The sequence below is a fragment of the Maylandia zebra genome, linkage group LG3 (genome assembly GCF_041146795.1).
Source record: "Maylandia zebra isolate NMK-2024a linkage group LG3, Mzebra_GT3a, whole genome shotgun sequence".
Lineage (NCBI taxonomy): Eukaryota > Metazoa > Chordata > Actinopteri > Cichliformes > Cichlidae > Maylandia > Maylandia zebra.
Genome location: NC_135169.1, coordinates 49,517,790 through 49,589,878, shown reverse-complemented (window position 1 = coordinate 49,589,878; position 72,089 = coordinate 49,517,790).

The window sequence follows — 72,089 nt, the reverse complement described above, 5'->3', positions numbered from 1 at the left end:
ACACAGGTTTTGCAGCTGTTTGAGCTAAGATTTCCAAGTTATTCACATAATGAAAACCTATACTTTGTTTCGGTCGAGTTCCCCATTCAAATGCATGTAACAGTGAGAAACGCACTGTCTTGGCGAAAGAAAGCGTTTTTGTACAACTTCATATAAATCAATGTAACTTTTGATAGGAGACTCGGATACACATGTTTATGGCTTTATCTTATAGAACTCAAGGTCCCCGTGCTGGGAACACAGGTTTTGCAGCTGTTTGAGCTAAGATTTCCAAGTTATTCACATAATGAAAACCTATACTTTGTTTCGGTCGAGTTCCCCATTCAAATGCATGTAACAGTGAGAAACGCACTGTCTTGGCGAAAGAAAGCGTTTTTGTACAACTTCATATAAATCAATGTAACTTTTGATAGGAGACTCGGATACACATGTTTATGGCTTTATCTTATAGAACTCAAGGTCCCCGTGCTGGGAACACAGGTTTTGCAGCTGTTTGAGCTAAGATTTCCAAGTTATTCACATAATGAAAACCTATACTTTGTTTCGGTCGAGTTCCCCATTCAAATGCATGTAACAGTGAGAAACGCACTGTCTTGGCGAAAGAAAGCGTTTTTGTACAACTTCATATAAATCAATGTAACTTTTGATAGAAGACTCGGATACACATGTTTATGGCTTTATCTTATAGAACTCAAGGTCCCCGTGCTGGGAACACAGGTTTTGCAGCTGTTTGAGCTAAGATTTCCAAGTTATTCACATAATGAAAACCTATACTTTGTTTCGGTCGAGTTCCCCATTCAAATGCATGTAACAGTGAGAAACGCACTGTCTTGGCGAAAGAAAGCGTTTTTGTACAACTTCATATAAATCAATGTAACTTTTGATAGGAGACTCGGATACACATGTTTATGGCTTTATCTTATAGAACTCAAGGTCCCCGTGCTGGGAACACAGGTTTTGCAGCTGTTTGAGCTAAGATTTCCAAGTTATTCACATAATGAAAACCTATACTTTGTTTCGGTCGAGTTCCCCATTCAAATGCATGTAACAGTGAGAAACGCACTGTCTTGGCGAAAGAAAGCGTTTTTGTACAACTTCATATAAATCAATGTAACTTTTGATAGGAGACTCGGATACACATGTTTATGGCTTTATCTTATAGAACTCAAGGTCCCCGTGCTGGGAACACAGGTTTTGCAGCTGTTTGAGCTAAGATTTCCAAGTTATTCACATAATGAAAACCTATACTTTGTTTCGGTCGAGTTCCCCATTCAAATGCATGTAACAGTGAGAAACGCACTGTCTTGGCGAAAGAAAGCGTTTTTGTACAACTTCATATAAATCAATGTAACTTTTGATAGGAGACTCGGATACACATGTTTATGGCTTTATCTTATAGAACTCAAGGTCCCCGTGCTGGGAACACAGGTTTTGCAGCTGTTTGAGCTAAGATTTCCAAGTTATTCACATAATGAAAACCTATACTTTGTTTCGGTCGAGTTCCCCATTCAAATGCATGTAACAGTGAGAAACGCACTGTCTTGGCGAAAGAAAGCGTTTTTGTACAACTTCATATGAATAGCTGTAACTTTTGATAGAAGACTCAGACAAACATGTTTATGGCTTTAACTTATAGAACTCAAGGTCCCCGTGTTGGGAAAACAGGTTTTGCAACTGTTTGAGCTAAGATTTCCAAGTTATTCACATAATGAAAACCTATACTTTGTTTCGGTCGAGTTCCCCATTCAAATGCATGTAACAGTGAGAAACGCACTGTCTTGGCGAAAGAAAGCGTTTTTGTACAACTTCATATAAATCAATGTAACTTTTGATAGGAGACTCGGATACACATGTTTATGGCTTTATCTTATAGAACTCAAGGTCCCCGTGCTGGGAACACAGGTTTTGCAGCTGTTTGAGCTAAGATTTCCAAGTTATTCACATAATGAAAACCTATACTTTGTTTCGGTCGAGTTCCCCATTCAAATGCATGTAACAGTGAGAAACGCACTGTCTTGGCGAAAGAAAGCGTTTTTGTACAACTTCATATAAATCAATGTAACTTTTGATAGGAGACTCGGATACACATGTTTATGGCTTTATCTTATAGAACTCAAGGTCCCCGTGCTGGGAACACAGGTTTTGCAGCTGTTTGAGCTAAGATTTCCAAGTTATTCACATAATGAAAACCTATACTTTGTTTCGGTCGAGTTCCCCATTCAAATGCATGTAACAGTGAGAAACGCACTGTCTTGGCGAAAGAAAGCGTTTTTGTACAACTTCATATAAATCAATGTAACTTTTGATAGGAGACTCGGATACACATGTTTATGGCTTTATCTTATAGAACTCAAGGTCCCCGTGCTGGGAACACAGGTTTTGCAGCTGTTTGAGCTAAGATTTCCAAGTTATTCACATAATGAAAACCTATACTTTGTTTCGGTCGAGTTCCCCATTCAAATGCATGTAACAGTGAGAAACGCACTGTCTTGGCGAAAGAAAGCGTTTTTGTACAACTTCATATAAATCAATGTAACTTTTGATAGGAGACTCGGATACACATGTTTATGGCTTTATCTTATAGAACTCAAGGTCCCCGTGCTGGGAACACAGGTTTTGCAGCTGTTTGAGCTAAGATTTCCAAGTTATTCACATAATGAAAACCTATACTTTGTTTCGGTCGAGTTCCCCATTCAAATGCATGTAACAGTGAGAAACGCACTGTCTTGGCGAAAGAAAGCGTTTTTGTACAACTTCATATAAATCAATGTAACTTTTGATAGGAGACTCGGATACACATGTTTATGGCTTTATCTTATAGAACTCAAGGTCCCCGTGCTGGGAACACAGGTTTTGCAGCTGTTTGAGCTAAGATTTCCAAGTTATTCACATAATGAAAACCTATACTTTGTTTCGGTCGAGTTCCCCATTCAAATGCATGTAACAGTGAGAAACGCACTGTCTTGGCGAAAGAAAGCGTTTTTGTACAACTTCATATAAATCAATGTAACTTTTGATAGGAGACTCGGATACACATGTTTATGGCTTTATCTTATAGAACTCAAGGTCCCCGTGCTGGGAACACAGGTTTTGCAGCTGTTTGAGCTAAGATTTCCAAGTTATTCACATAATGAAAACCTATACTTTGTTTCGGTCGAGTTCCCCATTCAAATGCATGTAACAGTGAGAAACGCACTGTCTTGGCGAAAGAAAGCGTTTTTGTACAACTTCATATAAATCAATGTAACTTTTGATAGGAGACTCGGATACACATGTTTATGGCTTTATCTTATAGAACTCAAGGTCCCCGTGCTGGGAACACAGGTTTTGCAGCTGTTTGAGCTAAGATTTCCAAGTTATTCACATAATGAAAACCTATACTTTGTTTCGGTCGAGTTCCCCATTCAAATGCATGTAACAGTGAGAAACGCACTGTCTTGGCGAAAGAAAGCGTTTTTGTACAACTTCATATAAATCAATGTAACTTTTGATAGGAGACTCGGATACACATGTTTATGGCTTTATCTTATAGAACTCAAGGTCCCCGTGCTGGGAACACAGGTTTTGCAGCTGTTTGAGCTAAGATTTCCAAGTTATTCACATAATGAAAACCTATACTTTGTTTCGGTCGAGTTCCCCATTCAAATGCATGTAACAGTGAGAAACGCACTGTCTTGGCGAAAGAAAGCGTTTTTGTACAACTTCATATAAATCAATGTAACTTTTGATAGAAGACTCGGATACACATGTTTATGGCTTTATCTTATAGAACTCAAGGTCCCCGTGCTGGGAACACAGGTTTTGCAGCTGTTTGAGCTAAGATTTCCAAGTTATTCACATAATGAAAACCTATACTTTGTTTCGGTCGAGTTCCCCATTCAAATGCATGTAACAGTGAGAAACGCACTGTCTTGGCGAAAGAAAGCGTTTTTGTACAACTTCATATAAATCAATGTAACTTTTGATAGGAGACTCGGATACACATGTTTATGGCTTTATCTTATAGAACTCAAGGTCCCCGTGCTGGGAACACAGGTTTTGCAGCTGTTTGAGCTAAGATTTCCAAGTTATTCACATAATGAAAACCTATACTTTGTTTCGGTCGAGTTCCCCATTCAAATGCATGTAACAGTGAGAAACGCACTGTCTTGGCGAAAGAAAGCGTTTTTGTACAACTTCATATAAATCAATGTAACTTTTGATAGGAGACTCGGATACACATGTTTATGGCTTTATCTTATAGAACTCAAGGTCCCCGTGCTGGGAACACAGGTTTTGCAACTGTTTGAGCTAAGATTTCCAAGTTATTCACATAATGAAAACCTATACTTTGTTTCGGTCGAGTTCCCCATTCAAATGCATGTAACAGTGAGAAACGCACTGTCTTGGCGAAAGAAAGCGTTTTTGTACAACTTCATATAAATCAATGTAACTTTTGATAGGAGACTCGGATACACATGTTTATGGCTTTATCTTATAGAACTCAAGGTCCCCGTGCTGGGAACACAGGTTTTGCAGCTGTTTGAGCTAAGATTTCCAAGTTATTCACATAATGAAAACCTATACTTTGTTTCGGTCGAGTTCCCCATTCAAATGCATGTAACAGTGAGAAACGCACTGTCTTGGCGAAAGAAAGCGTTTTTGTACAACTTCATATGAATAGCTGTAACTTTTGATAGAAGACTCAGACAAACATGTTTATGGCTTTAACTTATAGAACTCAAGGTCCCCGTGTTGGGAAAACAGGTTTTGCAACTGTTTGAGCTAAGATTTCCAAGTTATTCACATAATGAAAACCTATACTTTGTTTCGGTCGAGTTCCCCATTCAAATGCATGTAACAGTGAGAAACGCACTGTCTTGGCGAAAGAAAGCGTTTTTGTACAACTTCATATAAATCAATGTAACTTTTGATAGGAGACTCGGATACACATGTTTATGGCTTTATCTTATAGAACTCAAGGTCCCCGTGCTGGGAACACAGGTTTTGCAGCTGTTTGAGCTAAGATTTCCAAGTTATTCACATAATGAAAACCTATACTTTGTTTCGGTCGAGTTTCCCATTCAAATGCATGTAACAGTGAGAAACGCACTGTCTTGGCGAAAGAAAGCGTTTTTGTACAACTTCATATAAATCAATGTAACTTTTGATAGGAGACTCGGATACACATGTTTATGGCTTTATCTTATAGAACTCAAGGTCCCCGTGCTGGGAACACAGGTTTTGCAGCTGTTTGAGCTAAGATTTCCAAGTTATTCACATAATGAAAACCTATACTTTGTTTCGGTCGAGTTCCCCATTCAAATGCATGTAACAGTGAGAAACGCATTGTCTTGGCGAAAGAAAGCGTTTTTGTACAACTTCATATAAATCAATGTAACTTTTGATAGGAGACTCGGATACACATGTTTATGGCTTTATCTTATAGAACTCAAGGTCCCCGTGCTGGGAACACAGGTTTTGCAGCTGTTTGAGCTAAGATTTCCAAGTTATTCACATAATGAAAACCTATACTTTGTTTCGGTCGAGTTCCCCATTCAAATGCATGTAACAGTGAGAAACGCACTGTCTTGGCGAAAGAAAGCGTTTTTGTACAACTTCATATAAATCAATGTAACTTTTGATAGGAGACTCGGATACACATGTTTATGGCTTTATCTTATAGAACTCAAGGTCCCCGTGCTGGGAACACAGGTTTTGCAGCTGTTTGAGCTAAGATTTCCAAGTTATTCACATAATGAAAACCTATACTTTGTTTCGGTCGAGTTCCCCATTCAAATGCATGTAACAGTGAGAAACGCACTGTCTTGGCGAAAGAAAGCGTTTTTGTACAACTTCATATAAATCAATGTAACTTTTGATAGGAGACTCGGATACACATGTTTATGGCTTTATCTTATAGAACTCAAGGTCCCCGTGCTGGGAACACAGGTTTTGCAGCTGTTTGAGCTAAGATTTCCAAGTTATTCACATAATGAAAACCTATACTTTGTTTCGGTCGAGTTCCCCATTCAAATGCATGTAACAGTGAGAAACGCACTGTCTTGGCGAAAGAAAGCGTTTTTGTACAACTTCATATAAATCAATGTAACTTTTGATAGGAGACTCGGATACACATGTTTATGGCTTTATCTTATAGAACTCAAGGTCCCCGTGCTGGGAACACAGGTTTTGCAGCTGTTTGAGCTAAGATTTCCAAGTTATTCACATAATGAAAACCTATACTTTGTTTCGGTCGAGTTCCCCATTCAAATGCATGTAACAGTGAGAAACGCACTGTCTTGGCGAAAGAAAGCGTTTTTGTACAACTTCATATAAATCAATGTAACTTTTGATAGGAGACTCGGATACACATGTTTATGGCTTTATCTTATAGAACTCAAGGTCCCCGTGCTGGGAACACAGGTTTTGCAGCTGTTTGAGCTAAGATTTCCAAGTTATTCACATAATGAAAACCTATACTTTGTTTCGGTCGAGTTCCCCATTCAAATGCATGTAACAGTGAGAAACGCACTGTCTTGGCGAAAGAAAGCGTTTTTGTACAACTTCATATAAATCAATGTAACTTTTGATAGGAGACTCGGATACACATGTTTATGGCTTTATCTTATAGAACTCAAGGTCCCCGTGCTGGGAACACAGGTTTTGCAGCTGTTTGAGCTAAGATTTCCAAGTTATTCACATAATGAAAACCTATACTTTGTTTCGGTCGAGTTCCCCATTCAAATGCATGTAACAGTGAGAAACGCACTGTCTTGGCGAAAGAAAGCGTTTTTGTACAACTTCATATAAATCAATGTAACTTTTGATAGGAGACTCGGATACACATGTTTATGGCTTTATCTTATAGAACTCAAGGTCCCCGTGCTGGGAACACAGGTTTTGCAGCTGTTTGAGCTAAGATTTCCAAGTTATTCACATAATGAAAACCTATACTTTGTTTCGGTCGAGTTCCCCATTCAAATGCATGTAACAGTGAGAAACGCACTGTCTTGGCGAAAGAAAGCGTTTTTGTACAACTTCATATAAATCAATGTAACTTTTGATAGGAGACTCGGATACACATGTTTATGGCTTTATCTTATAGAACTCAAGGTCCCCGTGCTGGGAACACAGGTTTTGCAGCTGTTTGAGCTAAGATTTCCAAGTTATTCACATAATGAAAACCTATACTTTGTTTCGGTCGAGTTCCCCATTCAAATGCATGTAACAGTGAGAAACGCACTGTCTTGGCGAAAGAAAGCGTTTTTGTACAACTTCATATAAATCAATGTAACTTTTGATAGGAGACTCGGATACACATGTTTATGGCTTTATCTTATAGAACTCAAGGTCCCCGTGCTGGGAACACAGGTTTTGCAGCTGTTTGAGCTAAGATTTCCAAGTTATTCACATAATGAAAACCTATACTTTGTTTCGGTCGAGTTCCCCATTCAAATGCATGTAACAGTGAGAAACGCACTGTCTTGGCGAAAGAAAGCGTTTTTGTACAACTTCATATGAATAGCTGTAACTTTTGATAGAAGACTCAGACAAACATGTTTATGGCTTTAACTTATAGAACTCAAGGTCCCCGTGCTGGGAAAACAGGTTTTGCAACTGTTTGAGCTAAGATTTCCAAGTTATTCACATAATGAAAACCTATACTTTGTTTCGGTCGAGTTCCCCATTCAAATGCATGTAACAGTGAGAAACGCACTGTCTTGGCGAAAGAAAGCGTTTTTGTACAACTTCATATAAATCAATGTAACTTTTGATAGGAGACTCGGATACACATGTTTATGGCTTTATCTTATAGAACTCAAGGTCCCCGTGTTGGGAAAACAGGTTTTGCAACTGTTTGAGCTAAGATTTCCAAGTTATTCACATAATGAAAACCTATACTTTGTTTCGGTCGAGTTCCCCATTCAAATGCATGTAACAGTGAGAAACGCACTGTCTTGGCGAAAGAAAGCGTTTTTGTACAACTTCATATAAATCAATGTAACTTTTGATAGGAGACTCGGATACACATGTTTATGGCTTTATCTTATAGAACTCAAGGTCCCCGTGCTGGGAACACAGGTTTTGCAGCTGTTTGAGCTAAGATTTCCAAGTTATTCACATAATGAAAACCTATACTTTGTTTCGGTCGAGTTCCCCATTCAAATGCATGTAACAGTGAGAAACGCACTGTCTTGGCGAAAGAAAGCGTTTTTGTACAACTTCATATAAATCAATGTAACTTTTGATAGGAGACTCGGATACACATGTTTATGGCTTTAACTTATAGAACTCAAGGTCCCCGTGCTGGGAAAACAGGTTTTGCAGCTGTTTGAGCTAAGATTTCCAAGTTATTCACATAATGAAAACCTATACTTTGTTTCGGTCGAGTTCCCCATTCAAATGCATGTAACAGTGAGAAACGCACTGTCTTGGCGAAAGAAAGCGTTTTTGTACAACTTCATATAAATCAATGTAACTTTTGATAGGAGACTCGGATACACATGTTTATGGCTTTAACTTATAGAACTCAAGGTCCCCGTGCTGGGAAAACAGGTTTTGCAGCTGTTTGAGCTAAGATTTCCAAGTTATTCACATAATGAAAACCTATACTTTGTTTCGGTCGAGTTCCCCATTCAAATGCATGTAACAGTGAGAAACGCACTGTCTTGGCGAAAGAAAGCGTTTTTGTACAACTTCATATAAATCAATGTAACTTTTGATAGGAGACTCGGATACACATGTTTATGGCTTTATCTTATAGAACTCAAGGTCCCCGTGCTGGGAACACAGGTTTTGCAGCTGTTTGAGCTAAGATTTCCAAGTTATTCACATAATGAAAACCTATACTTTGTTTCGGTCGAGTTCCCCATTCAAATGCATGTAACAGTGAGAAACGCACTGTCTTGGCGAAAGAAAGCGTTTTTGTACAACTTCATATAAATCAATGTAACTTTTGATAGGAGACTCGGATACACATGTTTATGGCTTTATCTTATAGAACTCAAGGTCCCCGTGCTGGGAACACAGGTTTTGCAGCTGTTTGAGCTAAGATTTCCAAGTTATTCACATAATGAAAACCTATACTTTGTTTCGGTCGAGTTCCCCATTCAAATGCATGTAACAGTGAGAAACGCACTGTCTTGGCGAAAGAAAGCGTTTTTGTACAACTTCATATAAATCAATGTAACTTTTGATAGGAGACTCGGATACACATGTTTATGGCTTTATCTTATAGAACTCAAGGTCCCCGTGCTGGGAACACAGGTTTTGCAGCTGTTTGAGCTAAGATTTCCAAGTTATTCACATAATGAAAACCTATACTTTGTTTCGGTCGAGTTCCCCATTCAAATGCATGTAACAGTGAGAAACGCACTGTCTTGGCGAAAGAAAGCGTTTTTGTACAACTTCATATAAATCGCTGTAACTTTTGATAGGAGACTCGGATACACATGTTTATGGCTTTATCTTATAGAACTCAAGGTCCCCGTGCTGGGAACACAGGTTTTGCAGCTGTTTGAGCTAAGATTTCCAAGTTATTCACATAATGAAAACCTATACTTTGTTTCGGTCGAGTTCCCCATTCAAATGCATGTAACAGTGAGAAACGCACTGTCTTGGCGAAAGAAAGCGTTTTTGTACAACTTCATATAAATCAATGTAACTTTTGATAGGAGACTCGGATACACATGTTTATGGCTTTATCTTATAGAACTCAAGATCCCCGTGCTGGGAAAACAGGTTTTGCAGCTGTTTGAGCTAAGATTTCCAAGTTATTCACATAATGAAAACCTATACTTTGTTTCGGTCGAGTTCCCCATTCAAATGCATGTAACAGTGAGAAACGCACTGTCTTGGCGAAAGAAAGCGTTTTTGTACAACTTCATATAAATCAATGTAACTTTTGATAGGAGACTCGGATACACATGTTTATGGCTTTATCTTATAAAACTCAAGGTCCCCGTGCTGGGAAAACAGGTTTTGCAGCTGTTTGAGCTAAGATTTCCAAGTTATTCACATAATGAAAACCTATACTTTGTTTCGGTCGAGTTCCCCATTCAAATGCATGTAACAGTGAGAAACGCACTGTCTTGGCGAAAGAAAGCGTTTTTGTACAACTTCATATAAATCAATGTAACTTTTGATAGGAGACTCGGATACACATGTTTATGGCTTTATCTTATAGAACTCAAGGTCCCCGTGCTGGGAAAACAGGTTTTGCAGCTGTTTGAGCTAAGATTTCCAAGTTATTCACATAATGAAAACCTATACTTTGTTTCGGTCGAGTTCCCCATTCAAATGCATGTAACAGTGAGAAACGCACTGTCTTGGCGAAAGAAAGCGTTTTTGTACAACTTCATATAAATCAATGTAACTTTTGATAGGAGACTCGGATACACATGTTTATGGCTTTATCTTATAGAACTCAAGGTCCCCGTGCTGGGAACACAGGTTTTGCAGCTGTTTGAGCTAAGATTTCCAAGTTATTCACATAATGAAAACCTATACTTTGTTTCGGTCGAGTTCCCCATTCAAATGCATGTAACAGTGAGAAACGCACTGTCTTGGCGAAAGAAAGCGTTTTTGTACAACTTCATATAAATCAATGTAACTTTTGATAGGAGACTCGGATACACATGTTTATGGCTTTATCTTATAGAACTCAAGGTCCCCGTGCTGGGAACACAGGTTTTGCAGCTGTTTGAGCTAAGATTTCCAAGTTATTCACATAATGAAAACCTATACTTTGTTTCGGTCGAGTTCCCCATTCAAATGCATGTAACAGTGAGAAACGCACTGTCTTGGCGAAAGAAAGCGTTTTTGTACAACTTCATATAAATCAATGTAACTTTTGATAGGAGACTCGGATACACATGTTTATGGCTTTATCTTATAGAACTCAAGGTCCCCGTGCTGGGAACACAGGTTTTGCAGCTGTTTGAGCTAAGATTTCCAAGTTATTCACATAATGAAAACCTATACTTTGTTTCGGTCGAGTTCCCCATTCAAATGCATGTAACAGTGAGAAACGCACTGTCTTGGCGAAAGAAAGCGTTTTTGTACAACTTCATATGAATAGCTGTAACTTTTGATAGAAGACTCAGACAAACATGTTTATGGCTTTAACTTATAGAACTCAAGGTCCCCGTGCTGGGAACACAGGTTTTGCAGCTGTTTGAGCTAAGATTTCCAAGTTATTCACATAATGAAAACCTATACTTTGTTTCGGTCGAGTTCCCCATTCAAATGCATGTAACAGTGAGAAACGCACTGTCTTGGCGAAAGAAAGCGTTTTTGTACAACTTCATATAAATCAATGTAACTTTTGATAGGAGACTCGGATACACATGTTTATGGCTTTATCTTATAGAACTCAAGGTCCCCGTGCTGGGAACACAGGTTTTGCAGCTGTTTGAGCTAAGATTTCCAAGTTATTCACATAATGAAAACCTATACTTTGTTTCGGTCGAGTTCCCCATTCAAATGCATGTAACAGTGAGAAACGCACTGTCTTGGCGAAAGAAAGCGTTTTTGTACAACTTCATATAAATCAATGTAACTTTTGATAGGAGACTCGGATACACATGTTTATGGCTTTATCTTATAGAACTCAAGGTCCCCGTGCTGGGAACACAGGTTTTGCAGCTGTTTGAGCTAAGATTTCCAAGTTATTCACATAATGAAAACCTATACTTTGTTTCGGTCGAGTTCCCCATTCAAATGCATGTAACAGTGAGAAACGCACTGTCTTGGCGAAAGAAAGCGTTTTTGTACAACTTCATATAAATCAATGTAACTTTTGATAGGAGACTCGGATACACATGTTTATGGCTTTATCTTATAGAACTCAAGGTCCCCGTGCTGGGAACACAGGTTTTGCAGCTGTTTGAGCTAAGATTTCCAAGTTATTCACATAATGAAAACCTATACTTTGTTTCGGTCGAGTTCCCCATTCAAATGCATGTAACAGTGAGAAACGCACTGTCTTGGCGAAAGAAAGCGTTTTTGTACAACTTCATATGAATAGCTGTAACTTTTGATAGAAGACTCAGACAAACATGTTTATGGCTTTAACTTATAGAACTCAAGGTCCCCGTGCTGGGAAAACAGGTTTTGCAGCTGTTTGAGCTAAGATTTCCAAGTTATTCACATAATGAAAACCTATACTTTGTTTCGGTCGAGTTCCCCATTCAAATGCATGTAACAGTGAGAAACGCACTGTCTTGGCGAAAGAAAGCGTTTTTGTACAACTTCATATAAATCAATGTAACTTTTGATAGGAGACTCGGATACACATGTTTATGGCTTTATCTTATAGAACTCAAGGTCCCCGTGCTGGGAACACAGGTTTTGCAGCTGTTTGAGCTAAGATTTCCAAGTTATTCACATAATGAAAACCTATACTTTGTTTCGGTCGAGTTTCCCATTCAAATGCATGTAACAGTGAGAAACGCACTGTCTTGGCGAAAGAAAGCGTTTTTGTACAACTTCATATAAATCAATGTAACTTTTGATAGGAGACTCGGATACACATGTTTATGGCTTTATCTTATAGAACTCAAGGTCCCCGTGCTGGGAACACAGGTTTTGCAGCTGTTTGAGCTAAGATTTCCAAGTTATTCACATAATGAAAACCTATACTTTGTTTCGGTCGAGTTCCCCATTCAAATGCATGTAACAGTGAGAAACGCATTGTCTTGGCGAAAGAAAGCGTTTTTGTACAACTTCATATAAATCAATGTAACTTTTGATAGGAGACTCGGATACACATGTTTATGGCTTTATCTTATAGAACTCAAGGTCCCCGTGCTGGGAACACAGGTTTTGCAGCTGTTTGAGCTAAGATTTCCAAGTTATTCACATAATGAAAACCTATACTTTGTTTCGGTCGAGTTCCCCATTCAAATGCATGTAACAGTGAGAAACGCACTGTCTTGGCGAAAGAAAGCGTTTTTGTACAACTTCATATAAATCAATGTAACTTTTGATAGGAGACTCGGATACACATGTTTATGGCTTTATCTTATAGAACTCAAGGTCCCCGTGCTGGGAACACAGGTTTTGCAGCTGTTTGAGCTAAGATTTCCAAGTTATTCACATAATGAAAACCTATACTTTGTTTCGGTCGAGTTCCCCATTCAAATGCATGTAACAGTGAGAAACGCACTGTCTTGGCGAAAGAAAGCGTTTTTGTACAACTTCATATAAATCAATGTAACTTTTGATAGAAGACTCGGATACACATGTTTATGGCTTTATCTTATAGAACTCAAGGTCCCCGTGCTGGGAACACAGGTTTTGCAGCTGTTTGAGCTAAGATTTCCAAGTTATTCACATAATGAAAACCTATACTTTGTTTCGGTCGAGTTCCCCATTCAAATGCATGTAACAGTGAGAAACGCACTGTCTTGGCGAAAGAAAGCGTTTTTGTACAACTTCATATAAATCAATGTAACTTTTGATAGGAGACTCGGATACACATGTTTATGGCTTTATCTTATAGAACTCAAGGTCCCCGTGCTGGGAACACAGGTTTTGCAGCTGTTTGAGCTAAGATTTCCAAGTTATTCACATAATGAAAACCTATACTTTGTTTCGGTCGAGTTCCCCATTCAAATGCATGTAACAGTGAGAAACGCACTGTCTTGGCGAAAGAAAGCGTTTTTGTACAACTTCATATGAATAGCTGTAACTTTTGATAGAAGACTCAGACAAACATGTTTATGGCTTTAACTTATAGAACTCAAGGTCCCCGTGCTGGGAAAACAGGTTTTGCAGCTGTTTGAGCTAAGATTTCCAAGTTATTCACATAATGAAAACCTATACTTTGTTTCGGTCGAGTTCCCCATTCAAATGCATGTAACAGTGAGAAACGCACTGTCTTGGCGAAAGAAAGCGTTTTTGTACAACTTCATATAAATCAATGTAACTTTTGATAGGAGACTCGGATACACATGTTTATGGCTTTATCTTATAGAACTCAAGGTCCCCGTGCTGGGAACACAGGTTTTGCAGCTGTTTGAGCTAAGATTTCCAAGTTATTCACATAATGAAAACCTATACTTTGTTTCGGTCGAGTTTCCCATTCAAATGCATGTAACAGTGAGAAACGCACTGTCTTGGCGAAAGAAAGCGTTTTTGTACAACTTCATATAAATCAATGTAACTTTTGATAGGAGACTCGGATACACATGTTTATGGCTTTATCTTATAGAACTCAAGGTCCCCGTGCTGGGAACACAGGTTTTGCAGCTGTTTGAGCTAAGATTTCCAAGTTATTCACATAATGAAAACCTATACTTTGTTTCGGTCGAGTTCCCCATTCAAATGCATGTAACAGTGAGAAACGCATTGTCTTGGCGAAAGAAAGCGTTTTTGTACAACTTCATATAAATCAATGTAACTTTTGATAGGAGACTCGGATACACATGTTTATGGCTTTATCTTATAGAACTCAAGGTCCCCGTGCTGGGAACACAGGTTTTGCAGCTGTTTGAGCTAAGATTTCCAAGTTATTCACATAATGAAAACCTATACTTTGTTTCGGTCGAGTTCCCCATTCAAATGCATGTAACAGTGAGAAACGCACTGTCTTGGCGAAAGAAAGCGTTTTTGTACAACTTCATATAAATCAATGTAACTTTTGATAGGAGACTCGGATACACATGTTTATGGCTTTATCTTATAGAACTCAAGGTCCCCGTGCTGGGAACACAGGTTTTGCAGCTGTTTGAGCTAAGATTTCCAAGTTATTCACATAATGAAAACCTATACTTTGTTTCGGTCGAGTTCCCCATTCAAATGCATGTAACAGTGAGAAACGCACTGTCTTGGCGAAAGAAAGCGTTTTTGTACAACTTCATATAAATCAATGTAACTTTTGATAGAAGACTCGGATACACATGTTTATGGCTTTATCTTATAGAACTCAAGGTCCCCGTGCTGGGAACACAGGTTTTGCAGCTGTTTGAGCTAAGATTTCCAAGTTATTCACATAATGAAAACCTATACTTTGTTTCGGTCGAGTTCCCCATTCAAATGCATGTAACAGTGAGAAACGCACTGTCTTGGCGAAAGAAAGCGTTTTTGTACAACTTCATATAAATCAATGTAACTTTTGATAGGAGACTCGGATACACATGTTTATGGCTTTATCTTATAGAACTCAAGGTCCCCGTGCTGGGAACACAGGTTTTGCAGCTGTTTGAGCTAAGATTTCCAAGTTATTCACATAATGAAAACCTATACTTTGTTTCGGTCGAGTTCCCCATTCAAATGCATGTAACAGTGAGAAACGCACTGTCTTGGCGAAAGAAAGCGTTTTTGTACAACTTCATATGAATAGCTGTAACTTTTGATAGAAGACTCAGACAAACATGTTTATGGCTTTAACTTATAGAACTCAAGGTCCCCGTGTTGGGAAAACAGGTTTTGCAACTGTTTGAGCTAAGATTTCCAAGTTATTCACATAATGAAAACCTATACTTTGTTTCGGTCGAGTTCCCCATTCAAATGCATGTAACAGTGAGAAACGCACTGTCTTGGCGAAAGAAAGCGTTTTTGTACAACTTCATATAAATCAATGTAACTTTTGATAGGAGACTCGGATACACATGTTTATGGCTTTATCTTATAGAACTCAAGGTCCCCGTGCTGGGAACACAGGTTTTGCAGCTGTTTGAGCTAAGATTTCCAAGTTATTCACATAATGAAAACCTATACTTTGTTTCGGTCGAGTTTCCCATTCAAATGCATGTAACAGTGAGAAACGCACTGTCTTGGCGAAAGAAAGCGTTTTTGTACAACTTCATATAAATCAATGTAACTTTTGATAGGAGACTCGGATACACATGTTTATGGCTTTATCTTATAGAACTCAAGGTCCCCGTGCTGGGAACACAGGTTTTGCAGCTGTTTGAGCTAAGATTTCCAAGTTATTCACATAATGAAAACCTATACTTTGTTTCGGTCGAGTTCCCCATTCAAATGCATGTAACAGTGAGAAACGCATTGTCTTGGCGAAAGAAAGCGTTTTTGTACAACTTCATATAAATCAATGTAACTTTTGATAGGAGACTCGGATACACATGTTTATGGCTTTATCTTATAGAACTCAAGGTCCCCGTGCTGGGAACACAGGTTTTGCAGCTGTTTGAGCTAAGATTTCCAAGTTATTCACATAATGAAAACCTATACTTTGTTTCGGTCGAGTTCCCCATTCAAATGCATGTAACAGTGAGAAACGCACTGTCTTGGCGAAAGAAAGCGTTTTTGTACAACTTCATATAAATCAATGTAACTTTTGATAGGAGACTCGGATACACATGTTTATGGCTTTATCTTATAGAACTCAAGGTCCCCGTGCTGGGAACACAGGTTTTGCAGCTGTTTGAGCTAAGATTTCCAAGTTATTCACATAATGAAAACCTATACTTTGTTTCGGTCGAGTTCCCCATTCAAATGCATGTAACAGTGAGAAACGCACTGTCTTGGCGAAAGAAAGCGTTTTTGTACAACTTCATATAAATCAATGTAACTTTTGATAGAAGACTCGGATACACATGTTTATGGCTTTATCTTATAGAACTCAAGGTCCCCGTGCTGGGAACACAGGTTTTGCAGCTGTTTGAGCTAAGATTTCCAAGTTATTCACATAATGAAAACCTATACTTTGTTTCGGTCGAGTTCCCCATTCAAATGCATGTAACAGTGAGAAACGCACTGTCTTGGCGAAAGAAAGCGTTTTTGTACAACTTCATATAAATCAATGTAACTTTTGATAGGAGACTCGGATACACATGTTTATGGCTTTATCTTATAGAACTCAAGGTCCCCGTGCTGGGAACACAGGTTTTGCAGCTGTTTGAGCTAAGATTTCCAAGTTATTCACATAATGAAAACCTATACTTTGTTTCGGTCGAGTTCCCCATTCAAATGCATGTAACAGTGAGAAACGCACTGTCTTGGCGAAAGAAAGCGTTTTTGTACAACTTCATATAAATCAATGTAACTTTTGATAGGAGACTCGGATACACATGTTTATGGCTTTATCTTATAGAACTCAAGGTCCCCGTGCTGGGAACACAGGTTTTGCAGCTGTTTGAGCTAAGATTTCCAAGTTATTCACATAATGAAAACCTATACTTTGTTTCGGTCGAGTTCCCCATTCAAATGCATGTAACAGTGAGAAACGCACTGTCTTGGCGAAAGAAAGCGTTTTTGTACAACTTCATATGAATAGCTGTAACTTTTGATAGAAGACTCGGATACACATGTTTATGGCTTTATCTTATAGAACTCAAGGTCCCCGTGCTGGGAACACAGGTTTTGCAGCTGTTTGAGCTAAGATTTCCAAGTTATTCACATAATGAAAACCTATACTTTGTTTCGGTCGAGTTCCCCATTCAAATGCATGTAACAGTGAGAAACGCACTGTCTTGGCGAAAGAAAGCGTTTTTGTACAACTTCATATAAATCAATGTAACTTTTGATAGGAGACTCGGATACACATGTTTATGGCTTTATCTTATAGAACTCAAGGTCCCCGTGCTGGGAACACAGGTTTTGCAACTGTTTGAGCTAAGATTTCCAAGTTATTCACATAATGAAAACCTATACTTTGTTTCGGTCGAGTTCCCCATTCAAATGCATGTAACAGTGAGAAACGCACTGTCTTGGCGAAAGAAAGCGTTTTTGTACAACTTCATATAAATCAATGTAACTTTTGATAGGAGACTCGGATACACATGTTTATGGCTTTATCTTATAGAACTCAAGGTCCCCGTGCTGGGAACACAGGTTTTGCAGCTGTTTGAGCTAAGATTTCCAAGTTATTCACATAATGAAAACCTATACTTTGTTTCGGTCGAGTTCCCCATTCAAATGCATGTAACAGTGAGAAACGCACTGTCTTGGCGAAAGAAAGCGTTTTTGTACAACTTCATATGAATAGCTGTAACTTTTGATAGAAGACTCAGACAAACATGTTTATGGCTTTAACTTATAGAACTCAAGGTCCCCGTGTTGGGAAAACAGGTTTTGCAACTGTTTGAGCTAAGATTTCCAAGTTATTCACATAATGAAAACCTATACTTTGTTTCGGTCGAGTTCCCCATTCAAATGCATGTAATAGTGAGAAACGCACTGTCTTGGCGAAAGAAAGCGTTTTTGTACAACTTCATATAAATCAATGTAACTTTTGATAGGAGACTCGGATACACATGTTTATGGCTTTATCTTATAGAACTCAAGGTCCCCGTGCTGGGAACACAGGTTTTGCAGCTGTTTGAGCTAAGATTTCCAAGTTATTCACATAATGAAAACCTATACTTTGTTTCGGTCGAGTTTCCCATTCAAATGCATGTAACAGTGAGAAACGCACTGTCTTGGCGAAAGAAAGCGTTTTTGTACAACTTCATATAAATCAATGTAACTTTTGATAGGAGACTCGGATACACATGTTTATGGCTTTATCTTATAGAACTCAAGGTCCCCGTGCTGGGAACACAGGTTTTGCAGCTGTTTGAGCTAAGATTTCCAAGTTATTCACATAATGAAAACCTATACTTTGTTTCGGTCGAGTTCCCCATTCAAATGCATGTAACAGTGAGAAACGCATTGTCTTGGCGAAAGAAAGCGTTTTTGTACAACTTCATATAAATCAATGTAACTTTTGATAGGAGACTCGGATACAGATGTTTATGGCTTTATCTTATAGAACTCAAGGTCCCCGTGCTGGGAACACAGGTTTTGCAGCTGTTTGAGCTAAGATTTCCAAGTTATTCACATAATGAAAACCTATACTTTGTTTCGGTCGAGTTCCCCATTCAAATGCATGTAACAGTGAGAAACGCACTGTCTTGGCGAAAGAAAGCGTTTTTGTACAACTTCATATAAATCAATGTAACTTTTGATAGGAGACTCGGATACACATGTTTATGGCTTTATCTTATAGAACTCAAGGTCCCCGTGCTGGGAACACAGGTTTTGCAGCTGTTTGAGCTAAGATTTCCAAGTTATTCACATAATGAAAACCTATACTTTGTTTCGGTCGAGTTCCCCATTCAAATGCATGTAACAGTGAGAAACGCACTGTCTTGGCGAAAGAAAGCGTTTTTGTACAACTTCATATAAATCAATGTAACTTTTGATAGGAGACTCGGATACAGATGTTTATGGCTTTATCTTATAGAACTCAAGGTCCCCGTGCTGGGAACACAGGTTTTGCAGCTGTTTGAGCTAAGATTTCCAAGTTATTCACATAATGAAAACCTATACTTTGTTTCGGTCGAGTTCCCCATTCAAATGCATGTAACAGTGAGAAACGCACTGTCTTGGCGAAAGAAAGCGTTTTTGTACAACTTCATATAAATCAATGTAACTTTTGATAGGAGACTCGGATACACATGTTTATGGCTTTATCTTATAGAACTCAAGGTCCCCGTGCTGGGAACACAGGTTTTGCAGCTGTTTGAGCTAAGATTTCCAAGTTATTCACATAATGAAAACCTATACTTTGTTTCGGTCGAGTTCCCCATTCAAATGCATGTAACAGTGAGAAACGCACTGTCTTGGCGAAAGAAAGCGTTTTTGTACAACTTCATATAAATCAATGTAACTTTTGATAGGAGACTCGGATACACATGTTTATGGCTTTATCTTATAGAACTCAAGGTCCCCGTGCTGGGAACACAGGTTTTGCAACTGTTTGAGCTAAGATTTCCAAGTTATTCACATAATGAAAACCTATACTTTGTTTCGGTCGAGTTCCCCATTCAAATGCATGTAACAGTGAGAAACGCACTGTCTTGGCGAAAGAAAGCGTTTTTGTACAACTTCATATAAATCAATGTAACTTTTGATAGGAGACTCGGATACACATGTTTATGGCTTTATCTTATAGAACTCAAGGTCCCCGTGCTGGGAACACAGGTTTTGCAGCTGTTTGAGCTAAGATTTCCAAGTTATTCACATAATGAAAACCTATACTTTGTTTCGGTCGAGTTCCCCATTCAAATGCATGTAACAGTGAGAAACGCACTGTCTTGGCGAAAGAAAGCGTTTTTGTACAACTTCATATAAATCAATGTAACTTTTGATAGAAGACTCGGATACACATGTTTATGGCTTTATCTTATAGAACTCAAGGTCCCCGTGCTGGGAACACAGGTTTTGCAGCTGTTTGAGCTAAGATTTCCAAGTTATTCACATAATGAAAACCTATACTTTGTTTCGGTCGAGTTCCCCATTCAAATGCATGTAACAGTGAGAAACGCACTGTCTTGGCGAAAGAAAGCGTTTTTGTACAACTTCATATAAATCAATGTAACTTTTGATAGGAGACTCGGATACACATGTTTATGGCTTTATCTTATAGAACTCAAGGTCCCCGTGCTGGGAACACAGGTTTTGCAGCTGTTTGAGCTAAGAGTTCCAAGTTATTCACATAATGAAAACCTATACTTTGTTTCGGTCGAGTTCCCCATTCAAATGCATGTAACAGTGAGAAACGCACTGTCTTGGCGAAAGAAAGCGTTTTTGTACAACTTCATATAAATCAATGTAACTTTTGATAGGAGACTCGGATACACATGTTTATGGCTTTATCTTATAGAACTCAAGGTCCCCGTGCTGGGAACACAGGTTTTGCAGCTGTTTGAGCTAAGATTTCCAAGTTATTCACATAATGAAAACCTATACTTTGTTTCGGTCGAGTTCCCCATTCAAATGCATGTAACAGTGAGAAACGCACTGTCTTGGCGAAAGAAAGCGTTTTTGTACAACTTCATATAAATCAATGTAACTTTTGATAGAAGACTCGGATACACATGTTTATGGCTTTATCTTATAGAACTCAAGGTCCCCGTGCTGGGAACACAGGTTTTGCAGCTGTTTGAGCTAAGATTTCCAAGTTATTCACATAATGAAAACCTATACTTTGTTTCGGTCGAGTTCCCCATTCAAATGCATGTAACAGTGAGAAACGCACTGTCTTGGCGAAAGAAAGCGTTTTTGTACAACTTCATATAAATCAATGTAACTTTTGATAGGAGACTCGGATACACATGTTTATGGCTTTATCTTATAGAACTCAAGGTCCCCGTGCTGGGAACACAGGTTTTGCAGCTGTTTGAGCTAAGAGTTCCAAGTTATTCACATAATGAAAACCTATACTTTGTTTCGGTCGAGTTCCCCATTCAAATGCATGTAACAGTGAGAAACGCACTGTCTTGGCGAAAGAAAGCGTTTTTGTACAACTTCATATAAATCAATGTAACTTTTGATAGGAGACTCGGATACACATGTTTATGGCTTTATCTTATAGAACTCAAGGTCCCCGTGCTGGGAACACAGGTTTTGCAACTGTTTGAGCTAAGATTTCCAAGTTATTCACATAATGAAAACCTATACTTTGTTTCGGTCGAGTTCCCCATTCAAATGCATGTAACAGTGAGAAACGCACTGTCTTGGCGAAAGAAAGCGTTTTTGTACAACTTCATATAAATCAATGTAACTTTTGATAGGAGACTCGGATACACATGTTTATGGCTTTATCTTATAGAACTCAAGGTCCCCGTGCTGGGAACACAGGTTTTGCAGCTGTTTGAGCTAAGATTTCCAAGTTATTCACATAATGAAAACCTATACTTTGTTTCGGTCGAGTTCCCCATTCAAATGCATGTAACAGTGAGAAACGCACTGTCTTGGCGAAAGAAAGCGTTTTTGTACAACTTCATATGAATAGCTGTAACTTTTGATAGAAGACTCAGACAAACATGTTTATGGCTTTAACTTATAGAACTCAAGGTCCCCGTGTTGGGAAAACAGGTTTTGCAACTGTTTGAGCTAAGATTTCCAAGTTATTCACATAATGAAAACCTATACTTTGTTTCGGTCGAGTTTCCCATTCAAATGCATGTAACAGTGAGAAACGCACTGTCTTGGCGAAAGAAAGCGTTTTTGTACAACTTCATATAAATCAATGTAACTTTTGATAGGAGACTCGGATACACATGTTTATGGCTTTATCTTATAGAACTCAAGGTCCCCGTGCTGGGAACACAGGTTTTGCAGCTGTTTGAGCTAAGATTTCCAAGTTATTCACATAATGAAAACCTATACTTTGTTTCGGTCGAGTTCCCCATTCAAATGCATGTAACAGTGAGAAACGCATTGTCTTGGCGAAAGAAAGCGTTTTTGTACAACTTCATATAAATCAATGTAACTTTTGATAGGAGACTCGGATACACATGTTTATGGCTTTATCTTATAGAACTCAAGGTCCCCGTGCTGGGAACACAGGTTTTGCAGCTGTTTGAGCTAAGATTTCCAAGTTATTCACATAATGAAAACCTATACTTTGTTTCGGTCGAGTTCCCCATTCAAATGCATGTAACAGTGAGAAACGCACTGTCTTGGCGAAAGAAAGCGTTTTTGTACAACTTCATATAAATCAATGTAACTTTTGATAGGAGACTCGGATACACATGTTTATGGCTTTATCTTATAGAACTCAAGGTCCCCGTGCTGGGAACACAGGTTTTGCAGCTGTTTGAGCTAAGATTTCCAAGTTATTCACATAATGAAAACCTATACTTTGTTTCGGTCGAGTTCCCCATTCAAATGCATGTAACAGTGAGAAACGCACTGTCTTGGCGAAAGAAAGCGTTTTTGTACAACTTCATATAAATCAATGTAACTTTTGATAGGAGACTCGGATACAGATGTTTATGGCTTTATCTTATAGAACTCAAGGTCCCCGTGCTGGGAACACAGGTTTTGCAGCTGTTTGAGCTAAGATTTCCAAGTTATTCACATAATGAAAACCTATACTTTGTTTCGGTCGAGTTCCCCATTCAAATGCATGTAACAGTGAGAAACGCACTGTCTTGGCGAAAGAAAGCGTTTTTGTACAACTTCATATAAATCAATGTAACTTTTGATAGGAGACTCGGATACACATGTTTATGGCTTTATCTTATAGAACTCAAGGTCCCCGTGCTGGGAACACAGGTTTTGCAGCTGTTTGAGCTAAGATTTCCAAGTTATTCACATAATGAAAACCTATACTTTGTTTCGGTCGAGTTCCCCATTCAAATGCATGTAACAGTGAGAAACGCACTGTCTTGGCGAAAGAAAGCGTTTTTGTACAACTTCATATAAATCAATGTAACTTTTGATAGGAGACTCGGATACACATGTTTATGGCTTTATCTTATAGAACTCAAGGTCCCCGTGCTGGGAACACAGGTTTTGCAACTGTTTGAGCTAAGATTTCCAAGTTATTCACATAATGAAAACCTATACTTTGTTTCGGTCGAGTTCCCCATTCAAATGCATGTAACAGTGAGAAACGCACTGTCTTGGCGAAAGAAAGCGTTTTTGTACAACTTCATATAAATCAATGTAACTTTTGATAGGAGACTCGGATACACATGTTTATGGCTTTATCTTATAGAACTCAAGGTCCCCGTGCTGGGAACACAGGTTTTGCAGCTGTTTGAGCTAAGATTTCCAAGTTATTCACATAATGAAAACCTATACTTTGTTTCGGTCGAGTTCCCCATTCAAATGCATGTAACAGTGAGAAACGCACTGTCTTGGCGAAAGAAAGCGTTTTTGTACAACTTCATATAAATCAATGTAACTTTTGATAGGAGACTCGGATACACATGTTTATGGCTTTATCTTATAGAACTCAAGGTCCCCGTGCTGGGAACACAGGTTTTGCAGCTGTTTGAGCTAAGATTTCCAAGTTATTCACATAATGAAAACCTATACTTTGTTTCGGTCGAGTTCCCCATTCAAATGCATGTAACAGTGAGAAACGCACTGTCTTGGCGAAAGAAAGCGTTTTTGTACAACTTCATATAAATCAATGTAACTTTTGATAGAAGACTCGGATACACATGTTTATGGCTTTATCTTATAGAACTCAAGGTCCCCGTGCTGGGAACACAGGTTTTGCAGCTGTTTGAGCTAAGATTTCCAAGTTATTCACATAATGAAAACCTATACTTTGTTTCGGTCGAGTTCCCCATTCAAATGCATGTAACAGTGAGAAACGCACTGTCTTGGCGAAAGAAAGCGTTTTTGTACAACTTCATATAAATCAATGTAACTTTTGATAGGAGACTCGGATACACATGTTTATGGCTTTATCTTATAGAACTCAAGGTCCCCGTGCTGGGAACACAGGTTTTGCAGCTGTTTGAGCTAAGAGTTCCAAGTTATTCACATAATGAAAACCTATACTTTGTTTCGGTCGAGTTCCCCATTCAAATGCATGTAACAGTGAGAAACGCACTGTCTTGGCGAAAGAAAGCGTTTTTGTACAACTTCATATAAATCAATGTAACTTTTGATAGGAGACTCGGATACACATGTTTATGGCTTTATCTTATAGAACTCAAGGTCCCCGTGCTGGGAACACAGGTTTTGCAACTGTTTGAGCTAAGATTTCCAAGTTATTCACATAATGAAAACCTATACTTTGTTTCGGTCGAGTTCCCCATTCAAATGCATGTAACAGTGAGAAACGCACTGTCTTGGCGAAAGAAAGCGTTTTTGTACAACTTCATATAAATCAATGTAACTTTTGATAGGAGACTCGGATACACATGTTTATGGCTTTATCTTATAGAACTCAAGGTCCCCGTGCTGGGAACACAGGTTTTGCAGCTGTTTGAGCTAAGATTTCCAAGTTATTCACATAATGAAAACCTATACTTTGTTTCGGTCGAGTTCCCCATTCAAATGCATGTAACAGTGAGAAACGCACTGTCTTGGCGAAAGAAAGCGTTTTTGTACAACTTCATATGAATAGCTGTAACTTTTGATAGAAGACTCAGACAAACATGTTTATGGCTTTAACTTATAGAACTCAAGGTCCCCGTGTTGGGAAAACAGGTTTTGCAACTGTTTGAGCTAAGATTTCCAAGTTATTCACATAATGAAAACCTATACTTTGTTTCGGTCGAGTTTCCCATTCAAATGCATGTAACAGTGAGAAACGCACTGTCTTGGCGAAAGAAAGCGTTTTTGTACAACTTCATATAAATCAATGTAACTTTTGATAGGAGACTCGGATACACATGTTTATGGCTTTATCTTATAGAACTCAAGGTCCCCGTGCTGGGAACACAGGTTTTGCAGCTGTTTGAGCTAAGATTTCCAAGTTATTCACATAATGAAAACCTATACTTTGTTTCGGTCGAGTTCCCCATTCAAATGCATGTAACAGTGAGAAACGCATTGTCTTGGCGAAAGAAAGCGTTTTTGTACAACTTCATATAAATCAATGTAACTTTTGATAGGAGACTCGGATACAGATGTTTATGGCTTTATCTTATAGAACTCAAGGTCCCCGTGCTGGGAACACAGGTTTTGCAGCTGTTTGAGCTAAGATTTCCAAGTTATTCACATAATGAAAACCTATACTTTGTTTCGGTCGAGTTCCCCATTCAAATGCATGTAACAGTGAGAAACGCACTGTCTTGGCGAAAGAAAGCGTTTTTGTACAACTTCATATAAATCAATGTAACTTTTGATAGGAGACTCGGATACACATGTTTATGGCTTTATCTTATAGAACTCAAGGTCCCCGTGCTGGGAACACAGGTTTTGCAGCTGTTTGAGCTAAGATTTCCAAGTTATTCACATAATGAAAACCTATACTTTGTTTCGGTCGAGTTCCCCATTCAAATGCATGTAACAGTGAGAAACGCACTGTCTTGGCGAAAGAAAGCGTTTTTGTACAACTTCATATAAATCAATGTAACTTTTGATAGGAGACTCGGATACAGATGTTTATGGCTTTATCTTATAGAACTCAAGGTCCCCGTGCTGGGAACACAGGTTTTGCAGCTGTTTGAGCTAAGATTTCCAAGTTATTCACATAATGAAAACCTATACTTTGTTTCGGTCGAGTTCCCCATTCAAATGCATGTAACAGTGAGAAACGCATTGTCTTGGCGAAAGAAAGCGTTTTTGTACAACTTCATATAAATCAATGTAACTTTTGATAGGAGACTCGGATACAGATGTTTATGGCTTTATCTTATAGAACTCAAGGTCCCCGTGCTGGGAACACAGGTTTTGCAGCTGTTTGAGCTAAGATTTCCAAGTTATTCACATAATGAAAACCTATACTTTGTTTCGGTCGAGTTCCCCATTCAAATGCATGTAACAGTGAGAAACGCACTGTCTTGGCGAAAGAAAGCGTTTTTGTACAACTTCATATAAATCAATGTAACTTTTGATAGGAGACTCGGATACACATGTTTATGGCTTTATCTTATAGAACTCAAGGTCCCCGTGCTGGGAACACAGGTTTTGCAGCTGTTTGAGCTAAGATTTCCAAGTTATTCACATAATGAAAACCTATACTTTGTTTCGGTCGAGTTCCCCATTCAAATGCATGTAACAGTGAGAAACGCACTGTCTTGGCGAAAGAAAGCGTTTTTGTACAACTTCATATAAATCAATGTAACTTTTGATAGGAGACTCGGATACAGATGTTTATGGCTTTATCTTATAGAACTCAAGGTCCCCGTGCTGGGAACACAGGTTTTGCAGCTGTTTGAGCTAAGATTTCCAAGTTATTCACATAATGAAAACCTATACTTTGTTTCGGTCGAGTTCCCCATTCAAATGCATGTAACAGTGAGAAACGCACTGTCTTGGCGAAAGAAAGCGTTTTTGTACAACTTCATATAAATCAATGTAACTTTTGATAGGAGACTCGGATACACATGTTTATGGCTTTATCTTATAGAACTCAAGGTCCCCGTGCTGGGAACACAGGTTTTGCAGCTGTTTGAGCTAAGATTTCCAAGTTATTCACATAATGAAAACCTATACTTTGTTTCGGTCGAGTTCCCCATTCAAATGCATGTAACAGTGAGAAACGCACTGTCTTGGCGAAAGAAAGCGTTTTTGTACAACTTCATATAAATCAATGTAACTTTTGATAGGAGACTCGGATACACATGTTTATGGCTTTATCTTATAGAACTCAAGGTCCCCGTGCTGGGAACACAGGTTTTGCAGCTGTTTGAGCTAAGATTTCCAAGTTATTCACATAATGAAAACCTATACTTTGTTTCGGTCGAGTTCCCCATTCAAATGCATGTAACAGTGAGAAACGCACTGTCTTGGCGAAAGAAAGCGTTTTTGTACAACTTCATATAAATCAATGTAACTTTTGATAGGAGACTCGGATACACATGTTTATGGCTTTATCTTATAGAACTCAAGGTCCCCGTGCTGGGAACACAGGTTTTGCAACTGTTTGAGCTAAGATTTCCAAGTTATTCACATAATGAAAACCTATACTTTGTTTCGGTCGAGTTCCCCATTCAAATGCATGTAACAGTGAGAAACGCACTGTCTTGGCGAAAGAAAGCGTTTTTGTACAACTTCATATAAATCAATGTAACTTTTGATAGGAGACTCGGATACACATGTTTATGGCTTTATCTTATAGAACTCAATATCCCCGTGCTGGGAACACAGGTTTTGCAGCTGTTTGAGCTAAGATTTCCAAGTTATTCACATAATGAAAACCTATACTTTGTTTCGGTCGAGTTCCCCATTCAAATGCATGTAACAGTGAGAAACGCACTGTCTTGGCGAAAGAAAGCGTTTTTGTACAACTTCATATAAATCAATGTAACTTTTGATAGGAGACTCGGATACACATGTTTATGGCTTTATCTTATAGAACTCAAGATCCCCGTGCTGGGAACACAGGTTTTGCAGCTGTTTGAGCTAAGATTTCCAAGTTATTCACATAATGAAAACCTATACTTTGTTTCGGTCGAGTTCCCCATTCAAATGCATGTAACAGTGAGAAACGCACTGTCTTGGCGAAAGAAAGCGTTTTTGTACAACTTCATATAAATCAATGTAACTTTTGATAGGAGACTCGGATACACATGTTTATGGCTTTATCTTATAGAACTCAAGGTCCCCGTGCTGGGAACACAGGTTTTGCAGCTGTTTGAGCTAAGATTTCCAAGTTATTCACATAATGAAAACCTATACTTTGTTTCGGTCGAGTTCCCCATTCAAATGCATGTAACAGTGAGAAACGCACTGTCTTGGCGAAAGAAAGCGTTTTTGTACAACTTCATATGAATAGCTGTAACTTTTGATAGAAGACTCAGACAAACATGTTTATGGCTTTAACTTATAGAACTCAAGGTCCCCGTGTTGGGAAAACAGGTTTTGCAACTGTTTGAGCTAAGATTTCCAAGTTATTCACATAATGAAAACCTATACTTTGTTTCGGTCGAGTTCCCCATTCAAATGCATGTAACAGTGAGAAACGCACTGTCTTGGCGAAAGAAAGCGTTTTTGTACAACTTCATATAAATCAATGTAACTTTTGATAGGAGACTCGGATACACATGTTTATGGCTTTATCTTATAGAACTCAAGGTCCCCGTGTTGGGAAAACAGGTTTTGCAACTGTTTGAGCTAAGATTTCCAAGTTATTCACATAATGAAAACCTATACTTTGTTTCGGTCGAGTTCCCCATTCAAATGCATGTAACAGTGAGAAACGCACTGTCTTGGCGAAAGAAAGCGTTTTTGTACAGCTTCATATAAATCAATGTAACTTTTGATAGGAGACTCGGATACACATGTTTATGGCTTTATCTTATAGAACTCAAGGTCCCCGTGCTGGGAACACAGGTTTTGCAGCTGTTTGAGCTAAGATTTCCAAGTTATTCACATAATGAAAACCTATACTTTGTTTCGGTCGAGTTCCCCATTCAAATGCATGTAACAGTGAGAAACGCAGTCTTGGCGAAAGAAAGCGTTTTTGTACAACTTCATATAAATCAATGTAACTTTTGATAGGAGACTCGGATACACATGTTTATGGCTTTAACTTATAGAACTCAAGGTCCCCGTACTGGGAAAACAGGTTTTGCAGCTGGTTGAGCTAAGATTTCCAAGTTATTCACATAATGAAAACCTATACTTTGTTTCGGTCGAGTTCCCCATTCAAATGCATGTAACAGTGAGAAACGCACTGTCTTGGCGAAAGAAAGCGTTTTTGTACAACTTCATATAAATCAATGTAACTTTTGATAGGAGACTCGGATACACATGTTTATGGCTTTAACTTATAGAACTCAAGGTCCCCGTGTTGGGAAAACAGGTTTTGCAACTGTTTGAGCTAAGATTTCCAAGTTATTCACATAATGAAAACCTATACTTTGTTTCGGTCGAGTTCCCCATTCAAATGCATGTAACAGTGAGAAACGCACTGTCTTGGCGAAAGAAAGCGTTTTTGTACAACTTCATATAAATCAATGTAACTTTTGATAGGAGACTCGGATACACATGTTTATGGCTTTATCTTATAGAACTCAAGGTCCCCGTGCTGGGAACACAGGTTTTGCAGCTGTTTGAGCTAAGATTTCCAAGTTATTCACATAATGAAAACCTATACTTTGTTTCGGTCGAGTTCCCCATTCAAATGCATGTAACAGTGAGAAACGCACTGTCTTGGCGAAAGAAAGCGTTTTTGTACAACTTCATATAAATCAATGTAACTTTTGATAGGAGACTCGGATACACATGTTTATGGCTTTATCTTATAGAACTCAAGGTCCCCGTGCTGGGAACACAGGTTTTGCAGCTGTTTGAGCTAAGATTTCCAAGTTATTCACATAATGAAAACCTATACTTTGTTTCGGTCGAGTTCCCCATTCAAATGCATGTAACAGTGAGAAACGCACTGTCTTGGCGAAAGAAAGCGTTTTTGTACAACTTCATATAAATCAATGTAACTTTTGATAGGAGACTCGGATACACATGTTTATGGCTTTATCTTATAGAACTCAAGGTCCCCGTGCTGGGAACACAGGTTTTGCAGCTGTTTGAGCTAAGATTTCCAAGTTATTCACATAATGAAAACCTATACTTTGTTTCGGTCGAGTTCCCCATTCAAATGCATGTAACAGTGAGAAACGCACTGTCTTGGCGAAAGAAAGCGTTTTTGTACAACTTCATATAAATCAATGTAACTTTTGATAGGAGACTCGGATACACATGTTTATGGCTTTATCTTATAGAACTCAAGGTCCCCGTGCTGGGAACACAGGTTTTGCAGCTGTTTGAGCTAAGATTTCCAAGTTATTCACATAATGAAAACCTATACTTTGTTTCGGTCGAGTTCCCCATTCAAATGCATGTAACAGTGAGAAACGCACTGTCTTGGCGAAAGAAAGCGTTTTTGTACAACTTCATATAAATCAATGTAACTTTTGATAGGAGACTCGGATACACATGTTTATGGCTTTATCTTATAGAACTCAAGGTCCCCGTGCTGGGAACACAGGTTTTGCAGCTGTTTGAGCTAAGATTTCCAAGTTATTCACATAATGAAAACCTATACTTTGTTTCGGTCGAGTTCCCCATTCAAATGCATGTAACAGTGAGAAACGCACTGTCTTGGCGAAAGAAAGCGTTTTTGTACAACTTCATATGAATAGCTGTAACTTTTGATAGAAGACTCAGACAAACATGTTTATGGCTTTAACTTATAGAACTCAAGGTCCCCGTGTTGGGAAAACAGGTTTTGCAACTGTTTGAGCTAAGATTTCCAAGTTATTCACATAATGAAAACCTATACTTTGTTTCGGTCGAGTTCCCCATTCAAATGCATGTAATAGTGAGAAACGCACTGTCTTGGCGAAAGAAAGCGTTTTTGTACAACTTCATATAAATCAATGTAACTTTTGATAGGAGACTCGGATACACATGTTTATGGCTTTATCTTATAGAACTCAAGGTCCCCGTGCTGGGAACACAGGTTTTGCAGCTGTTTGAGCTAAGATTTCCAAGTTATTCACATAATGAAAACCTATACTTTGTTTCGGTCGAGTTTCCCATTCAAATGCATGTAACAGTGAGAAACGCACTGTCTTGGCGAAAGAAAGCGTTTTTGTACAACTTCATATAAATCAATGTAACTTTTGATAGGAGACTCGGATACACATGTTTATGGCTTTATCTTATAGAACTCAAGGTCCCCGTGCTGGGAACACAGGTTTTGCAGCTGTTTGAGCTAAGATTTCCAAGTTATTCACATAATGAAAACCTATACTTTGTTTCGGTCGAGTTCCCCATTCAAATGCATGTAACAGTGAGAAACGCATTGTCTTGGCGAAAGAAAGCGTTTTTGTACAACTTCATATAAATCAATGTAACTTTTGATAGGAGACTCGGATACAGATGTTTATGGCTTTATCTTATAGAACTCAAGGTCCCCGTGCTGGGAACACAGGTTTTGCAGCTGTTTGAGCTAAGATTTCCAAGTTATTCACATAATGAAAACCTATACTTTGTTTCGGTCGAGTTCCCCATTCAAATGCATGTAACAGTGAGAAACGCACTGTCTTGGCGAAAGAAAGCGTTTTTGTACAACTTCATATAAATCAATGTAACTTTTGATAGGAGACTCGGATACACATGTTTATGGCTTTATCTTATAGAACTCAAGGTCCCCGTGCTGGGAACACAGGTTTTGCAGCTGTTTGAGCTAAGATTTCCAAGTTATTCACATAATGAAAACCTATACTTTGTTTCGGTCGAGTTCCCCATTCAAATGCATGTAACAGTGAGAAACGCACTGTCTTGGCGAAAGAAAGCGTTTTTGTACAACTTCATATAAATCAATGTAACTTTTGATAGGAGACTCGGATACAGATGTTTATGGCTTTATCTTATAGAACTCAAGGTCCCCGTGCTGGGAACACAGGTTTTGCAGCTGTTTGAGCTAAGATTTCCAAGTTATTCACATAATGAAAACCTATACTTTGTTTCGGTCGAGTTCCCCATTCAAATGCATGTAACAGTGAGAAACGCACTGTCTTGGCGAAAGAAAGCGTTTTTGTACAACTTCATATAAATCAATGTAACTTTTGATAGGAGACTCGGATACACATGTTTATGGCTTTATCTTATAGAACTCAAGGTCCCCGTGCTGGGAACACAGGTTTTGCAGCTGTTTGAGCTAAGATTTCCAAGTTATTCACATAATGAAAACCTATACTTTGTTTCGGTCGAGTTCCCCATTCAAATGCATGTAACAGTGAGAAACGCACTGTCTTGGCGAAAGAAAGCGTTTTTGTACAACTTCATATAAATCAATGTAACTTTTGATAGGAGACTCGGATACACATGTTTATGGCTTTATCTTATAGAACTCAAGGTCCCCGTGCTGGGAACACAGGTTTTGCAGCTGTTTGAGCTAAGATTTCCAAGTTATTCACATAATGAAAACCTATACTTTGTTTCGGTCGAGTTCCCCATTCAAATGCATGTAACAGTGAGAAACGCATTGTCTTGGCGAAAGAAAGCGTTTTTGTACAACTTCATATAAATCAATGTAACTTTTGATAGGAGACTCGGATACACATGTTTATGGCTTTATCTTATAGAACTCAAGGTCCCCGTGCTGGGAACACAGGTTTTGCAGCTGTTTGAGCTAAGATTTCCAAGTTATTCACATAATGAAAACCTATACTTTGTTTCGGTCGAGTTCCCCATTCAAATGCATGTAACAGTGAGAAACGCACTGTCTTGGCGAAAGAAAGCGTTTTTGTACAACTTCATATAAATCAATGTAACTTTTGATAGGAGACTCGGATACACATGTTTATGGCTTTATCTTATAGAACTCAAGGTCCCCGTGCTGGGAACACAGGTTTTGCAACTGTTTGAGCTAAGATTTCCAAGTTATTCACATAATGAAAACCTATACTTTGTTTCGGTCGAGTTCCCCATTCAAATGCATGTAACAGTGAGAAACGCACTGTCTTGGCGAAAGAAAGCGTTTTTGTACAACTTCATATAAATCAATGTAACTTTTGATAGGAGACTCGGATACACATGTTTATGGCTTTATCTTATAGAACTCAAGGTCCCCGTGCTGGGAAAACAGGCTTTGCAACTGTTTGAGCTAAGATTTCCAAGTTATTCACATAATGAAAACCTATACTTTGTTTCGGTCGAGTTCCCCATTCAAATGCATGTAACAGTGAGAAACGCACTGTCTTGGCGAAAGAAAGCGTTTTTGTACAACTTCATATAAATCAATGTAACTTTTGATAGGAGACTCGGATACACATGTTTATGGCTTTATCTTATAGAACTCAAGGTCCCCGTGCTGGGAACACAGGTTTTGCAGCTGTTTGAGCTAAGATTTCCAAGTTATTCACATAATGAAAACCTATACTTTGTTTCGGTCGAGTTCCCCATTCAAATGCATGTAACAGTGAGAAACGCACTGTCTTGGCGAAAGAAAGCGTTTTTGTACAACTTCATATAAATCAATGTAACTTTTGATAGGAGACTCGGATACACATGTTTATGGCTTTATCTTATAGAACTCAAGGTCCCCGTGCTGGGAAAAAAGGTTTTGCAGCTGTTTGAGCTAAGATTTCCAAGTTATTCACATAATGAAAACCTATACTTTGTTTCGGTCGAGTTCCCCATTCAAATGCATGTAACAGTGAGAAACGCACTCTTGGCGAAAGAAAGCGTTTTTGTACAACTTCATATAAATCAATGTAACTTTTGATAGGAGACTCGGATACACATGTTTATGGCTTTATCTTATAGAACTCAAGGTCCCCGTGCTGGGAACACAGGTTTTGCAGCTGTTTGAGCTAAGATTTCCAAGTTATTCACATAATGAAAACCTATACTTTGTTTCGGTCGAGTTCCCCATTCAAATGCATGTAACAGTGAGAAACGCATTGTCTTGGCGAAAGAAAGCGTTTTTGTACAACTTCATATAAATCAATGTAACTTTTGATAGGAGACTCGGATACACATGTTTATGGCTTTATCTTATAGAACTCAAGGTCCCCGTGCTGGGAACACAGGTTTTGCAGCTGTTTGAGCTAAGATTTCCAAGTTATTCACATAATGAAAACCTATACTTTGTTTCGGTCGAGTTCCCCATTCAAATGCATGTAACAGTGAGAAACGCACTGTCTTGGCGAAAGAAAGCGTTTTTGTACAACTTCATATAAATCAATGTAACTTTTGATAGGAGACTCGGATACACATGTTTATGGCTTTATCTTATAGAACTCAAGGTCCCCGTGCTGGGAACACAGGTTTTGCAACTGTTTGAGCTAAGATTTCCAAGTTATTCACATAATGAAAACCTATACTTTGTTTCGGTCGAGTTCCCCATTCAAATGCATGTAACAGTGAGAAACGCACTGTCTTGGCGAAAGAAAGCGTTTTTGTACAACTTCATATAAATCAATGTAACTTTTGATAGGAGACTCGGATACACATGTTTATGGCTTTATCTTATAGAACTCAAGGTCCCCGTGCTGGGAAAACAGGCTTTGCAACTGTTTGAGCTAAGATTTCCAAGTTATTCACATAATGAAAACCTATACTTTGTTTCGGTCGAGTTCCCCATTCAAATGCATGTAACAGTGAGAAACGCACTGTCTTGGCGAAAGAAAGCGTTTTTGTACAACTTCATATAAATCAATGTAACTTTTGATAGGAGACTCGGATACACATGTTTATGGCTTTATCTTATAGAACTCAAGGTCCCCGTGCTGGGAACACAGGTTTTGCAACTGTTTGAGCTAAGATTTCCAAGTTATTCACATAATGAAAACCTATACTTTGTTTCGGTCGAGTTCCCCATTCAAATGCATGTAACAGTGAGAAACGCACTGTCTTGGCGAAAGAAAGCGTTTTTGTACAACTTCATATAAATCAATGTAACTTTTGATAGGAGACTCGGATACACATGTTTATGGCTTTATCTTATAGAACTCAAGGTCCCCGTGCTGGGAAAACAGGCTTTGCAACTGTTTGAGCTAAGATTTCCAAGTTATTCACATAATGAAAACCTATACTTTGTTTCGGTCGAGTTCCCCATTCAAATGCATGTAACAGTGAGAAACGCACTGTCTTGGCGAAAGAAAGCGTTTTTGTACAACTTCATATAAATCAATGTAACTTTTGATAGGAGACTCGGATACACATGTTTATGGCTTTATCTTATAGAACTCAAGGTCCCCGTGCTGGGAACACAGGTTTTGCAGCTGTTTGAGCTAAGATTTCCAAGTTATTCACATAATGAAAACCTATACTTTGTTTCGGTCGAGTTCCCCATTCAAATGCATGTAACAGTGAGAAACGCACTGTCTTGGCGAAAGAAAGCGTTTTTGTACAACTTCATATAAATCAATGTAACTTTTGATAGGAGACTCGGATACACATGTTTATGGCTTTATCTTATAGAACTCAAGGTCCCCGTGCTGGGAAAAAAGGTTTTGCAGCTGTTTGAGCTAAGATTTCCAAGTTATTCACATAATGAAAACCTATACTTTGTTTCGGTCGAGTTCCCCATTCAAATGCATGTAACAGTGAGAAACGCACTCTTGGCGAAAGAAAGCGTTTTTGTACAACTTCATATAAATCAATGTAACTTTTGATAGGAGACTCGGATACACATGTTTATGGCTTTATCTTATAGAACTCAAGGTTCCCGTGCTGGGAACACAGGTTTTGCAGCTGTTTGAGCTAAGATTTCCAAGTTATTCACATAATGAAAACCTATACTTTGTTTCGGTCGAGTTCCCCATTCAAATGCATGTAACAGTGAGAAACGCACTGTCTTGGCGAAAGAAAGCGTTTTTGTACAACTTCATATAAATCAATGTAACTTTTGATAGGAGACTCGGATACACATGTTTATGGCTTTATCTTATAGAACTCAAGGTCCCCGTGCTGGGAACACAGGTTTTGCAGCTGTTTGAGCTAAGATTTCCAAGTTATTCACATAATGAAAACCTATACTTTGTTTCGGTCGAGTTCCCCATTCAAATGCATGTAACAGTGAGAAACGCATTGTCTTGGCGAAAGAAAGCGTTTTTGTACAACTTCATATAAATCAATGTAACTTTTGATAGGAGACTCGGATACACATGTTTATGGCTTTATCTTATAGAACTCAAGGTCCCCGTGCTGGGAACACAGGTTTTGCAGCTGTTTGAGCTAAGATTTCCAAGTTATTCACATAATGAAAACCTATACTTTGTTTCGGTCGAGTTCCCCATTCAAATGCATGTAACAGTGAGAAACGCACTGTCTTGGCGAAAGAAAGCGTTTTTGTACAACTTCATATAAATCAATGTAACTTTTGATAGGAGACTCGGATACACATGTTTATGGCTTTATCTTATAGAACTCAAGGTCCCCGTGCTGGGAAAAAAGGTTTTGCAGCTGTTTGAGCTAAGATTTCCAAGTTATTCACATAATGAAAACCTATACTTTGTTTCGGTCGAGTTCCCCATTCAAATGCATGTAACAGTGAGAAACGCACTCTTGGCGAAAGAAAGCGTTTTTGTACAACTTCATATAAATCAATGTAACTTTTGATAGGAGACTCGGATACACATGTTTATGGCTTTATCTTATAGAACTCAAGGTTCCCGTGCTGGGAACACAGGTTTTGCAGCTGTTTGAGCTAAGATTTCCAAGTTATTCACATAATGAAAACCTATACTTTGTTTCGGTCGAGTTCCCCATTCAAATGCATGTAACAGTGAGAAACGCACTGTCTTGGCGATAGAAAGCGTTTTTGTACAACTTCATATAAATCAATGTAACTTTTGATAGGAGACTCGGATACACATGTTTATGGCTTTATCTCATAGAACTCAAGGTCCCCGTGCTGGGAACACAGGTTTTGCAACTGTTTGAGCTAAGATTTCCAAGTTATTCACATAATGAAAACCTATACTTTGTTTCGGTCGAGTTCCCCATTCAAATGCATGTAACAGTGAGAAACGCACTGTCTTGGCGAAAGAAAGCGTTTTTGTACAACTTCATATAAATCAATGTAACTTTTGATAGGAGACTCGGATACACATGTTTATGGCTTTATCTTATAGAACTCAAGGTCCCCGTGCTGGGAACACAGGTTTTGCAGCTGTTTGAGCTAAGATTTCCAAGTTATTCACATAATGAAAACCTATACTTTGTTTCGGTCGAGTTCCCCATTCAAATGCATGTAACAGTGAGAAACGCACTGTTATGGCGAAAGAAAGCGTTTTTGTACAACTTCATATGAATAGCTGTAACTTTTGATAGAAGACTCAGACAAACATGTTTATGGCTTTTTCTTATAGAACTCAAGGTCCCCGTGTTGGGAAAACAGGTTTTGCAACTGTTTGAGCTAAGATTTCCAAGTTATTCACATAATGAAAACCTATACTTTGTTTCGGTCGAGTTCCCCATTCAAATGCATGTAACAGTGAGAAACGCACTGTCTTGGCGAAAGAAAGCGTTTTTGTACAACTTCATATAAATCAATGTAACTTTTGATAGGAGACTCGGATACACATGTTTATGGCTTTATCTTATAGAACTCAAGGTCCCCGTGCTGGGAACACAGGTTTTGCAGCTGTTTGAGCTAAGATTTCCAAGTTATTCACATAATGAAAACCTATACTTTGTTTCGGTCGAGTTCCCCATTCAAATGCATGTAACAGTGAGAAACGCACTGTCTTGGCGAAAGAAAGCGTTTTTGTACAACTTCATATAAATCAATGTAACTTTTGATAGGAGACTCGGATACACATGTTTATGGCTTTATCTTATAGAACTCAAGGTCCCCGTGCTGGGAACACAGGTTTTGCAGCTGTTTGAGCTAAGATTTCCAAGTTATTCACATAATGAAAACCTATACTTTGTTTCGGTCGAGTTCCCCATTCAAATGCATGTAACAGTGAGAAACGCACTGTCTTGGCGAAAGAAAGCGTTTTTGTACAACTTCATATGAATAGCTGTAACTTTTGATAGAAGACTCAGACAAACATGTTTATGGCTTTAACTTATAGAACTCAAGGTCCCCGTGTTGGGAAAACAGGTTTTGCAGCTGTTTGAGCTAAGATTTCCAAGTTATTCACATAATGAAAACCTATACTTTGTTTCGGTCGAGTTCCCCATTCAAATGCATGTAACAGTGAGAAACGCACTGTCTTGGCGAAAGAAAGCGTTTTTGTACAACTTCATATAAATCAATGTAACTTTTGATAGGAGACTCGGATACACATGTTTATGGCTTTATCTTATAGAACTCAAGGTCCCCGTGCTGGGAACACAGGTTTTGCAGCTGTTTGAGCTAAGATTTCCAAGTTATTCACATAATGAAAACCTATACTTTGTTTCGGTCGAGTTCCCCATTCAAATGCATGTAACAGTGAGAAACGCACTGTCTTGGCGAAAGAAAGCGTTTTTGTACAACTTCATATGAATAGCTGTAACTTTTGATAGAAGACTCAGACAAACATGTTTATGGCTTTAACTTATAGAACTCAAGGTCCCCGTGTTGGGAAAACAGGTTTTGCAGCTGTTTGAGCTAAGATTTCCAAGTTATTCACATAATGAAAACCTATACTTTGTTTCGGTCGAGTTCCCCATTCAAATGCATGTAACAGTGAGAAACGCACTGTCTTGGCGAAAGAAAGCGTTTTTGTACAACTTCATATAAATCAATGTAACTTTTGATAGGAGACTCGGATACACATGTTTATGGCTTTATCTTATAGAACTCAAGGTCCCCGTGCTGGGAACACAGGTTTTGCAACTGTTTGAGCTAAGATTTCCAAGTTATTCACATAATGAAAACCTATACTTTGTTTCGGTCGAGTTCCCCATTCAAATGCATGTAACAGTGAGAAACGCACTGTCTTGGCGAAAGAAAGCGTTTTTGTACAACTTCATATAAATCAATGTAACTTTTGATAGGAGACTCGGATACACATGTTTATGGCTTTATCTTATAGAACTCAAGGTCCCCGTGCTGGGAACACAGGTTTTGCAGCTGTTTGAGCTAAGATTTCCAAGTTATTCACATAATGAAAACCTATACTTTGTTTCGGTCGAGTTCCCCATTCAAATGCATGTAACAGTGAGAAACGCACTGTCTTGGCGAAAGAAAGCGTTTTTGTACAACTTCATATGAATAGCTGTAACTTTTGATAGAAGACTCAGACAAACATGTTTATGGCTTTAACTTATAGAACTCAAGGTCCCCGTGTTGGGAAAACAGGTTTTGCAACTGTTTGAGCTAAGATTTCCAAGTTATTCACATAATGAAAACCTATACTTTGTTTCGGTCGAGTTCCCCATTCAAATGCATGTAACAGTGAGAAACGCACTGTCTTGGCGAAAGAAAGCGTTTTTGTACAACTTCATATAAATCAATGTAACTTTTGATAGGAGACTCGGATACACATGTTTATGGCTTTATCTTATAGAACTCAAGGTCCCCGTGTTGGGAACACAGGTTTTGCAACTGTTTGAGCTAAGATTTCCAAGTTATTCACATAATGAAAACCTATACTTTGTTTCGGTCGAGTTCCCCATTCAAATGCATGTAACAGTGAGAAACGCACTGTCTTGGCGAAAGAAAGCGTTTTTGTACAACTTCATATGAATAGCTGTAACTTTTGATAGAAGACTCAGACAAACATGTTTATGGCTTTATCTTATAGAACTCAAGGTCCCCGTGTTGGGAAAACAGGTTTTGCAACTGTTTGAGCTAAGATTTCCAAGTTATTCACATAATGAAAACCTATACTTTGTTTCGGTCGAGTTCCCCATTCAAATGCATGTAACAGTGAGAAACGCACTGTCTTGGCGAAAGAAAGCGTTTTTGTACAATTTCATATGAATAGCTGTAACTTTTGATAGAAGACTCAGACAAACATGTTTATGGCTTTAACTTATAGAACTCAAGGTCCCCGTGCTGGGAAAACAGGTTTTGCAGCTGTTTGAGCTAAGATTTCCAAGTTATTCACATAATGAAAACCTATACTTTGTTTCGGTCGAGTTCCCCATTCAAATGCATGTAACAGTGAGAAACGCACTGTCTTGGCAAAAGAAAGCGTTTTTGTACAACTTCATATGAATAGCTGTAACTTTTGATAGAAGACTCAGACAAACATGTTTATGGCTTTAACTTATAGAACTCAAGGTCCCCGTGTTGGGAAAACAGGTTTTGCAACTGTTTGAGCTAAGATTTCCAAGTTATTCACATAATGAAAACCTATACTTTGTTTCGGTCGAGTTCCCCATTCAAATGCATGTAACAGTGAGAAACGCACTGTCTTGGCGAAAGAAAGCGTTTTTGTACAACTTCATATAAATCAATGTAACTTTTGATAGGAGACTCGGATACACATGTTTATGGCTTTATCTTATAGAACTCAAGGTCCCCGTGCTGGGAAAAAAGGTTTTGCAGCTGTTTGAGCTAAGATTTCCAAGTTATTCACATAATGAAAACCTATACTTTGTTTCGGTCGAGTTCCCCATTCAAATGCATGTAACAGTGAGAAACGCACTGTCTTGGCGATAGAAAGCGTTTTTGTACAACTTCATATAAATCAATGTAACTTTTGATAGGAGACTCGGATACACATGTTTATGGCTTTATCTTATAGAACTCAAGGTCCCCGTGCTGGGAACACAGGTTTTGCAACTGTTTGAGCTAAGATTTACAAGTTATTCACATAATGAAAACCTATACTTTGTTTCGGTCGAGTTCCCCATTCAAATGCATGTAACAGTGAGAAACGCACTGTCTTGGCGAAAGAAAGCGTTTTTGTACAACTGCATATAAATCAATGTAACTTTTGATAGGAGACTCGGATACACATGTTTATGGCTTTATCTTATAGAACTCAAGGTCCCCGTGCTGGGAAAACAGGTTTTGCAGCTGTTTGAGCTAAGATTTCCAAGTTATTCACATAATGAAAACCTATACTTTGTTTCGGTCGAGTTCCCCATTCAAATGCATGTAACAGTGAGAAACGCACTGTTATGGCGAAAGAAAGCGTTTTTGTACAACTTCATATGAATAGCTGTAACTTTTGATAGAAGACTCAGACAAACATGTTTATGGCTTTTTCTTATAGAACTCAAGGTCCCCGTGTTGGGAAAACAGGTTTTGCAACTGTTTGAGCTAAGATTTCCAAGTTATTCACATAATGAAAACCTATACTTTGTTTCGGTCGAGTTCCCCATTCAAATGCATGTAACAGTGAGAAACGCACTGTCTTGGCGAAAGAAAGCGTTTTTGTACAACTTCATATAAATCAATGTAACTTTTGATAGGAGACTCGGATACACATGTTTATGGCTTTATCTTATAGAACTCAAGGTCCCCGTGCTGGGAACACAGGTTTTGCAGCTGTTTGAGCTAAGATTTCCAAGTTATTCACATAATGAAAACCTATACTTTATTTCGGTCGAGTTCCCCATTCAAATGCATGTAACAGTGAGAAACGCACTGTCTTGGCGAAAGAAAGCGTTTTTGTACAACTTCATATAAATCAATGTAACTTTTGATAGGAGACTCGGATACAGATGTTTATGGCTTTATCTTATAGAACTCAAGGTCCCCGTGCTGGGAACACAGGTTTTGCAGCTGTTTGAGCTAAGATTTCCAAGTTATTCACATAATGAAAACCTATACTTTGTTTCGGTCGAGTTCCCCATTCAAATGCATGTAACAGTGAGAAACGCACTGTCTTGGCGAAAGAAAGCGTTTTTGTACAACTTCATATAAATCAATGTAACTTTTGATAGGAGACTCGGATACACATGTTCATGGCTTTATCTTATAGAACTCAAGGTTCCCGTGCTGGGAACACAGGTTTTGCAGCTGTTTGAGCTAAGATTTCCAAGTTATTCACATAATGAAAACCTATACTTTGTTTCGGTCGAGTTCCCCATTCAAATGCATGTAACAGTGAGAAACGCACTGTCTTGGCGAAAGAAAGCGTTTTTGTACAACTTCATATAAATCAATGTAACTTTTGATAGGAGACTCGGATACACATGTTTATGGCTTTATCTTATAGAACTCAAGGTCCCCGTGCTGGGAACACAGGTTTTGCAGCTGTTTGAGCTAAGATTTCCAAGTTATTCACATAATGAAAACCTATACTTTGTTTCGGTCGAGTTCCCCATTCAAATGCATGTAACAGTGAGAAACGCACTGTCTTGGCGAAAGAAAGCGTTTTTGTACAACTTCATATGAATAGCTGTAACTTTTGATAGAAGACTCAGACAAACATGTTTATGGCTTTAACTTATAGAACTCAAGGTCCCCGTGTTGGGAAAACAGGTTTTGCAGCTGTTTGAGCTAAGATTTCCAAGTTATTCACATAATGAAAACCTATACTTTGTTTCGGTCGAGTTCCCCATTCAAATGCATGTAACAGTGAGAAACGCACTGTCTTGGCGAAAGAAAGCGTTTTTGTACAACTTCATATAAATCAATGTAACTTTTGATAGGAGACTCGGATACACATGTTTATGGCTTTATCTTATAGAACTCAAGGTCCCCGTGCTGGGAACACAGGTTTTGCAGCTGTTTGAGCTAAGATTTCCAAGTTATTCACATAATGAAAACCTATACTTTGTTTCGGTCGAGTTCCCCATTCAAATGCATGTAACAGTGAGAAACGCACTGTCTTGGCGAAAGAAAGCGTTTTTGTACAACTTCATATGAATAGCTGTAACTTTTGATAGAAGACTCAGACAAACATGTTTATGGCTTTAACTTATAGAACTCAAGGTCCCCGTGCTGGGAACACAGGTTTTGCAGCTGTTTGAGCTAAGATTTCCAAGTTATTCACATAATGAAAACCTATACTTTGTTTCGGTCGAGTTCCCCATTCAAATGCATGTAACAGTGAGAAACGCACTGTCTTGGCGAAAGAAAGCGTTTTTGTACAACTTCATATGAATAGCTGTAACTTTTGATAGAAGACTCAGACAAACATGTTTATGGCTTTAACTTATAGAACTCAAGGTCCCCGTGTTGGGAAAACAGGTTTTGCAGCTGTTTGAGCTAAGATTTCCAAGTTATTCACATAATGAAAACCTATACTTTGTTTCGGTCGAGTTCCCCATTCAAATGCATGTAACAGTGAGAAACGCACTGTCTTGGCGAAAGAAAGCGTTTTTGTACAACTTCATATAAATCAATGTAACTTTTGATAGGAGACTCGGATACACATGTTCATGGCTTTATCTTATAGAACTCAAGGTTCCCGTGCTGGGAACACAGGTTTTGCAGCTGTTTGAGCTAAGATTTCCAAGTTATTCACATAATGAAAACCTATACTTTGTTTCGGTCGAGTTCCCCATTCAAATGCATGTAACAGTGAGAAACGCACTGTCTTGGCGAAAGAAAGCGTTTTTGTACAACTTCATATAAATCAATGTAACTTTTGATAGGAGACTCGGATACACATGTTTATGGCTTTATCTTATAGAACTCAATGTCCCCGTGCTGGGAACACAGGTTTTGCAGCTGTTTGAGCTAAGATTTCCAAGTTATTCACATAATGAAAACCTATACTTTGTTTCGGTCGAGTTCCCCATTCAAATGCATGTAACAGTGAGAAACGCACTGTCTTGGCGAAAGAAAGCGTTTTTGTACAACTTCATATGAATAGCTGTAACTTTTGATAGAAGACTCAGACAAACATGTTTATGGCTTTAACTTATAGAACTCAAGGTCCCCGTGTTGGGAAAACAGGTTTTGCAGCTGTTTGAGCTAAGATTTCCAAGTTATTCACATAATGAAAACCTATACTTTGTTTCGGTCGAGTTCCCCATTCAAATGCATGTAACAGTGAGAAACGCACTGTCTTGGCGAAAGAAAGCGTTTTTGTACAACTTCATATAAATCAATGTAACTTTTGATAGGAGACTCGGATACACATGTTCATGGCTTTATCTTATAGAACTCAAGGTTCCCGTGCTGGGAACACAGGTTTTGCAGCTGTTTGAGCTAAGATTTCCAAGTTATTCACATAATGAAAACCTATACTTTGTTTCGGTCGAGTTCCCCATTCAAATGCATGTAACAGTGAGAAACGCACTGTCTTGGCGAAAGAAAGCGTTTTTGTACAACTTCATATAAATCAATGTAACTTTTGATAGGAGACTCGGATACACATGTTTATGGCTTTATCTTATAGAACTCAATGTCCCCGTGCTGGGAACACAGGTTTTGCAGCTGTTTGAGCTAAGATTTCCAAGTTATTCACATAATGAAAACCTATACTTTGTTTCGGTCGAGTTCCCCATTCAAATGCATGTAACAGTGAGAAACGCACTGTCTTGGCGAAAGAAAGCGTTTTTGTACAACTTCATATAAATCAATGTAACTTTTGATAGGAGACTCGGATACACATGTTTCTGGCTTTATCTTATAGAACTCAAGGTCCCCGTGCTGGGAACACAGGTTTTGCAGCTGTTTGAGCTAAGATTTCCAAGTTATTCACATAATGAAAACCTATACTTTGTTTCGGTCGAGTTCCCCATTCAAATGCATGTAACAGTGAGAAACGCACTGTCTTGGCGAAAGAAAGCGTTTTTGTACAACTTCATATGAATAGCTGTAACTTTTGATAGAAGACTCAGACAAACATGTTTATGGCTTTAACTTATAGAACTCAAGGTCCCCGTGTTGGGAAAACAGGTTTTGCAACTGTTTGAGCTAAGATTTCCAAGTTATTCACATAATGAAAACCTATACTTTGTTTCGGTCGAGTTCCCCATTCAAATGCATGTAACAGTGAGAAACGCACTGTCTTGGCGAAAGAAAGCGTTTTTGTACAACTTCATATAAATCAATGTAACTTTTGATAGGAGACTCGGATACACATGTTTATGGCTTTATCTTATAGAACTCAAGGTCCCCGTGCTGGGAACACAGGTTTTGCAGCTGTTTGAGCTAAGATTTCCAAGTTATTCACATAATGAAAACCTATACTTTGTTTCGGTCGAGTTCCCCATTCAAATGCATGTAACAGTGAGAAACGCACTGTCTTGGCGAAAGAAAGCGTTTTTGTACAACTTCATATGAATAGCTGTAACTTTTGATAGAAGACTCAGACAAACATGTTTATGGCTTTAACTTATAGAACTCAAGGTCCCCGTGTTGGGAAAACAGGTTTTGCAACTGTTTGAGCTAAGATTTCCAAGTTATTCACATAATGAAAACCTATACTTTGTTTCGGTCGAGTTCCCCATTCAAATGCATGTAACAGTGAGAAACGCACTGTCTTGGCGAAAGAAAGCGTTTTTGTACAACTTCATATAAATCAATGTAACTTTTGATAGGAGACTCGGATACACATGTTTATGGCTTTATCTTATAGAACTCAAGGTCCCCGTGCTGGGAACACAGGTTTTGCAGCTGTTTGAGCTAAGATTTCCAAGTTATTCACATAATGAAAACCTATACTTTGTTTCGGTCGAGTTCCCCATTCAAATGCATGTAACAGTGAGAAACGCACTGTCTTGGCGAAAGAAAGCGTTTTTGTACAACTTCATATAAATCAATGTAACTTTTGATAGGAGACTCGGATACACATGTTTATGGCTTTATCTTATAGAACTCAAGGTCCCCGTGCTGGGAACACAGGTTTTGCAGCTGTTTGAGCTAAGATTTCCAAGTTATTCACATAATGAAAACCTATACTTTGTTTCGGTCGAGTTCCCCATTCAAATGCATGTAACAGTGAGAAACGCACTGTCTTGGCGAAAGAAAGCGTTTTTGTACAACTTCATATAAATCAATGTAACTTTTGATAGGAGACTCGGATACACATGTTTATGGCTTTATCTTATAGAACTCAAGATCCCCGTGCTGGGAACACAGGTTTTGCAGCTGTTTGAGCTAAGATTTCCAAGTTATTCACATAATGAAAACCTATACTTTGTTTCGGTCGAGTTCCCCATTCAAATGCATGTAACAGTGAGAAACGCACTGTCTTGGCGAAAGAAAGCGTTTTTGTACAACTTCATATAAATCAATGTAACTTTTGATAGGAGACTCGGATACACATGTTTCTGGCTTTATCTTATAGAACTCAAGGTCCCCGTGCTGGGAACACAGGTTTTGCAGCTGTTTGAGCTAAGATTTCCAAGTTATTCACATAATGAAAACCTATACTTTGTTTCGGTCGAGTTCCCCATTCAAATGCATGTAACAGTGAGAAACGCACTGTCTTGGCGAAAGAAAGCGTTTTTGTACAACTTCATATGAATAGCTGTAACTTTTGATAGAAGACTCAGACAAACATGTTTATGGCTTTAACTTATAGAACTCAAGGTCCCCGTGTTGGGAAAACAGGTTTTGCAACTGTTTGAGCTAAGATTTCCAAGTTATTCACATAATGAAAACCTATACTTTGTTTCGGTCGAGTTCCCCATTCAAATGCATGTAACAGTGAGAAACGCACTGTCTTGGCGAAAGAAAGAGTTTTTGTACAACTTCATATAAATCAATGTAACTTTTGATAGGAGACTCGGATACACATGTTTATGGCTTTATCTTATAGAACTCAAGGTCCCCGTGCTGGGAACACAGGTTTTGCAGCTGTTTGAGCTAAGATTTCCAAGTTATTCACATAATGAAAACCTATACTTTGTTTCGGTCGAGTTCCCCATTCAAATGCATGTAACAGTGAGAAACGCACTGTCTTGGCGAAAGAAAGCGTTTTTGTACAACTTCATATAAATCAATGTAACTTTTGATAGGAGACTCGGATACACATGTTTATGGCTTTATCTTATAGAACTCAAGATCCCCGTGCTGGGAACACAGGTTTTGCAGCTGTTTGAGCTAAGATTTCCAAGTTATTCACATAATGAAAACCTATACTTTGTTTCGGTCGAGTTCCCCATTCAAATGCATGTAACAGTGAGAAACGCACTGTCTTGGCGAAAGAAAGCGTTTTTGTACAACTTCATATGAATAGCTGTAACTTTTGATAGAAGACTCAGACAAACATGTTTATGGCTTTAACTTATAGAACTCAAGGTCCCCGTGTTGGGAAAACAGGTTTTGCAGCTGTTTGAGCTAAGATTTCCAAGTTATTCACATAATGAAAACCTATACTTTGTTTCGGTCGAGTTCCCCATTCAAATGCATGTAACAGTGAGAAACGCACTGTCTTGGCGAAAGAAAGCGTTTTTGTACAACTTCATATAAATCAATGTAACTTTTGATAGGAGACTCGGATACACATGTTTATGGCTTTATCTTATAGAACTCAATGTCCCCGTGCTGGGAACACAGGTTTTGCAGCTGTTTGAGCTAAGATTTCCAAGTTATTCACATAATGAAAACCTATACTTTGTTTCGGTCGAGTTCCCCATTCAAATGCATGTAACAGTGAGAAACGCACTGTCTTGGCGAAAGAAAGCGTTTTTGTACAACTTCATATAAATCAATGTAACTTTTGATAGGAGACTCGGATACACATGTTTCTGGCTTTATCTTATAGAACTCAAGGTCCCCGTGCTGGGAACACAGGTTTTGCAGCTGTTTGAGCTAAGATTTCCAAGTTATTCACATAATGAAAACCTATACTTTGTTTCGGTCGAGTTCCCCATTCAAATGCATGTAACAGTGAGAAACGCACTGTCTTGGCGAAAGAAAGCGTTTTTGTACAACTTCATATGAATAGCTGTAACTTTTGATAGAAGACTCAGACAAACATGTTTATGGCTTTAACTTATAGAACTCAAGGTCCCCGTGTTGGGAAAACAGGTTTTGCAACTGTTTGAGCTAAGATTTCCAAGTTATTCACATAATGAAAACCTATACTTTGTTTCGGTCGAGTTCCCCATTCAAATGCATGTAACAGTGAGAAACGCACTGTCTTGGCGAAAGAAAGCGTTTTTGTACAACTTCATATAAATCAATGTAACTTTTGATAGGAGACTCGGATACACATGTTTATGGCTTTATCTTATAGAACTCAAGGTCCCCGTGCTGGGAACACAGGTTTTGCAGCTGTTTGAGCTAAGATTTCCAAGTTATTCACATAATGAAAACCTATACTTTGTTTCGGTCGAGTTCCCCATTCAAATGCATGTAACAGTGAGAAACGCACTGTCTTGGCGAAAGAAAGCGTTTTTGTACAACTTCATATAAATCAATGTAACTTTTGATAGGAGACTCGGATACACATGTTTATGGCTTTATCTTATAGAACTCAAGGTCCCCGTGCTGGGAACACAGGTTTTGCAGCTGTTTGAGCTAAGATTTCCAAGTTATTCACATAATGAAAACCTATACTTTGTTTCGGTCGAGTTCCCCATTCAAATGCATGTAACAGTGAGAAACGCACTGTCTTGGCGAAAGAAAGCGTTTTTGTACAACTTCATATAAATCAATGTAACTTTTGATAGGAGACTCGGATACACATGTTTATGGCTTTATCTTATAGAACTCAAGATCCCCGTGCTGGGAACACAGGTTTTGCAGCTGTTTGAGCTAAGATTTCCAAGTTATTCACATAATGAAAACCTATACTTTGTTTCGGTCGAGTTCCCCATTCAAATGCATGTAACAGTGAGAAACGCACTGTCTTGGCGAAAGAAAGCGTTTTTGTACAACTTCATATGAATAGCTGTAACTTTTGATAGAAGACTCAGACAAACATGTTTATGGCTTTAACTTATAGAACTCAAGGTCCCCGTGTTGGGAAAACAGGTTTTGCAACTGTTTGAGCTAAGATTTCCAAGTTATTCACATAATGAAAACCTATACTTTGTTTCGGTCGAGTTCCCCATTCAAATGCATGTAACAGTGAGAAACGCACTGTCTTGGCGAAAGAAAGCGTTTTTGTACAACTTCATATAAATCAATGTAACTTTTGATAGGAGACTCGGATACACATGTTTATGGCTTTATCTTATAGAACTCAAGGTCCCCGTGCTGGGAACACAGGTTTTGCAACTGTTTGAGCTAAGATTTCCAAGTTATTCACATAATGAAAACCTATACTTTGTTTCGGTCGAGTTCCCCATTCAAATGCATGTAACAGTGAGAAACGCACTGTCTTGGCGAAAGAAAGCGTTTTTGTACAACTTCATATAAATCAATGTAACTTTTGATAGGAGACTCGGATACACATGTTTATGGCTTTATCTTATAGAACTCAAGATCCCCGTGCTGGGAACACAGGTTTTGCAGCTGTTTGAGCTAAGATTTCCAAGTTATTCACATAATGAAAACCTATACTTTGTTTCGGTCGAGTTCCCCATTCAAATGCATGTAACAGTGAGAAACGCACTGTCTTGGCGAAAGAAAGCGTTTTTGTACAACTTCATATGAATAGCTGTAACTTTTGATAGAAGACTCAGACAAACATGTTTATGGCTTTAACTTATAGAACTCAAGGTCCCCGTGTTGGGAAAACAGGTTTTGCAGCTGTTTGAGCTAAGATTTCCAAGTTATTCACATAATGAAAACCTATACTTTGTTTCGGTCGAGTTCCCCATTCAAATGCATGTAACAGTGAGAAACGCACTGTCTTGGCGAAAGAAAGCGTTTTTGTACAACTTCATATAAATCAATGTAACTTTTGATAGGAGACTCGGATACACATGTTTATGGCTTTATCTTATAGAACTCAATGTCCCCGTGCTGGGAACACAGGTTTTGCAGCTGTTTGAGCTAAGATTTCCAAGTTATTCACATAATGAAAACCTATACTTTGTTTCGGTCGAGTTCCCCATTCAAATGCATGTAACAGTGAGAAACGCACTGTCTTGGCGAAAGAAAGCGTTTTTGTACAACTTCATATAAATCAATGTAACTTTTGATAGGAGACTCGGATACACATGTTTCTGGCTTTATCTTATAGAACTCAAGGTCCCCGTGCTGGGAACACAGGTTTTGCAGCTGTTTGAGCTAAGATTTCCAAGTTATTCACATAATGAAAACCTATACTTTGTTTCGGTCGAGTTCCCCATTCAAATGCATGTAACAGTGAGAAACGCACTGTCTTGGCGAAAGAAAGCGTTTTTGTACAACTTCATATGAATAGCTGTAACTTTTGATAGAAGACTCAGACAAACATGTTTATGGCTTTAACTTATAGAACTCAAGGTCCCCGTGTTGGGAAAACAGGTTTTGCAACTGTTTGAGCTAAGATTTCCAAGTTATTCACATAATGAAAACCTATACTTTGTTTCGGTCGAGTTCCCCATTCAAATGCATGTAACAGTGAGAAACGCACTGTCTTGGCGAAAGAAAGCGTTTTTGTACAACTTCATATAAATCAATGTAACTTTTGATAGGAGACTCGGATACACATGTTTATGGCTTTATCTTATAGAACTCAAGGTCCCCGTGCTGGGAACACAGGTTTTGCAGCTGTTTGAGCTAAGATTTCCAAGTTATTCACATAATGAAAACCTATACTTTGTTTCGGTCGAGTTCCCCATTCAAATGCATGTAACAGTGAGAAACGCACTGTCTTGGCGAAAGAAAGCGTTTTTGTACAACTTCATATAAATCAATGTAACTTTTGATAGGAGACTCGGATACACATGTTTATGGCTTTATCTTATAGAACTCAAGATCCCCGTGCTGGGAACACAGGTTTTGCAGCTGTTTGAGCTAAGATTTCCAAGTTATTCACATAATGAAAACCTATACTTTGTTTCGGTCGAGTTCCCCATTCAAATGCATGTAACAGTGAGAAACGCACTGTCTTGGCGAAAGAAAGCGTTTTTGTACAACTTCATATGAATAGCTGTAACTTTTGATAGAAGACTCAGACAAACATGTTTATGGCTTTAACTTATAGAACTCAAGGTCCCCGTGTTGGGAAAACAGGTTTTGCAGCTGTTTGAGCTAAGATTTCCAAGTTATTCACATAATGAAAACCTATACTTTGTTTCGGTCGAGTTCCCCATTCAAATGCATGTAACAGTGAGAAACGCACTGTCTTGGCGAAAGAAAGCGTTTTTGTACAACTTCATATAAATCAATGTAACTTTTGATAGGAGACTCGGATACACATGTTTATGGCTTTATCTTATAGAACTCAATGTCCCCGTGCTGGGAACACAGGTTTTGCAGCTGTTTGAGCTAAGATTTCCAAGTTATTCACATAATGAAAACCTATACTTTGTTTCGGTCGAGTTCCCCATTCAAATGCATGTAACAGTGAGAAACGCACTGTCTTGGCGAAAGAAAGCGTTTTTGTACAACTTCATATAAATCAATGTAACTTTTGATAGGAGACTCGGATACACATGTTTCTGGCTTTATCTTATAGAACTCAAGGTCCCCGTGCTGGGAACACAGGTTTTGCAGCTGTTTGAGCTAAGATTTCCAAGTTATTCACATAATGAAAACCTATACTTTGTTTCGGTCGAGTTCCCCATTCAAATGCATGTAACAGTGAGAAACGCACTGTCTTGGCGAAAGAAAGCGTTTTTGTACAACTTCATATGAATAGCTGTAACTTTTGATAGAAGACTCAGACAAACATGTTTATGGCTTTAACTTATAGAACTCAAGGTCCCCGTGTTGGGAAAACAGGTTTTGCAACTGTTTGAGCTAAGATTTCCAAGTTATTCACATAATGAAAACCTATACTTTGTTTCGGTCGAGTTCCCCATTCAAATGCATGTAACAGTGAGAAACGCACTGTCTTGGCGAAAGAAAGCGTTTTTGTACAACTTCATATAAATCAATGTAACTTTTGATAGGAGACTCGGATACACATGTTTATGGCTTTATCTTATAGAACTCAAGGTCCCCGTGCTGGGAACACAGGTTTTGCAGCTGTTTGAGCTAAGATTTCCAAGTTATTCACATAATGAAAACCTATACTTTGTTTCGGTCGAGTTCCCCATTCAAATGCATGTAACAGTGAGAAACGCACTGTCTTGGCGAAAGAAAGCGTTTTTGTACAACTTCATATGAATAGCTGTAACTTTTGATAGAAGACTCAGACAAACATGTTTATGGCTTTAACTTATAGAACTCAAGGTCCCCGTGCTGGGAACACAGGTTTTGCAGCTGTTTGAGCTAAGATTTCCAAGTTATTCACATAATGAAAACCTATACTTTGTTTCGGTCGAGTTCCCCATTCAAATGCATGTAACAGTGAGAAACGCACTGTCTTGGCGAAAGAAAGCGTTTTTGTACAACTTCATATGAATAGCTGTAACTTTTGATAGAAGACTCAGACAAACATGTTTATGGCTTTAACTTATAGAACTCAAGGTCCCCGTGTTGGGAAAACAGGTTTTGCAGCTGTTTGAGCTAAGATTTCCAAGTTATTCACATAATGAAAACCTATACTTTGTTTCGGTCGAGTTCCCCATTCAAATGCATGTAACAGTGAGAAACGCACTGTCTTGGCGAAAGAAAGCGTTTTTGTACAACTTCATATAAATCAATGTAACTTTTGATAGGAGACTCGGATACACATGTTTATGGCTTTATCTTATAGAACTCAATGTCCCCGTGCTGGGAACACAGGTTTTGCAGCTGTTTGAGCTAAGATTTCCAAGTTATTCACATAATGAAAACCTATACTTTGTTTCGGTCGAGTTCCCCATTCAAATGCATGTAACAGTGAGAAACGCACTGTCTTGGCGAAAGAAAGCGTTTTTGTACAACTTCATATAAATCAATGTAACTTTTGATAGGAGACTCGGATACACATGTTTCTGGCTTTATCTTATAGAACTCAAGGTCCCCGTGCTGGGAACACAGGTTTTGCAGCTGTTTGAGCTAAGATTTCCAAGTTATTCACATAATGAAAACCTATACTTTGTTTCGGTCGAGTTCCCCATTCAAATGCATGTAACAGTGAGAAACGCACTGTCTTGGCGAAAGAAAGCGTTTTTGTACAACTTCATATGAATAGCTGTAACTTTTGATAGAAGACTCAGACAAACATGTTTATGGCTTTAACTTATAGAACTCAAGGTCCCCGTGTTGGGAAAACAGGTTTTGCAACTGTTTGAGCTAAGATTTCCAAGTTATTCACATAATGAAAACCTATACTTTGTTTCGGTCAAGTTCCCCATTCAAATGCATGTAACAGTGAGAAACGCACTGTCTTGGCGAAAGAAAGCGTTTTTGTACAACTTCATATAAATCAATGTAACTTTTGATAGGAGACTCGGATACACATGTTTATGGCTTTATCTTATAGAACTCAAGGTCCCCGTGCTGGGAACACAGGTTTTGCAGCTGTTTGAGCTAAGATTTCCAAGTTATTCACATAATGAAAACCTATACTTTGTTTCGGTCGAGTTCCCCATTCAAATGCATGTAACAGTGAGAAACGCACTGTCTTGGCGAAAGAAAGCGTTTTTGTACAACTTCATATGAATAGCTGTAACTTTTGATAGAAGACTCAGACAAACATGTTTATGGCTTTAACTTATAGAACTCAAGGTCCCCGTGCTGGGAACACAGGTTTTGCAGCTGTTTGAGCTAAGATTTCCAAGTTATTCACATAATGAAAACCTATACTTTGTTTCGGTCGAGTTCCCCATTCAAATGCATGTAACAGTGAGAAACGCACTGTCTTGGCGAAAGAAAGCGTTTTTGTACAACTTCATATGAATAGCTGTAACTTTTGATAGAAGACTCAGACAAACATGTTTATGGCTTTAACTTATAGAACTCAAGGTCCCCGTGTTGGGAAAACAGGTTTTGCAGCTGTTTGAGCTAAGATTTCCAAGTTATTCACATAATGAAAACCTATACTTTGTTTCGGTCGAGTTCCCCATTCAAATGCATGTAACAGTGAGAAACGCACTGTCTTGGCGAAAGAAAGCGTTTTTGTACAACTTCATATAAATCAATGTAACTTTTGATAGGAGACTCGGATACACATGTTTATGGCTTTATCTTATAGAACTCAAGGTCCCCGTGCTGGGAACACAGGTTTTGCAGCTGTTTGAGCTAAGATTTCCAAGTTATTCACATAATGAAAACCTATACTTTGTTTCGGTCGAGTTCCCCATTCAAATGCATGTAACAGTGAGAAACGCACTGTCTTGGCGAAAGAAAGCGTTTTTGTACAACTTCATATAAATCAATGTAACTTTTGATAGGAGACTCGGATACACATGTTTATGGCTTTATCTTATAGAACTCAAGGTCCCCGTGCTGGGAACACAGGTTTTGCAGCTGTTTGAGCTAAGATTTCCAAGTTATTCACATAATGAAAACCTATACTTTGTTTCGGTCGAGTTCCCCATTCAAATGCATGTAACAGTGAGAAACGCACTGTCTTGGCGAAAGAAAGCGTTTTTGTACAACTTCATATAAATCAATGTAACTTTTGATAGGAGACTCGGATACACATGTTTCTGGCTTTATCTTATAGAACTCAAGGTCCCCGTGCTGGGAACACAGGTTTTGCAGCTGTTTGAGCTAAGATTTCCAAGTTATTCACATAATGAAAACCTATACTTTGTTTCGGTCGAGTTCCCCATTCAAATGCATGTAACAGTGAGAAACGCACTGTCTTGGCGAAAGAAAGCGTTTTTGTACAACTTCATATGAATAGCTGTAACTTTTGATAGAAGACTCAGACAAACATGTTTATGGCTTTAACTTATAGAACTCAAGGTCCCCGTGTTGGGAAAACAGGTTTTGCAACTGTTTGAGCTAAGATTTCCAAGTTATTCACATAATGAAAACCTATACTTTGTTTCGGTCGAGTTCCCCATTCAAATGCATGTAACAGTGAGAAACGCACTGTCTTGGCGAAAGAAAGCGTTTTTGTACAACTTCATATAAATCAATGTAACTTTTGATAGGAGACTCGGATACACATGTTTATGGCTTTATCTTATAGAACTCAAGGTCCCCGTGCTGGGAACACAGGTTTTGCAGCTGTTTGAGCTAAGATTTCCAAGTTATTCACATAATGAAAACCTATACTTTGTTTCGGTCGAGTTCCCCATTCAAATGCATGTAACAGTGAGAAACGCACTGTCTTGGCGAAAGAAAGCGTTTTTGTACAACTTCATATGAATAGCTGTAACTTTTGATAGAAGACTCAGACAAACATGTTTATGGCTTTAACTTATAGAACTCAAGGTCCCCGTGTTGGGAAAACAGGTTTTGCAACTGTTTGAGCTAAGATTTCCAAGTTATTCACATAATGAAAACCTATACTTTGTTTCGGTCGAGTTCCCCATTCAAATGCATGTAACAGTGAGAAACGCACTGTCTTGGCGAAAGAAAGCGTTTTTGTACAACTTCATATAAATCAATGTAACTTTTGATAGGAGACTCGGATACACATGTTTATGGCTTTATCTTATAGAACTCAAGGTCCCCGTGCTGGGAACACAGGTTTTGCAGCTGTTTGAGCTAAGATTTCCAAGTTATTCACATAATGAAAACCTATACTTTGTTTCGGTCGAGTTCCCCATTCAAATGCATGTAACAGTGAGAAACGCACTGTCTTGGCGAAAGAAAGCGTTTTTGTACAACTTCATATAAATCAATGTAACTTTTGATAGGAGACTCGGATACACATGTTTATGGCTTTATCTTATAGAACTCAAGGTCCCCGTGCTGGGAACACAGGTTTTGCAGCTGTTTGAGCTAAGATTTCCAAGTTATTCACATAATGAAAACCTATACTTTGTTTCGGTCGAGTTCCCCATTCAAATGCATGTAACAGTGAGAAACGCACTGTCTTGGCGAAAGAAAGCGTTTTTGTACAACTTCATATAAATCAATGTAACTTTTGATAGGAGACTCGGATACACATGTTTATGGCTTTATCTTATAGAACTCAAGGTCCCCGTGCTGGGAACACAGGTTTTGCAGCTGTTTGAGCTAAGATTTCCAAGTTATTCACATAATGAAAACCTATACTTTGTTTCGGTCGAGTTCCCCATTCAAATGCATGTAACAGTGAGAAACGCACTGTCTTGGCGAAAGAAAGCGTTTTTGTACAACTTCATATAAATCAATGTAACTTTTGATAGGAGACTCGGATACACATGTTTATGGCTTTATCTTATAGAACTCAAGGTCCCCGTGCTGGGAACACAGGTTTTGCAGCTGTTTGAGCTAAGATTTCCAAGTTATTCACATAATGAAAACCTATACTTTGTTTCGGTCGAGTTCCCCATTCAAATGCATGTAACAGTGAGAAACGCACTGTCTTGGCGAAAGAAAGCGTTTTTGTACAACTTCATATGAATAGCTGTAACTTTTGATAGAAGACTCAGACAAACATGTTTATGGCTTTAACTTATAGAACTCAAGGTCCCCGTGTTGGGAAAACAGGTTTTGCAACTGTTTGAGCTAAGATTTCCAAGTTATTCACATAATGAAAACCTATACTTTGTTTCGGTCGAGTTCCCCATTCAAATGCATGTAACAGTGAGAAACGCACTGTCTTGGCGAAAGAAAGCGTTTTTGTACAACTTCATATAAATCAATGTAACTTTTGATAGGAGACTCGGATACACATGTTTATGGCTTTATCTTATAGAACTCAAGGTCCCCGTGCTGGGAACACAGGTTTTGCAGCTGTTTGAGCTAAGATTTCCAAGTTATTCACATAATGAAAACCTATACTTTGTTTCGGTCGAGTTCCCCATTCAAATGCATGTAACAGTGAGAAACGCACTGTCTTGGCGAAAGAAAGCGTTTTTGTACAACTTCATATAAATCAATGTAACTTTTGATAGGAGACTCGGATACACATGTTTATGGCTTTATCTTATAGAACTCAAGGTCCCCGTGCTGGGAACACAGGTTTTGCAGCTGTTTGAGCTAAGATTTCCAAGTTATTCACATAATGAAAACCTATACTTTGTTTCGGTCGAGTTCCCCATTCAAATGCATGTAACAGTGAGAAACGCACTGTCTTGGCGAAAGAAAGCGTTTTTGTACAACTTCATATGAATAGCTGTAACTTTTGATAGAAGACTCAGACAAACATGTTTATGGCTTTAACTTATAGAACTCAAGGTCCCCGTGTTGGGAAAACAGGTTTTGCAGCTGTTTGAGCTAAGATTTCCAAGTTATTCACATAATGAAAACCTATACTTTGTTTCGGTCGAGTTCCCCATTCAAATGCATGTAACAGTGAGAAACGCACTGTCTTGGCGAAAGAAAGCGTTTTTGTACAACTTCATATAAATCAATGTAACTTTTGATAGGAGACTCGGATACACATGTTTATGGCTTTATCTTATAGAACTCAAGGTCCCCGTGCTGGGAACACAGGTTTTGCAGCTGTTTGAGCTAAGATTTCCAAGTTATTCACATAATGAAAACCTATACTTTGTTTCGGTCGAGTTCCCCATTCAAATGCATGTAACAGTGAGAAACGCACTGTCTTGGCGAAAGAAAGCGTTTTTGTACAACTTCATATAAATCAATGTAACTTTTGATAGGAGACTCGGATACACATGTTTATGGCTTTATCTTATAGAACTCAAGGTCCCCGTGCTGGGAACACAGGTTTTGCAGCTGTTTGAGCTAAGATTTCCAAGTTATTCACATAATGAAAACCTATACTTTGTTTCGGTCGAGTTCCCCATTCAAATGCATGTAACAGTGAGAAACGCACTGTCTTGGCGAAAGAAAGCGTTTTTGTACAACTTCATATGAATAGCTGTAACTTTTGATAGAAGACTCAGACAAACATGTTTATGGCTTTAACTTATAGAACTCAAGGTCCCCGTGTTGGGAAAACAGGTTTTGCAACTGTTTGAGCTAAGATTTCCAAGTTATTCACATAATGAAAACCTATACTTTGTTTCGGTCGAGTTCCCCATTCAAATGCATGTAACAGTGAGAAACGCACTGTCTTGGCGAAAGAAAGCGTTTTTGTACAACTTCATATAAATCAATGTAACTTTTGATAGGAGACTCGGATACACATGTTTATGGCTTTATCTTATAGAACTCAAGGTCCCCGTGCTGGGAACACAGGTTTTGCAGCTGTTTGAGCTAAGATTTCCAAGTTATTCACATAATGAAAACCTATACTTTGTTTCGGTCGAGTTCCCCATTCAAATGCATGTAACAGTGAGAAACGCACTGTCTTGGCGAAAGAAAGCGTTTTTGTACAACTTCATATAAATCAATGTAACTTTTGATAGGAGACTCGGATACACATGTTTATGGCTTTATCTTATAGAACTCAAGGTCCCCGTGCTGGGAACACAGGTTTTGCAGCTGTTTGAGCTAAGATTTCCAAGTTATTCACATAATGAAAACCTATACTTTGTTTCGGTCGAGTTCCCCATTCAAATGCATGTAACAGTGAGAAACGCACTGTCTTGGCGAAAGAAAGCGTTTTTGTACAACTTCATATAAATCAATGTAACTTTTGATAGGAGACTCGGATACACATGTTTATGGCTTTATCTTATAGAACTCAAGGTCCCCGTGCTGGGAACACAGGTTTTGCAGCTGTTTGAGCTAAGATTTCCAAGTTATTCACATAATGAAAACCTATACTTTGTTTCGGTCGAGTTCCCCATTCAAATGCATGTAACAGTGAGAAACGCACTGTCTTGGCGAAAGAAAGCGTTTTTGTACAACTTCATATGAATAGCTGTAACTTTTGATAGAAGACTCAGACAAACATGTTTATGGCTTTAACTTATAGAACTCAAGGTCCCCGTGTTGGGAAAACAGGTTTTGCAACTGTTTGAGCTAAGATTTCCAAGTTATTCACATAATGAAAACCTATACTTTGTTTCGGTCGAGTTCCCCATTCAAATGCATGTAACAGTGAGAAACGCACTGTCTTGGCGAAAGAAAGCGTTTTTGTACAACTTCATATAAATCAATGTAACTTTTGATAGGAGACTCGGATACACATGTTTATGGCTTTATCTTATAGAACTCAAGGTCCCCGTGCTGGGAACACAGGTTTTGCAGCTGTTTGAGCTAAGATTTCCAAGTTATTCACATAATGAAAACCTATACTTTGTTTCGGTCGAGTTCCCCATTCAAATGCATGTAACAGTGAGAAACGCACTGTCTTGGCGAAAGAAAGCGTTTTTGTACAACTTCATATGAATAGCTGTAACTTTTGATAGAAGACTCAGACAAACATGTTTATGGCTTTAACTTATAGAACTCAAGGTCCCCGTGTTGGGAAAACAGGTTTTGCAGCTGTTTGAGCTAAGATTTCCAAGTTATTCACATAATGAAAACCTATACTTTGTTTCGGTCGAGTTCCCCATTCAAATGCATGTAACAGTGAGAAACGCACTGTCTTGGCGAAAGAAAGCGTTTTTGTACAACTTCATATAAATCAATGTAACTTTTGATAGGAGACTCGGATACACATGTTTATGGCTTTATCTTATAGAACTCAAGGTCCCCGTGCTGGGAACACAGGTTTTGCAGCTGTTTGAGCTAAGATTTCCAAGTTATTCACATAATGAAAACCTATACTTTGTTTCGGTCGAGTTCCCCATTCAAATGCATGTAACAGTGAGAAACGCACTGTCTTGGCGAAAGAAAGCGTTTTTGTACAACTTCATATAAATCAATGTAACTTTTGATAGGAGACTCGGATACACATGTTTATGGCTTTATCTTATAGAACTCAAGGTCCCCGTGCTGGGAACACAGGTTTTGCAGCTGTTTGAGCTAAGATTTCCAAGTTATTCACATAATGAAAACCTATACTTTGTTTCGGTCGAGTTCCCCATTCAAATGCATGTAACAGTGAGAAACGCACTGTCTTGGCGAAAGAAAGCGTTTTTGTACAACTTCATATGAATAGCTGTAACTTTTGATAGAAGACTCAGACAAACATGTTTATGGCTTTAACTTATAGAACTCAAGGTCCCCGTGTTGGGAAAACAGGTTTTGCAACTGTTTGAGCTAAGATTTCCAAGTTATTCACATAATGAAAACCTATACTTTGTTTCGGTCGAGTTCCCCATTCAAATGCATGTAACAGTGAGAAACGCACTGTCTTGGCGAAAGAAAGCGTTTTTGTACAACTTCATATAAATCAATGTAACTTTTGATAGGAGACTCGGATACACATGTTTATGGCTTTATCTTATAGAACTCAAGGTCCCCGTGCTGGGAACACAGGTTTTGCAGCTGTTTGAGCTAAGATTTCCAAGTTATTCACATAATGAAAACCTATACTTTGTTTCGGTCGAGTTCCCCATTCAAATGCATGTAACAGTGAGAAACGCACTGTCTTGGCGAAAGAAAGCGTTTTTGTACAACTTCATATAAATCAATGTAACTTTTGATAGGAGACTCGGATACACATGTTTATGGCTTTATCTTATAGAACTCAAGGTCCCCGTGCTGGGAACACAGGTTTTGCAGCTGTTTGAGCTAAGATTTCCAAGTTATTCACATAATGAAAACCTATACTTTGTTTCGGTCGAGTTCCCCATTCAAATGCATGTAACAGTGAGAAACGCACTGTCTTGGCGAAAGAAAGCGTTTTTGTACAACTTCATATGAATAGCTGTAACTTTTGATAGAAGACTCAGACAAACATGTTTATGGCTTTAACTTATAGAACTCAAGGTCCCCGTGTTGGGAAAACAGGTTTTGCAGCTGTTTGAGCTAAGATTTCCAAGTTATTCACATAATGAAAACCTATACTTTGTTTCGGTCGAGTTCCCCATTCAAATGCATGTAACAGTGAGAAACGCACTGTCTTGGCGAAAGAAAGCGTTTTTGTACAACTTCATATAAATCAATGTAACTTTTGATAGGAGACTCGGATACACATGTTTATGGCTTTATCTTATAGAACTCAAGGTCCCCGTGCTGGGAACACAGGTTTTGCAGCTGTTTGAGCTAAGATTTCCAAGTTATTCACATAATGAAAACCTATACTTTGTTTCGGTCGAGTTCCCCATTCAAATGCATGTAACAGTGAGAAACGCACTGTCTTGGCGAAAGAAAGCGTTTTTGTACAACTTCATATAAATCAATGTAACTTTTGATAGGAGACTCGGATACACATGTTTATGGCTTTATCTTATAGAACTCAAGGTCCCCGTGCTGGGAACACAGGTTTTGCAGCTGTTTGAGCTAAGATTTCCAAGTTATTCACATAATGAAAACCTATACTTTGTTTCGGTCGAGTTCCCCATTCAAATGCATGTAACAGTGAGAAACGCACTGTCTTGGCGAAAGAAAGCGTTTTTGTACAACTTCATATGAATAGCTGTAACTTTTGATAGAAGACTCAGACAAACATGTTTATGGCTTTAACTTATAGAACTCAAGGTCCCCGTGTTGGGAAAACAGGTTTTGCAACTGTTTGAGCTAAGATTTCCAAGTTATTCACATAATGAAAACCTATACTTTGTTTCGGTCGAGTTCCCCATTCAAATGCATGTAACAGTGAGAAACGCACTGTCTTGGCGAAAGAAAGCGTTTTTGTACAACTTCATATAAATCAATGTAACTTTTGATAGGAGACTCGGATACACATGTTTATGGCTTTATCTTATAGAACTCAAGGTCCCCGTGCTGGGAACACAGGTTTTGCAGCTGTTTGAGCTAAGATTTCCAAGTTATTCACATAATGAAAACCTATACTTTGTTTCGGTCGAGTTCCCCATTCAAATGCATGTAACAGTGAGAAACGCACTGTCTTGGCGAAAGAAAGCGTTTTTGTACAACTTCATATGAATAGCTGTAACTTTTGATAGAAGACTCAGACAAACATGTTTATGGCTTTAACTTATAGAACTCAAGGTCCCCGTGCTGGGAACACAGGTTTTGCAGCTGTTTGAGCTAAGATTTCCAAGTTATTCACATAATGAAAACCTATACTTTGTTTCGGTCGAGTTCCCCATTCAAATGCATGTAACAGTGAGAAACGCACTGTCTTGGCGAAAGAAAGCGTTTTTGTACAACTTCATATGAATAGCTGTAACTTTTGATAGAAGACTCAGACAAACATGTTTATGGCTTTAACTTATAGAACTCAAGGTCCCCGTGTTGGGAAAACAGGTTTTGCAGCTGTTTGAGCTAAGATTTCCAAGTTATTCACATAATGAAAACCTATACTTTGTTTCGGTCGAGTTCCCCATTCAAATGCATGTAACAGTGAGAAACGCACTGTCTTGGCGAAAGAAAGCGTTTTTGTACAACTTCATATAAATCAATGTAACTTTTGATAGGAGACTCGGATACACATGTTTATGGCTTTATCTTATAGAACTCAAGGTCCCCGTGCTGGGAACACAGGTTTTGCAGCTGTTTGAGCTAAGATTTCCAAGTTATTCACATAATGAAAACCTATACTTTGTTTCGGTCGAGTTCCCCATTCAAATGCATGTAACAGTGAGAAACGCACTGTCTTGGCGAAAGAAAGCGTTTTTGTACAACTTCATATAAATCAATGTAACTTTTGATAGGAGACTCGGATACACATGTTTATGGCTTTATCTTATAGAACTCAAGGTCCCCGTGCTGGGAACACAGGTTTTGCAGCTGTTTGAGCTAAGATTTCCAAGTTATTCACATAATGAAAACCTATACTTTGTTTCGGTCGAGTTCCCCATTCAAATGCATGTAACAGTGAGAAACGCACTGTCTTGGCGAAAGAAAGCGTTTTTGTACAACTTCATATGAATAGCTGTAACTTTTGATAGAAGACTCAGACAAACATGTTTATGGCTTTAACTTATAGAACTCAAGGTCCCCGTGTTGGGAAAACAGGTTTTGCAACTGTTTGAGCTAAGATTTCCAAGTTATTCACATAATGAAAACCTATACTTTGTTTCGGTCGAGTTCCCCATTCAAATGCATGTAACAGTGAGAAACGCACTGTCTTGGCGAAAGAAAGCGTTTTTGTACAACTTCATATAAATCAATGTAACTTTTGATAGGAGACTCGGATACACATGTTTATGGCTTTATCTTATAGAACTCAAGGTCCCCGTGCTGGGAACACAGGTTTTGCAGCTGTTTGAGCTAAGATTTCCAAGTTATTCACATAATGAAAACCTATACTTTGTTTCGGTCGAGTTCCCCATTCAAATGCATGTAACAGTGAGAAACGCACTGTCTTGGCGAAAGAAAGCGTTTTTGTACAACTTCATATGAATAGCTGTAACTTTTGATAGAAGACTCAGACAAACATGTTTATGGCTTTAACTTATAGAACTCAAGGTCCCCGTGCTGGGAACACAGGTTTTGCAGCTGTTTGAGCTAAGATTTCCAAGTTATTCACATAATGAAAACCTATACTTTGTTTCGGTCGAGTTCCCCATTCAAATGCATGTAACAGTGAGAAACGCACTGTCTTGGCGAAAGAAAGCGTTTTTGTACAACTTCATATGAATAGCTGTAACTTTTGATAGAAGACTCAGACAAACATGTTTATGGCTTTAACTTATAGAACTCAAGGTCCCCGTGTTGGGAAAACAGGTTTTGCAGCTGTTTGAGCTAAGATTTCCAAGTTATTCACATAATGAAAACCTATACTTTGTTTCGGTCGAGTTCCCCATTCAAATGCATGTAACAGTGAGAAACGCACTGTCTTGGCGAAAGAAAGCGTTTTTGTACAACTTCATATAAATCAATGTAACTTTTGATAGGAGACTCGGATACACATGTTTATGGCTTTATCTTATAGAACTCAAGGTCCCCGTGCTGGGAACACAGGTTTTGCAGCTGTTTGAGCTAAGATTTCCAAGTTATTCACATAATGAAAACCTATACTTTGTTTCGGTCGAGTTCCCCATTCAAATGCATGTAACAGTGAGAAACGCACTGTCTTGGCGAAAGAAAGCGTTTTTGTACAACTTCATATAAATCAATGTAACTTTTGATAGGAGACTCGGATACACATGTTTATGGCTTTATCTTATAGAACTCAAGGTCCCCGTGCTGGGAACACAGGTTTTGCAGCTGTTTGAGCTAAGATTTCCAAGTTATTCACATAATGAAAACCTATACTTTGTTTCGGTCGAGTTCCCCATTCAAATGCATGTAACAGTGAGAAACGCACTGTCTTGGCGAAAGAAAGCGTTTTTGTACAACTTCATATAAATCAATGTAACTTTTGATAGGAGACTCGGATACACATGTTTATGGCTTTATCTTATAGAACTCAAGGTCCCCGTGCTGGGAACACAGGTTTTGCAGCTGTTTGAGCTAAGATTTCCAAGTTATTCACATAATGAAAACCTATACTTTGTTTCGGTCGAGTTCCCCATTCAAATGCATGTAACAGTGAGAAACGCACTGTCTTGGCGAAAGAAAGCGTTTTTGTACAACTTCATATGAATAGCTGTAACTTTTGATAGAAGACTCAGACAAACATGTTTATGGCTTTAACTTATAGAACTCAAGGTCCCCGTGTTGGGAAAACAGGTTTTGCAACTGTTTGAGCTAAGATTTCCAAGTTATTCACATAATGAAAACCTATACTTTGTTTCGGTCGAGTTCCCCATTCAAATGCATGTAACAGTGAGAAACGCACTGTCTTGGCGAAAGAAAGCGTTTTTGTACAACTTCATATAAATCAATGTAACTTTTGATAGGAGACTCGGATACACATGTTTATGGCTTTATCTTATAGAACTCAAGGTCCCCGTGCTGGGAACACAGGTTTTGCAGCTGTTTGAGCTAAGATTTCCAAGTTATTCACATAATGAAAACCTATACTTTGTTTCGGTCGAGTTCCCCATTCAAATGCATGTAACAGTGAGAAACGCACTGTCTTGGCGAAAGAAAGCGTTTTTGTACAACTTCATATGAATAGCTGTAACTTTTGATAGAAGACTCAGACAAACATGTTTATGGCTTTAACTTATAGAACTCAAGGTCCCCGTGTTGGGAAAACAGGTTTTGCAACTGTTTGAGCTAAGATTTCCAAGTTATTCACATAATGAAAACCTATACTTTGTTTCGGTCGAGTTCCCCATTCAAATGCATGTAACAGTGAGAAACGCACTGTCTTGGCGAAAGAAAGCGTTTTTGTACAACTTCATATAAATCAATGTAACTTTTGATAGGAGACTCGGATACACATGTTTATGGCTTTATCTTATAGAACTCAAGGTCCCCGTGCTGGGAACACAGGTTTTGCAGCTGTTTGAGCTAAGATTTCCAAGTTATTCACATAATGAAAACCTATACTTTGTTTCGGTCGAGTTCCCCATTCAAATGCATGTAACAGTGAGAAACGCACTGTCTTGGCGAAAGAAAGCGTTTTTGTACAACTTCATATAAATCAATGTAACTTTTGATAGGAGACTCGGATACACATGTTTATGGCTTTATCTTATAGAACTCAAGGTCCCCGTGCTGGGAACACAGGTTTTGCAGCTGTTTGAGCTAAGATTTCCAAGTTATTCACATAATGAAAACCTATACTTTGTTTCGGTCGAGTTCCCCATTCAAATGCATGTAACAGTGAGAAACGCACTGTCTTGGCGAAAGAAAGCGTTTTTGTACAACTTCATATAAATCAATGTAACTTTTGATAGGAGACTCGGATACACATGTTTATGGCTTTATCTTATAGAACTCAAGATCCCCGTGCTGGGAACACAGGTTTTGCAGCTGTTTGAGCTAAGATTTCCAAGTTATTCACATAATGAAAACCTATACTTTGTTTCGGTCGAGTTCCCCATTCAAATGCATGTAACAGTGAGAAACGCACTGTCTTGGCGAAAGAAAGCGTTTTTGTACAACTTCATATAAATCAATGTAACTTTTGATAGGAGACTCGGATACACATGTTTATGGCTTTATCTTATAGAACTCAAGGTCCCCGTGCTGGGAACACAGGTTTTGCAGCTGTTTGAGCTAAGATTTCCAAGTTATTCACATAATGAAAACCTATACTTTGTTTCGGTCGAGTTCCCCATTCAAATGCATGTAACAGTGAGAAACGCACTGTCTTGGCGAAAGAAAGCGTTTTTGTACAACTTCATATGAATAGCTGTAACTTTTGATAGAAGACTCAGACAAACATGTTTATGGCTTTAACTTATAGAACTCAAGGTCCCCGTGTTGGGAAAACAGGTTTTGCAACTGTTTGAGCTAAGATTTCCAAGTTATTCACATAATGAAAACCTATACTTTGTTTCGGTCGAGTTCCCCATTCAAATGCATGTAACAGTGAGAAACGCACTGTCTTGGCGAAAGAAAGCGTTTTTGTACAACTTCATATAAATCAATGTAACTTTTGATAGGAGACTCGGATACACATGTTTATGGCTTTATCTTATAGAACTCAAGGTCCCCGTGCTGGGAACACAGGTTTTGCAGCTGTTTGAGCTAAGATTTCCAAGTTATTCACATAATGAAAACCTATACTTTGTTTCGGTCGAGTTCCCCATTCAAATGCATGTAACAGTGAGAAACGCACTGTCTTGGCGAAAGAAAGCGTTTTTGTACAACTTCATATAAATCAATGTAACTTTTGATAGGAGACTCGGATACACATGTTTATGGCTTTATCTTATAGAACTCAAGGTCCCCGTGCTGGGAACACAGGTTTTGCAGCTGTTTGAGCTAAGATTTCCAAGTTATTCACATAATGAAAACCTATACTTTGTTTCGGTCGAGTTCCCCATTCAAATGCATGTAACAGTGAGAAACGCACTGTCTTGGCGAAAGAAAGCGTTTTTGTACAACTTCATATGAATAGCTGTAACTTTTGATAGAAGACTCAGACAAACATGTTTATGGCTTTAACTTATAGAACTCAAGGTCCCCGTGTTGGGAAAACAGGTTTTGCAGCTGTTTGAGCTAAGATTTCCAAGTTATTCACATAATGAAAACCTATACTTTGTTTCGGTCGAGTTCCCCATTCAAATGCATGTAACAGTGAGAAACGCACTGTCTTGGCGAAAGAAAGCGTTTTTGTACAACTTCATATAAATCAATGTAACTTTTGATAGGAGACTCGGATACACATGTTTATGGCTTTATCTTATAGAACTCAATGTCCCCGTGCTGGGAACACAGGTTTTGCAGCTGTTTGAGCTAAGATTTCCAAGTTATTCACATAATGAAAACCTATACTTTGTTTCGGTCGAGTTCCCCATTCAAATGCATGTAACAGTGAGAAACGCACTGTCTTGGCGAAAGAAAGCGTTTTTGTACAACTTCATATAAATCAATGTAACTTTTGATAGGAGACTCGGATACACATGTTTCTGGCTTTATCTTATAGAACTCAAGGTCCCCGTGCTGGGAACACAGGTTTTGCAGCTGTTTGAGCTAAGATTTCCAAGTTATTCACATAATGAAAACCTATACTTTGTTTCGGTCGAGTTCCCCATTCAAATGCATGTAACAGTGAGAAACGCACTGTCTTGGCGAAAGAAAGCGTTTTTGTACAACTTCATATGAATAGCTGTAACTTTTGATAGAAGACTCAGACAAACATGTTTATGGCTTTAACTTATAGAACTCAAGGTCCCCGTGTTGGGAAAACAGGTTTTGCAACTGTTTGAGCTAAGATTTCCAAGTTATTCACATAATGAAAACCTATACTTTGTTTCGGTCGAGTTCCCCATTCAAATGCATGTAACAGTGAGAAACGCACTGTCTTGGCGAAAGAAAGCGTTTTTGTACAACTTCATATAAATCAATGTAACTTTTGATAGGAGACTCGGATACACATGTTTATGGCTTTATCTTATAGAACTCAAGGTCCCCGTGCTGGGAACACAGGTTTTGCAGCTGTTTGAGCTAAGATTTCCAAGTTATTCACATAATGAAAACCTATACTTTGTTTCGGTCGAGTTCCCCATTCAAATGCATGTAACAGTGAGAAACGCACTGTCTTGGCGAAAGAAAGCGTTTTTGTACAACTTCATATAAATCAATGTAACTTTTGATAGGAGACTCGGATACACATGTTTATGGCTTTATCTTATAGAACTCAAGGTCCCCGTGCTGGGAACACAGGTTTTGCAGCTGTTTGAGCTAAGATTTCCAAGTTATTCACATAATGAAAACCTATACTTTGTTTCGGTCGAGTTCCCCATTCAAATGCATGTAACAGTGAGAAACGCACTGTCTTGGCGAAAGAAAGCGTTTTTGTACAACTTCATATAAATCAATGTAACTTTTGATAGGAGACTCGGATACACATGTTTATGGCTTTATCTTATAGAACTCAAGATCCCCGTGCTGGGAACACAGGTTTTGCAGCTGTTTGAGCTAAGATTTCCAAGTTATTCACATAATGAAAACCTATACTTTGTTTCGGTCGAGTTCCCCATTCAAATGCATGTAACAGTGAGAAACGCACTGTCTTGGCGAAAGAAAGCGTTTTTGTACAACTTCATATGAATAGCTGTAACTTTTGATAGAAGACTCAGACAAACATGTTTATGGCTTTAACTTATAGAACTCAAGGTCCCCGTGTTGGGAAAACAGGTTTTGCAACTGTTTGAGCTAAGATTTCCAAGTTATTCACATAATGAAAACCTATACTTTGTTTCGGTCGAGTTCCCCATTCAAATGCATGTAACAGTGAGAAACGCACTGTCTTGGCGAAAGAAAGCGTTTTTGTACAACTTCATATAAATCAATGTAACTTTTGATAGGAGACTCGGATACACATGTTTATGGCTTTATCTTATAGAACTCAAGGTCCCCGTGCTGGGAACACAGGTTTTGCAGCTGTTTGAGCTAAGATTTCCAAGTTATTCACATAATGAAAACCTATACTTTGTTTCGGTCGAGTTCCCCATTCAAATGCATGTAACAGTGAGAAACGCACTGTCTTGGCGAAAGAAAGCGTTTTTGTACAACTTCATATAAATCAATGTAACTTTTGATAGGAGACTCGGATACACATGTTTATGGCTTTATCTTATAGAACTCAAGATCCCCGTGCTGGGAACACAGGTTTTGCAGCTGTTTGAGCTAAGATTTCCAAGTTATTCACATAATGAAAACCTATACTTTGTTTCGGTCGAGTTCCCCATTCAAATGCATGTAACAGTGAGAAACGCACTGTCTTGGCGAAAGAAAGCGTTTTTGTACAACTTCATATGAATAGCTGTAACTTTTGATAGAAGACTCAGACAAACATGTTTATGGCTTTAACTTATAGAACTCAAGGTCCCCGTGTTGGGAAAACAGGTTTTGCAGCTGTTTGAGCTAAGATTTCCAAGTTATTCACATAATGAAAACCTATACTTTGTTTCGGTCGAGTTCCCCATTCAAATGCATGTAACAGTGAGAAACGCACTGTCTTGGCGAAAGAAAGCGTTTTTGTACAACTTCATATAAATCAATGTAACTTTTGATAGGAGACTCGGATACACATGTTTATGGCTTTATCTTATAGAACTCAATGTCCCCGTGCTGGGAACACAGGTTTTGCAGCTGTTTGAGCTAAGATTTCCAAGTTATTCACATAATGAAAACCTATACTTTGTTTCGGTCGAGTTCCCCATTCAAATGCATGTAACAGTGAGAAACGCACTGTCTTGGCGAAAGAAAGCGTTTTTGTACAACTTCATATAAATCAATGTAACTTTTGATAGGAGACTCGGATACACATGTTTCTGGCTTTATCTTATAGAACTCAAGGTCCCCGTGCTGGGAACACAGGTTTTGCAGCTGTTTGAGCTAAGATTTCCAAGTTATTCACATAATGAAAACCTATACTTTGTTTCGGTCGAGTTCCCCATTCAAATGCATGTAACAGTGAGAAACGCACTGTCTTGGCGAAAGAAAGCGTTTTTGTACAACTTCATATGAATAGCTGTAACTTTTGATAGAAGACTCAGACAAACATGTTTATGGCTTTAACTTATAGAACTCAAGGTCCCCGTGTTGGGAAAACAGGTTTTGCAGCTGTTTGAGCTAAGATTTCCAAGTTATTCACATAATGAAAACCTATACTTTGTTTCGGTCGAGTTCCCCATTCAAATGCATGTAACAGTGAGAAACGCACTGTCTTGGCGAAAGAAAGCGTTTTTGTACAACTTCATATAAATCAATGTAACTTTTGATAGGAGACTCGGATACACATGTTTATGGCTTTATCTTATAGAACTCAATGTCCCCGTGCTGGGAACACAGGTTTTGCAGCTGTTTGAGCTAAGATTTCCAAGTTATTCACATAATGAAAACCTATACTTTGTTTCGGTCGAGTTCCCCATTCAAATGCATGTAACAGTGAGAAACGCACTGTCTTGGCGAAAGAAAGCGTTTTTGTACAACTTCATATAAATCAATGTAACTTTTGATAGGAGACTCGGATACACATGTTTCTGGCTTTATCTTATAGAACTCAAGGTCCCCGTGCTGGGAACACAGGTTTTGCAGCTGTTTGAGCTAAGATTTCCAAGTTATTCACATAATGAAAACCTATACTTTGTTTCGGTCGAGTTCCCCATTCAAATGCATGTAACAGTGAGAAACGCACTGTCTTGGCGAAAGAAAGCGTTTTTGTACAACTTCATATGAATAGCTGTAACTTTTGATAGAAGACTCAGACAAACATGTTTATGGCTTTAACTTATAGAACTCAAGGTCCCCGTGTTGGGAAAACAGGTTTTGCAACTGTTTGAGCTAAGATTTCCAAGTTATTCACATAATGAAAACCTATACTTTGTTTCGGTCGAGTTCCCCATTCAAATGCATGTAACAGTGAGAAACGCACTGTCTTGGCGAAAGAAAGCGTTTTTGTACAACTTCATATAAATCAATGTAACTTTTGATAGGAGACTCGGATACACATGTTTATGGCTTTATCTTATAGAACTCAAGGTCCCCGTGCTGGGAACACAGGTTTTGCAGCTGTTTGAGCTAAGATTTCCAAGTTATTCACATAATGAAAACCTATACTTTGTTTCGGTCGAGTTCCCCATTCAAATGCATGTAACAGTGAGAAACGCACTGTCTTGGCGAAAGAAAGCGTTTTTGTACAACTTCATATGAATAGCTGTAACTTTTGATAGAAGACTCAGACAAACATGTTTATGGCTTTAACTTATAGAACTCAAGGTCCCCGTGTTGGGAAAACAGGTTTTGCAACTGTTTGAGCTAAGATTTCCAAGTTATTCACATAATGAAAACCTATACTTTGTTTCGGTCGAGTTCCCCATTCAAATGCATGTAACAGTGAGAAACGCACTGTCTTGGCGAAAGAAAGCGTTTTTGTACAACTTCATATAAATCAATGTAACTTTTGATAGGAGACTCGGATACACATGTTTATGGCTTTATCTTATAGAACTCAAGGTCCCCGTGCTGGGAACACAGGTTTTGCAGCTGTTTGAGCTAAGATTTCCAAGTTATTCACATAATGAAAACCTATACTTTGTTTCGGTCGAGTTCCCCATTCAAATGCATGAAACAGTGAGAAACGCACTGTCTTGGCGAAAGAAAGCGTTTTTGTACAACTTCATATAAATCAATGTAACTTTTGATAGGAGACTCGGATACACATGTTTATGGCTTTATCTTATAGAACTCAAGGTCCCCGTGCTGGGAACACAGGTTTTGCAGCTGTTTGAGCTAAGATTTCCAAGTTATTCACATAATGAAAACCTATACTTTGTTTCGGTCGAGTTCCCCATTCAAATGCATGTAACAGTGAGAAACGCACTGTCTTGGCGAAAGAAAGCGTTTTTGTACAACTTCATATAAATCAATGTAACTTTTGATAGGAGACTCGGATACACATGTTTATGGCTTTATCTTATAGAACTCAAGATCCCCGTGCTGGGAACACAGGTTTTGCAGCTGTTTGAGCTAAGATTTCCAAGTTATTCACATAATGAAAACCTATACTTTGTTTCGGTCGAGTTCCCCATTCAAATGCATGTAACAGTGAGAAACGCACTGTCTTGGCGAAAGAAAGCGTTTTTGTACAACTTCATATAAATCAATGTAACTTTTGATAGGAGACTCGGATACACATGTTTCTGGCTTTATCTTATAGAACTCAAGGTCCCCGTGCTGGGAACACAGGTTTTGCAGCTGTTTGAGCTAAGATTTCCAAGTTATTCACATAATGAAAACCTATACTTTGTTTCGGTCGAGTTCCCCATTCAAATGCATGTAACAGTGAGAAACGCACTGTCTTGGCGAAAGAAAGCGTTTTTGTACAACTTCATATGAATAGCTGTAACTTTTGATAGAAGACTCAGACAAACATGTTTATGGCTTTAACTTATAGAACTCAAGGTCCCCGTGTTGGGAAAACAGGTTTTGCAACTGTTTGAGCTAAGATTTCCAAGTTATTCACATA